Genomic DNA, 64,725 nt, shown 5'->3' with positions numbered 1-64,725 from the left:
CCCACGATCGCCCCCGGCCCCACGATCGCCCCCGGCCCCCAGCTGCAAGATCGCCCCCAGCCCCGCAGCCTCCAGCCGCACGATCGTCCCCAGCCGGGCCGGGGGCGATCGTGCGGCCAGGGGCGGTCATGCGGCTGGAGGCTGCGGGGCTGGGGGCAATCGTGGGGCTGGGGGCGATCGTGCGGCCGGGGGCTGCGGGGCTGGGGGCGATTGTGGGGTTGCGGGCCATCGGGGCTGCAGGGGGGCAGGCAGGATACAGTATACATTACCAGGTCCCCGCTCCTGCTTGCTTCGGCGGCAGCGCACTGATTGGCCGGGCGGGCCGTGAAGACACCGGGAGCCCCGAAGCAAGCAGGAACGGGGACCCGGTAATGTATAATGTCGGGCGGGCTGCAGACAAAATCGCAGCAGGGACGTTATAGCGGCGGCCGTCGGTAAAGGAGATTACCGGTGCCGCCGCTGCTTTTCATCTCCTCCCGCCGTGAATCCACGGCAGGGGGAGATGAAATAAGTGTCCCCTCAGACCCCAGATCAGCCCCCCCTAGTAGGGAATCACTAACCCTCCTCCCCCGGCGGCCATCATTTCCAAGATGGCCGGCGCCATCCCTGCGAACAAACGATGTTTGTTCGCAGGGATGGAAAAGTTTAAATGAATGAAAGCCTCATGCTCTCCGCCACCGGAGGTAGCGGAGAGCATGGGGCAGTCATCGGGGACCCCCCTGTGGGGTCCCGGTACAAGCGATCAGCGGTATATACTATATACCGCTGATCGCTTGTACCATGTGCCGCCGGCACTTTTTATCCCCTGTCACCATGAATGATTGGTGACAGGGGATAAAAAGTGATGTCCCCCCATCCCCAAGTCGCCTTCCAATTCCAATTTGGTCTCTGTCACTGAACTATGATTACTGTGATAGAAAATATCACAGTAATCATAGTAATACAGTGAAAATGAATGTGTAAAGTACAAAAAGTGACTAACATACAAAAAAATAAAACACACACTTTTTATTATAGTAATATTTGCAGTTTACTCCCAAATTACCCCTAACCCCCCCCCCCAGATTACCCGTAACCACCGCACGTTGCCCGTAACCACCCCAAATTGCCAGTGACCCCCTCCAGATTGCCCGTAACCGCCCCAAATTACATTTACCAACCCCAGATTACCTATAAGCACTTCAGTTTAGCAGTAACAATCCCAGATTGTCTGTAACCCTTCCAGGTTGCACATAACCCCCCCAGGTTCCCCGTAATCACGCCAGATTACATGTAACCCCCCCAGATTGCACGTAACCACCGCACGTTGCCTCTGACCACGCCACGATGCCTCTGACCACCGCACGTTGCCTCTGACCACCACACGTTGCCTCTGACCACGCCACGATGCCTCTGGTCACGCCACGGCGCCTCTGACCACGCCACGTTGCCTCTGACCACCCCAAATTGCCAATGACCCCCTCCAGATTGCGGTGCCCATGCCAGATTACAGGTATCCACCCCAGATTGCCTATAAGAACTTCAGTTTATCCGTAACCACCCCACGTTGCCCGTATCCACCCCAGATTGTCTGTAAACACTGCAGGTTGCCCGTAACCACCCCACGTTGCCCGTAACCACCCCAGATTGTCTGTAAGCACAGCAGGTTGCCCGTAACCACCCCACGTTGCCCGTAACCACCCCACGTTGCCCGTAACCACCGCACGTTGCCTCTGACCACCTCACGTCGCCTCTGACCACGCCACGTTGCCTCTGACCACGCCACGTCGCCTCTGACCACCGCAGGTTGCCTCTGACCACCGCAGGTTTCCTCCGACCACCGCAGGTTGCCTCTGACCACTGCATGTTGCCTCTGACCACCCAAATTGCCAATGACCCAGATTGCGGTAACCATGCCAGATTACAGGTACCCACCCGAGATTACCTATAAGCACTTCAGTTTATCCGTAACCACCCCACATTGCCGGTAACCACCCCACATTGCCCGTAACCACCCCAGATTGTCTGTAAGCACTGCAGGTTGCCCGTAACCACCCCACGTTGTCCGTAACCACCCCAGATTGTCTGTAAGCACTGCAGGTTGCCCGTAACCACTCCAGGTTGCCGTAACCACAGCAGGTTGCCCGTGACCACCCCATGTTGTCCGTAACCACCCCAGATTACCTGTAACTACCTCAGGTTGCCCATAACCACCCCTGGTTGCCCGTAACCACCCCACATTACCTGTAATCTCATTTTTTTTTTTTATTTTAGTAACTGCGCTATTCTAATAACCATTACTAGCTGCGGTTTTGCTCCAGTAAATTGGCACTCCTTCCCTTCTGAGCCCTGCTGTGTGCCCATACAGTGGTTTATGCCCACATATGAGGTACCGTTTTACTCAGGAGAAACTGAGTTACAGATTATGGGGTACGTTTTCTCTCCTGTTCCTCGTCAAATTGAGAAATTTCAAACTAAACCAACATATTATTGGAAAAATTCGAGTTTTTCATTTTTACTGGACAATTTTGAATACTTTCCTCTAATATCTGTGGGGTAAAAATGGTCACCACACCCCAAAATGAATTCTCTGAGGGGTGTACTTTCCAAAATGGAGTGACTTATTGGGAGATTTTACTCCGCTGGCACTACAGGGGCACTGCAAACGGACCTGGAGCTCAGAAACTTCTCCAGCAAAATCTGCATTAAAAAAGCTAATTGGCACTCCTTCCCTTCTGAGCCCTCCTGTGTGCCCATACAGTGGTTTATGCCCACATATGAGGTACCTTTTCACTCAGGAGAACCTGCGTTACAAATTTTGGGGTACTTTTTTTCTCTTGTTCCTCATAAAATTGAGAAATTTCAAACTAAAAGAACATAATATTGGAAAAAATTGAGTTTTCCATTTTTACTGTCTAATTTTGAATACTTTCCTCTAATACCTATGGGGTCAAAATGCTTACCACACCCCAAAATGAATTCTTTGAGGGGTGCACTTTCCAAAATGGGGTGACTTATGGCGAGATTTTACTTTGATGGCACTACAGGGGCACTGCAAACGCACCTGGAGCTCGGAAACTTCTGCAGCAAAATCTGCATTGAAAAAGCTAATTGGCGCTCCTTCCCTTCTGAGCCCTCCTGTGTGCCCATACAGTGGTTTATGCCCACATATGGGGTACCATTGTACTTAGGAGAACCTGCGTTACAAATTTTGGGGTACTTTTTTTCTCTTGTTCCTTGTGAAATTGAGAAATTTCAAACTAAACAAACATATTATTGGAAGAATTCGAGTTTTTCATTTTTATTGTCTTCTTTTGAATACTTTCCTGTAATACCTGTGGGATCAAAATGCTCACCTCACACCAAGATGAATTCTTTGAGGGGTGCACTTTCCAAAATGGGGTGACTTATGTTTTTTTTTGTCTCTGCTGACACTACAGGGGCACTGCAAACGCACCTGGCGCTCAGAAACTTCTTCAGCAAAATCTGCATTGGAAAAGCTAATTGGCGCTCCCTTCCTTCTGAGCCCTGCTGTGTGCCCATACAGTGGTTTACGCCCACATTTGGGGTACCGGTGTCCTCAAGAGAACCTGCGTTACAAATTTTGGGATACTTTTTTTTCTCTTGTTCCTCGTGAAATTGAGAAATTTCAAACTAAACGAACATATTATTGGAAGAATTCGAGTTTTTCATTTTTATTGTCTTCTTTTGAATACTTTCCTGTAATACCTGTGGGGTCAAAATGGTCAACACACACCAAGATGAATTCTTTAAGGGGCGCACTTTCCAAAATGGGGTGACTTATGGGGGGTTTTCTCTCTGCTGACACTACAGGGGCACTGCAAACGCACCTGGCGCTCAGAAACTTCTTCAGCTAAATCTGCATTGGAAAAGCTAATTGGCGCTCCCTTCCTTCTGAGCCCTGCTGTGTGCCCATACAGTGGTTTACGCCCACATATGGGGTACCGTTGTACTCAAGAGAACCTGTGTTACAAATTTTGGGGTGTTTTTGCTCTCATTTTCCTTTTGAAAATGAGAAACTTTAATCTAAACGTATATATTATTGGAAAATTTTAATTTTCCATTTTTTTACTGCCTAATTGTGAATACTTTCCTCCAGCCCCTGTAGGGTTAAAATGCTCATTATACCCCTAGATTAATTCTGTAAGGTGTGTAGTTTCCAAAATGGGGTCACTTTTGGGGGTTTTCAGGATACCAGACTTCTAAATCCATTTAAAAAAAGAACTGGTCCCTAAAAAAATCAGTTTTGGAAACTTTCACGAAAATGTGATAATTTGCTGATGAATTTCTAAGCCCCAGAACACCCTAAAAAAGTAAAATATGTTTACCAAATTATGGCAGAATAAAGAGGACATATTGGTAATGTGACTTAGTAACTAATTTATGTGCTACGACTTTCTTTTTTTAGAAGCAGAGAATTTCAAAGATCATAAAATGCAATTTTTTAAAATTTTTCATGATATTTTGATGTTTTTCACAAAAAACACACAAAGTAGTGACCAAATTTTGCCACTAACATAAAGTGCCATATGTGACGAAAAAACAGTCTCAGAATCGCTAGCATACGTTAAAGCATCACTGAGCTATAAAAGCATAAAGTGAGACAGGTCAGATTTTGAAAAATTAGCCTGGTCATTAAGGCCCAAACTAGCTGCAGCACGAAGGGGTTAAACTAGACAGTGCAGATCCGGCAAGTGTGTTTGTAACCTTACAGTGGAAACTTAAACTAGACACTGTAAAAATGCACCATATTAAGGTCTTGTTCACACCACATTTTTATTCTTTTTGCTCCATGACCTCCGTACCTTCCCATATAGTTATGATGGAGGCCACTTAATACCATCTGTTCTACATAGACTCCCAAAATTCATACTGAAATACCTCCCATTCTTGCTTTTTTTTAAATCGCCTCCCTTTTCCTATTTTATGAATACAAGTAAATAAACATATTTTGTATCGCCACTTGCATATTCTCCCGAACTATTAAATGATCACATTCCTGATCATGCACAGTAAACAGCGTAAGTGCAATAAAATACGAGGGCACGGGTACAGGTAAGTATACTTTCGTTATTATGTTCTTGCCTGCCTGAGATTTGTCAGTTCCCAGGGGTAGTGCAGCGCTAAACAATTATTCACTAAATAACACACATTACAAAGTTATACAACTTTGTAATGTATGTTATGTTAGTCAATCGCCCCCTTCCCCGTGTTTCCCCCCACCCACACCAGACCCGGAAGTGTAGTGCTCTATACATACCTGCCTCTTGCCGACCCCCGTCCACCATCTTGTGCCAATGATGTCATCTTTGGACGGACGGCCGAACCGCTCCGACCGTCCCTAGTGCCGGCCGCCCTCTGCTGCGTCATCAGCTACTCAGCCGCAATTGCGATAACTGTGCTCAGCCAATCGTGGCTGAGCAGCTGATGACGAAGTGGTTCGGCCGTCCGTCCGAAGATGACATCATTGGCACAAGATGGCAGACGGGGGTCGGCAAGAGGCAGGTATGTATAGAGCACTACACTTCCGGGTCTGGTGTGGGTGGGGGGAAACACGGGGAAGGGGGCGATTCACTAACATAACATACATTACAAAGTTGTATAACTTTGTAATGTGTGTTATTTAGTGAATAATTGTTTAGCGCTGCACTACCCCTTTAAAATGTAAATATACATATATGTATGTGTCTATACAATGTATTACAGTATCTGTATGGTTCTGCCACACTGGTAGCTGATAGAAATCCAAGAAGTGAAAAAAAATGGCCCCTGTGCAAATTCACATTGTCTCCTGCTCCTTCTGCTATCCCCCCTTAGGAGACAAATCTTCCATGTCTCTGTCTCACATTGTGTGTGTTTGCTGAGATCAGGCTGATGATGCAGACAGGGGGCAAGGTGTGATGTCACAGAAGGCTTGGCTGGATCCCCCAATCCCCTGAGTGATCCATCATCTCTGACCAGCCAGAAGCAGGTGTTGCACTGATTTCTCTAATTGTGCAGAAGTGTGCAGTGAAATTAGGGCTGTGTTCACACATGTTGGAGTGTCACTGCAGTACTGCAGTGTATTCACAAAAATGATGCAGTAACACAAGTAAATGATGCTAAACGGCAGAGAGGATCAGAGCCTTATTGTGGGGCTCAACTTCAAAGATCATAATATGTGCGTAAAAGTGAAAAGAAAAAAAAAACTAAAAGTTCTTTACTTTATTCCAATATCAGTGTTACAGGTAGAGAATACAGCATGCTGTATGGTGTTACAGGTAGAGAATACAGCGTGCTGTGTGGTGTTACAGGTAGAGAATACAGTGTGCTGTGTGGTGTTACAGGTAGAGAATACAGTGTGCTGTGTGGTGTTACAAGTAGAGAATACAGTGCTGTGTGGTGTTACAGGTAGAGAATACAGTGTGCTGTGTGGTGTTACAGGTAGAGAATACAGCGTGCTGTCTGGTGTTACAGGTAGAGAATACAGCGTGCTGTGTGGTGTTACAGGTAGAGAACACAGTGTGCTGTTACAGGTAGAGAATACAGTGTGCTGTGTGGTGTTACAGGTAGAGACTACAGTGTGCTGTGTGGTGTTACAGGTAGAGAATACAGCGTGCTGTGTGGTGTTACAGGTAGGGAATACAGTGTGCTGTATGGTGTTACAGGTAGAGAATACAGTGTGCTGTGTGGTGTTACAGGTAGAGAATACAGTGTACTGTGTGGTGTTACAGGTAGAGAATACAGCGTGCTGTGTGGTGTTACTGGTAGAGACTACAGTGTGCTGTGTGGAGTTACAGGTAGAGAATACAGCGTGCTGTGTGGTGTTACAGGTAGGGAATACAGCGTGCTGTGTGGTGTTACAGGAAGAGAATACAGCGTGCTGTGTGGTGTTACAGGTAGAGAATACAGTGTGCTGTGTGGTGTTACAGGTAGAGACTACAGTGTGCTGTGTGGTGTTACAGGTAGAGAATACAGCGTGCTGTGTGGTGTTACAGGTAGGGAATACAGTGTGCTGTATGGTGTTACAGGTAGAGAATACAGTGTGCTGTGTGGTGTTACAGGTAGAGAATACAGTGTACTGTGTGGTGTTACAGGTAGAGAATACAGCGTGCTGTGTGGTGTTACTGGTAGAGACTACAGTGTGCTGTGTGGAGTTACAGGTAGAGAATACAGCGTGCTGTGTGGTGTTACAGGTAGGGAATACAGCGTGCTGTGTGGTGTTACAGGAAGAGAATACAGCGTGCTGTGTGGTGTTACAGGTAGAGAATACAGTGTGGTGTTACAGGTAGAGAATACAGCGTGCTTTGTGGTGTTACAGGTAGAGAATACAGTGTGCTGTGTGGTGTTACAGGTAGAGAATACAGCGTGCTGTGTGGTGTTACAGGGAGAGAATACAGCGTGCTGTGTGGTGTTACAGGTAGAGAATACAGTGTGCTGTGTGGTGTTACAGGGAGAGAATACAGCGTGCTGTGTGGTGTTAGAGGGAGAGAATACAGCGTGCTGTGTGGTGTTACAGGTAGGGAATACAGCGTGCTGTGTGGTGTTACAGGAAGAGAATACAGCGTGCTGTGTGGTGTTACAGGTAGAGAATACAGTGTGGTGTTACAGGTAGAGAATACAGCGTGCTTTGTGGTGTTACAGGTAGAGAATACAGTGTGCTGTGTGGTGTTACAGGTAGAGAATACAGCGTGCTGTGTGGTGTTACAGGGAGAGAATACAGCGTGCTGTGTGGTGTTACAGGTAGAGAATACAGTGTGCTGTGTGGTGTTACAGGGAGAGAATACAGCGTGCTGTGTGGTGTTAGAGGGAGAGAATACAGCGTGCTGTGTGGTGTTACAGGTAGAGAATACAGCGTGCTGTGTGGTGTTACAGGTAGAGAATACAGTGTGCTGTGTGGTGTTACAGGGAGAGAATACAGCGTGCTGTGTGGTGTTACAGGGAGAGAATACAGTGTGCTGTGTGGTGTTACAGGTAGAGAATACAGCTGGCTGTGTGGTGTTACAGGTAGAGAATACAGTGTGCTGTGTGGTGTTACAGGTAGAGAATACAGCGTGCTGTGTGGTGTTACTGGTAGAGACTAGAGTGTGCTGTGTGGTGTTACAGGTAGAGAATGCTGTGTGATGTTACAGGTAGAGAATACAGCGTGCTGTGTGGTTTTATAGGTAGAGAATAAAATGTGCTGTGTGGGTGGGACCACAATGAAATGATAAAGTACTGCAAATAATTCAGTAACACAATGAAACTGCAATGTGTGAACATAGCCTAGATGTTCTGCAGCAGCTTTGGGCGGGGAATGGGCAGGGTGGAGGACTGTGATGAACAGCTGAGGGAAAGCATTGCATTCTGGAACCTGTAGTACTGTGTACAACTGATAAACCAGGAAGTGCAGAAACACAAAACCCCCCAAAACAAATGGATTTTTGGTAGTTTCAAAAATTGAATAGATAGGTAAGTAATGCTTTATGCTTCTGCAGAAGTTTAATTTTTTTTAACCTATACCTGGAGTTCCCCTTTAATGGGACTTCTCCTTTCAAGATACTTATGTGGCATCCTATACTGTTTGCATAGAGTGACTGACAAATTACCAGCAGTGAGCCAGCATTGCTGTTCACATACACAGCGCTGTGCAAAGGTTTGGTTCTATCTGGTATATATAGGGTGGGCCCCTAGAATTAAATTCCCTGGTGGGCCCAAGGTACCCCAGTCCGACACTGCCTGCTGGCCCACATAAAAGGGCCCTAAAGGGTTTGGGGAACAGCCAATAAACGAGCAAGCACAGGCCGAAAATTGTCAGCAGCACAACTACCCATGTAAACAGGGAATATGCTGCTTGCAATAATGGAGGTGGAAGGCCAGCTATCCACAAATTGTTTCCCTGGATGTTTACTTTCAGTAATAGTCCTGTCCAGTAAGTGGTCCTTTCAACAATTGCTAATTGCTGTACACATAGTGGGCACTGGTATCATGCAGTTATCTGTAGCCATCTCAGTCTCCTGACCTCAATATTATTGAGCCAATCCTGGGGAGATCAAAGGTGCACAGTTCATGCAAGACACCCAGAAATTTACAGGAACCGGAGGCTTTTGCCAAGAAGTAATGGCAGCTTTACCATCTGAGAAAATAAAGAGCCTCATCCACAACTTGCACAAAAGACTCCAAGCTGCCATTGATGTTAGAGGGGGCAATACATGGTATTAAGAACTGGGGTATGTAAACTTTTGATCAGGGTCATTTGAATGTTTTTGGTTTTCATTATGATATAAAAAGAGAAAACACAGTAGTTTGACAATAAATGGCTTCACCCAACCACTAACCATGAGTAGAAAAAAAGTTTTTGTGTTATCATTAAGAAAGCAAAATCCTGCCTCGCTATATAAACTTTGAGCACATCTGTATATGCAATGTAACACATTAAAAAGCCTCCTTCCACATGTATTTCAAATGTTCTCACATATAGCTGGCAAGGTCCTGTACAATATTGTAATGAATAACCAACTACACCAATGAATAATGTGTCACAATGCAAGTAATAACAATAAAGTATGGTATGAACATAGACCTACTGTATGTATGGATACAACATCACCAGAGAAATACTAGGTGCACAAGTAGGAGGAAGAGCGGTCCTGGCACAACCCTTCCCCACGCGTTCCGTCAATGCATGTCTGACTTCATCATGGGCCCGACCCCTTTCTGCCTTCTGTTCTTGGGGCCAGTTCACATGGAGCAAAATTGATGGAATTCAGCAGCGGAAAGTTTGTAAATTCTTTGAGTGGAGAGCAGAGGCACGGCAGACCTCCAATTAAAAGACATAGTGGAAGTCTGCGGGCAGGGGTTCCATGCAGAATCTCTGCGCCAATTCTGTAGTGTGAACGGGCCCTTAGTCTCTTTTTCTCAGCGCAGTTTCCATGTACATTTGGGGGAGAGATTGGACCAGAAGTGAGTGTGAGTGAGTGTGAGCTGAATCTGCAGTGACCAGGGAATCCTACAGACATGGCTGGGGGACATTGGGGAACGTGGGCAGGTTAAAGGAGAAATACGGCAAAAATTTTAATTAAAGTATTGTATTGCCCCCAAAAAGTTATACAAATCACCAATATACACTTATTACGGGAAATGGTTATAAAGTGCTTTTGTCCCTGCACTTACTACTGTATCAAGGCTTCACTTCCTGGATAACATGGTGATGTCACTTCCTGAATAACATAGTGATGTCACGACCCGACTCCCAGAGCTGTGCTGGCTGTGGCTGCTGGAGAGGATGATGGCAGAGGGATGCTCAGTGTCCCTCCAGTGCCCTGTGTCCCTCAGTGTCCCCCTGCCATCATCCTCTCCAGCAGCCACAGCTCTGGGAGATGGGGCGTGACATCACCATTTTATCCAGGAAGGGAAGCCTTGATGCAGTAGTAAGTGCAGGGAAAAAGCACTTTATAAGAATTTCCTGTAATAAGTGTATATTGGTGATTTGTATAACTTTTGGGGGGCAATACAATACTTTAATAAAAAATTTCGCTGACTTCTCCTTTAAGTATGTCTTTATTATTTTACAACTTTAAAGCAAGGGCTGCACAGAAATAGCTAATGATAATCGTGCTATGTTCAGGCTGTGTAATACGGCCCTAAACAAATGCATATGTAAAGTGTCTAGACCATGTTTATTTCCCTTTCAAAGGAACAGTATCGCTGTCATTCTGTCCTTCTAGTTGTTATAAGTTTGCCTTGCAGCAATAAACTGACCAAATTCTAAAGGCTATATTTGTGATGGCTCGATGCATGCTGTATGGCCTATTACAGGGCTTGATAATTGCATGGGTAGGGCTGCATGGACATTATCAGTTATGTCCGTGCAGCCCTTGCTTTCATCAGCAACCGGCCATGCATCTCCTATTATACGGTGTGATGCTGTCAGGATAGAGACAGGGAAACACAAGGACAGGTGAGCCCTGACACTAGCACCCAGCCTTCTGTCCCTATCTACAGTACTTGCCTCAGATGCCCTAAACGGCAAACGGACAACTGGATGGCCAAACCCTGATCTTTCCAAAGTGCAACACAGAACAAATCAAGACAGACAAACACAATGGGAGCAAGGTCAGAAATCCAAGTCAACAACAGCCGAGCAGTGCAGCACAAAAACGTGTCCAATGGGGTAGTCAAATAGTCAGAAGCCAGTAGTCAGGTAACCAGAAATACAATGCAGGATAAACACTTGGTCAAGATACACTAGCAAGCTCAGGCTCTATCGCAGGCAAGGGACATGAGATAAGTGAGGATACTTATGGAGCCTGAAGTCCCAGCCCCTTGGGCTAAGGCTCCAGGTCCTGCCCAGATACCGACAGCTGACTGGTGAGTCAGCTGCCAGTCAATCAGTGAACTCACTACACCAGGGGAGTAACTAGAAATGGCAGGGCCCCATAGCTAATTTTTGATTGGGCCCTTCCCAACTGACCACTATGCTGTCAAGTTTAGACATAACTGCAGGGGCTTGTCAGGACTGTTTGCAGTTAAAGGGACATTTGCAGAACCTTGGCCACTTGGCCACCTGATGCTGCAAATGATGACAGCTGAGGGGGCCCAGTGTATTGCAGGAGCAGGCAACAGGGGCCCCTGATTCGGTGGGCCCCATAGCAGCTGCTATGGCTGCTACAGTGGTAGTTACGCCCCTGAACTACACCTATAAAAATTGGTCAGGGAGTGATACACTGGCCACTGCTACAACCAGGAATAGCAGAGCAGAGTACAGCAAAAACATGAGAAGCATTCTGGCTGCTATGGACACCGAGCCAAACGCACGGCCCGAGTCCTAACGTACGTGTAAACACAGGGAACGATCAAGCGACGAGCGAGAAATCATTCATTTTGATCTTTTAACATGTTCTCAAATTATCGTTTGTCGTTCGCTAAAATTCGCAGATCTCTTCGTGTAAATAGTTTTGTACCGATTTACCCTGTGTGTGAGATGGGCTTAAGCGATCTTAAAACGATTGCAATAACGAATTTTCAAACTGATATATCGTTCCGTCTAAACGCTGATGGTTATAAAAAGCATCATTACTTCGAAATTGTTAATCGTTAATCGTTCGATTGGGCAACGTTAACGCAGCATTACTTACACTCATATATTATTGCAAACTTTTAGCACAAAGAAGACAATTAGGCAGCTGTGGTTAATATATTTTCTGCGGGTCATGTGCCGACCTAGGCTCTATTCATAACAGAGCCCACAGGGTCCAATACGGAGATCACCGGGTTCTGGGTCAGACCCCCCGCTAATACCCCTATAAGTGGGCAGTGGCGGTCTTTGGCACCAAGCACCCCAAGCGATCGCTTGGGGCCCCCAACATCCAGGGGGGCCCCCACGCCCCGCTCTTGTGCTCAACACCGCTGGACAGGGCCGCTGCCCCGCTCGCTGCTGCCATCTGAACTGTAACTATGAGCACTCGTAATGAGCGCTCATAGTTACATGCAGCAGCACTGACAGGGAGGGAGACATTGGCCCCCTTCCTGTCAGTCACTCTTGTGGCCGCAGGAAGGGTTTTCCCTGCGGTCACAAGTGGCCGCTTTGTCCTTGTGGTGCCGGCGCTCTAGTGACATCACTGGAGCATCGGCGCCAGGACAAGGGGAGTGCGGCCTCTTGTGATTGCAGGGAAAACCCTTCCTGCGGCCACAAGAGTGAAGAGAAGAGGAGACGCCCGGACCCAGGTGAGTATAAGTGTTTGTTTTATTGTGTTATATACTATATGGGAGGGGGAGCACACAGGGGTCTGTTTAACTGGGAGAGCGCACATCGGGGGTCTATATGAATGGGGGGAGCACACAGGGGGGCTATATAACAGGGGGAGCACACAGGGGGGCTATAGACTACTGGGGCTTCACTGAGGGGTCTATATACTACTGGGGGCAGCACACAGGGGGTCTATATACTACTTGGGGCAGCAGAATGGGGTCTATATCCAGCTTGGAGAGCACACAGGAGGTCTATATCCAAGTGGGGGAGCACACAGGGGGGCTATATACTACTGGGGGAGCACACAGGGGTCTATATACTACTTGTGAGGCACACAGGTGGTCTATATTTAACTGGGGGAGCACACAGGGGTCTGTATACTACTTGGGCAGTACACAAGGGGTCTATATAATACTGGTGGGGCACACAGAGGGTCTATATACTACTGGGGGAACCACACAGGGGTTTATATCCTACTGGAGGAGCACACAGGGGTCTATATCCAAGTGGGGGAGCACACAGGAGGTCTATATCCAAGTGGGGGAGCACACAGGGGGGGCTAAACACCCCTGAGGGAGCACACAGGGGGCCTATATACTAGTGGGGGAGCACACAGGGGGTATATACTACTGGGGGCAGCACACAGGGGGTCTATATACAACTGGGGCAGCACACAGGAGGTCTTTATACTTCTGGGGGAGCACACGGGGGGCTATATATAACTGGGGGAAAACACAGGGGTATATATTACTGGCAGTAGCACACAAGGGGTATATACTACTGGGGGCAACATACAGCGGTCAATTGTTTTGGAACACGTGTCGAGGGCAAGGGGCGCCAGACATAACTTCGCTTGGGGCCCCAGAAATGCCAAGACCGCCCCTGTAAGTGGGAAGGGGTTTAAATACTTGCATATATGTAAAGCCATAGAAAATGACAATACCGGGAATTGTAATAGATTTTGCTACGGAACTCGCTGTGTGAAATCCGTTGCGATCCGGTACGTGTGAAGCTACCCCAACTCTTAATTTTGTCAGTAATAAAGTTTTGTCTTTAGATATGTAAAACAGACTGTAATGACGTGGCTCATGTTATGCTTCTGGCTTCTGTATCAGGACGTTTAATTCTACTAGGCACTAATGGGTTAACTAGAAATAAAAGGAAGCCTGCAGGGCAATGCCAGAGCACAAATGCAGTGGGATGGAAATACAAATCTATCTGTAGGTGATAACACGGAGACGTCTAGACGGGGCTGTATCCAGTAAAGATCTATCTGGCGTGTAATTTGCTGCATGAGGCTAGAATAGCATGTCAGGCGGTAAAATAAAAGCAGCAGAACATATCCCCCAAAGCTTTGTTACAAGGTGACATAATCTTCTATAAGGAGGCAGCGAACAGGCTGGAGAATTGCATTGCCCAATCAGATAGAATTACTCAGTGACCAATTAGGGCCCAGCTTACATGGCAACTTTGGAAACTGACTAGTATGATGCTGGGTGCCCAGCATTCCTCCAGCTCTGCCATGTACCAGTGGCAGCCATGCTCTGACTTACGGCTTTGCTGAAAAAGAAGGCTTTTCTACAGCATCAGCAACAAGTCAGGTAAGTGTGCGGTGCCCTGCTGTGATTACAGATGCAGGCAGGAGGATGATGATGATGAACGCTGCCATCCATTAACCCCTGCCTTCCTGCCTGCAGCCAGCACCGATGCATAATAATGGCTAGAATGAGGCTGTCTTCCTGTAGATTAACCCCTGATTTCACAATATCTAGAAGAGGACAGCCATGACAGCTTCCTTACACAGCTGCAAAATATCCTGTGCAGGAGGAGAATGCACTAGATATTCTGTATCTTATGTGATTATGTAGGTTAATCCATCATGTGTTACAGTCTATGATGAATGCGTTACCTACTGAGACATGGTTGCATGGTTACAGAGCTCCAACTGGGAATATTCTGCAATGTGGATGCTTGTTTGTGAGCGATATATATATATATATATATATATATATATATATATATATATGCAGTAAGCAGAATATACTCATGATGTCTAAATAAAGGTTATTCTTATTATTTAAGCACACATACGGTATTTATAATGCTAGCATTGTCTTACTGGCTTGTTTAGGATACTGGTAATATTTATTATTACCAATATATATATATATATATATATATATATATATATATATATACGTTTGTAAAAATATTTACATGACTTTCTGATGTCATCAAATATCCACTTTCCCAATGCACGTTGTGTATCAATTTGTGTATAGTTACATGGCTCGTTTGAAAAAAGATACATGTCCATCACGTTTAACCAAGGAAAGGAAGAGTTCAACCAAGGGGGGTTTCCAACGTTAAAAAACTAAAGCCTGCTTTGGGTATAGAATGTGCACTGCCAGTCCAGCCTCTCCTGCTGTTCCTGTTTACTGCCCCCATGATAGTTCTCCCTGCTCCCAGACAATATATACAGATATCTAAAAATGTTAACAGGTAACGGCCATCACTTATTTATATGCAGAGGATGAAAAGTTATGTGATTTTATAATAAATTATGAACAACTGATTGGGGGTCTCGGGTTATACTCCTAATCACTCAGGCTAAATGCTTGGGGACTAATGCCCCTTATAATGGGACCCAACTAAAATATAACTTTTAATCTTACATACGAATAAAATCTGTGTATCAAGTGGTAGAAAGGAAATGGTAAAAACACAACAGTCGAACTGCTACCGCATAAACCATATGCAGCAGGACCAAAACAGGTCTATATGCTGGAGCAGAGTGCTGACACGATTTAAAATCTGCCTATAGCCCCTTCAACATGTTTCGCTGCATTCACAGCGTCCTCAGAAATAATAGCAATTGTTCCTGAAGACACAAAACATGTTGAAGAGGATAGCAATTCTCCCCGAGGACGCTGCGAATGCAGCAAAACATGTTGAAGAGGATAGCAATTCTCCCTGAGGACGCTGCGGATGCAGCAAAACACGTTGAAAAAGATAGCACTTCTCCCTGAGGACGCTGCGGATGCAGCAAAACATGCTGAAGAGGATAGCAATTCTTCCTGAGGACGCTGCGGATGCAGCAAAACATGCTGAAGAGGATAGCAATTCTTCCTGAGGGCCAGGATTTGTGGTTGTTATACAGATGCAATATGTGAAACTGGCCTTAGGGTGATCCTATACAGTGTATTAACCACATATGGAAGCTTTGTACCTTATATGTTGTTGCTATGAATCCACCAGTTGATGAGAATTTACAATTTCTACAGATGAAATACAGATAGGTTACTTAATGCATCACATCATGTGAGATCACCCACATAATGCAGTGTGAATATGTGTGTTCACCCCTAGAGATGAGCGCAACTCGAACATGCTCGAGTCCAACCGCTCTCTATTTGAATACCAGTGGCTGAAGAAGTTTGCTGCAGCCCTAGGGACATCGGGAAAACATAGGTGCAGCAATTTTCCCTAGAAGTAACGTAAATAATGAAATGTTCTATTGGTTGACAGCAAGCTGAGATCTTGGAAATCAATGTTAGATACAGAAATTATAGTGGAAAATTATATGATTATTTTTTTATGCAAAACTAATATTTAAGTACTGAAAAAGGGAATACCCCCTTAGGCTGGGTTCACACTACGTATAACAAAAAAAAACCAAAATTGAGTATTGTAGCAAATAATTTTATTTAAATCATGTTAAAATACAGAAAAAAAGAAAAAATGAATCAACACTTATAAAAACAGGGTGGCAATCCTGGAGAGATATCACATATACATAAATATATAGGAGCAATTCATAAGAAAGAACACTGGGTCCGGGTATAAAGTGCTATGTGCAAAGAATTTTGTTACATGGGGAACAACCCCCTATATCTAATGTAAACACCCTTCCCACCCCATATGAGAATTGCTCTTATTACCAATAAATCACAAAGTCTGCTCGCTCTCCAGGACGCCACCATCCCGACGCGCGTTTCGTGTCCTTCGTCCGGGGGTCAAAGGGGAATTCTGGCAAAATTTTTTATTAAAGTATTGTTTTCCCCCCCAAAAGTTATACAAATCACCAATATACACTTATTATGGGAAATGCACATAACGTGTTTTTTTTTCCTGCACTTACTACTGCATCAAGGCTTCACTTCCTGGCTAAAAGGTGATGTCACGCCCCGACTCCCAGAGCTGTGCGGGCTGTGGCTGCTGGAGAGGATAATGGCAGAGGGATGCTCAGTGTCCTCCAGTGTCCTGTGTCCCTCAGTGTCCCCCTGCCATCATCCTCTCCAGCAGCCACAGCCCGCACAGCTCTGGGAGTTGGGGCGTGACATCACCTTTTAGCCAGGAGGTGAAGCCTTGATGCAGTAGTAAGGGCAGGGAAAAAAACACTTTATAAGCATTTACCGTAATAAGTGTATATTAGAGATTTGTATAACTTTGGGGGGGGGGGGGGGGGGGGGCAATACAATACTTTAATAAAAATTTTCGGTATCTTAGCTCGAGTTACTTTTACAGAAGATGTATGCGACTCAATCGAGTGTACTGTATAAGAGATTTCCATCCCTAGATGCCTATTACATAGCCCAGTCCTTCCACCCAAACATATATTATTTAACATCTGCACATCTGTAAGATGTGCAGATATAGACTACTATGCCTCATACAGTTTATTGCGACAAGACGTTCTAAAGTATAATAATATGGGTGCTTCTGCGGATCTACTGATTGGCTGAGCGGGTCGTCCTGTCGAGAACCCCCAAAGCAAGCTGGAGCCGCCGGGGGGTTAACTTACATACACGCAGCGTTATGTCAATTCCACTGCGAGTATGTATTCTCATAGGGATGCACTGACAGTGGATCCGCAGCGGATTTCACTGTGAATCCACAGCGTGAAAGCCACTGTGGTTCCGGTATGTGTGGAGGCACCCTTAAAGGGGTTATCCAAAGAATATCTCTTTAAAATCAGCTGGTTTCAGAAAGTTATATAGATTTGTAATATACTTCTATTTAAAAATCTCCAGTCATCTAGTACTTATCAGCTGCTGTATGTCCTGCAGGAAATGTTGTTTTCTTTTCAGTGTGACACAGTGCTCTCTGCTGCCACCTCTGTCCGAGACAGGAATGGTTTTCTATGGGGATTTGCTACTACTCTGGACAGTTCCTGTCTCAGCCAGAAATGTCAACATAGAGCACTGTGTCAGTCTGAAGAGAATACACCACTTCCTGCAGGACATACAGCAGCTGATAAGTATGGGAAGAGTTGAGAATTTTAAATAGAAGTATATTACAAATCTATATAAAACTGAAACTAGTTGAATGTTCTGCTGGGGTTATAGCACAGTAAACACAGTAAAGGTTCCCTTTATATATTATGACATGTCTTATTTTATACATTACAGTTTGGCTGGTGTAATGCAACAGAAAACCTCTGAAGCTGGCAGGTCCCCATGGCAGGACTCGGTGAGAAATGGTAACTTATACAAACCTTTTCGCTGCCCACAATGTGGGGAAAATGCACGTTTCAGAAGCTTATCCTCTTTGAGGGCCCATCTGGACTATATGCACACCTATGATGAAAGGTATTTTTGGGGAAAATCTGGGGTATTTTGTTCACTGAAAGAGGCTGATCTGGAAAACTCAAGAGAACCTCTCAATGAAAAGCAAATGGAATCTATTGACGATGCTCTCAATCAGAAAAGCTCTTCCTCATCTTATTGTGACTTGAAAAATGAGAGCAGGAAAGTCAGCAGTCCTATACAGATCCTGTCAGACAAGCCTTCCCCTCTTGTTAAAAGCTCATCGGACAATTCTACAAAAAATCACTATATTATCGGATATCCCATGACAAGCACCAAGTTTCAGCTTGATCCGCAGGAGAAGTCAGTGCTTAATCAACTGACTGAAAATGTTGATAAGAACATAGAAAAGAAAATTGATAATCTCAATAAGGAACTCTGCCAAAAAACTTCTGAACTGCTGGAGGTTCGTGCCGCCTTTTTACAACTTTCCCAGAAGAAGCAAGAAGTGCAGCGCAGAGAGAGAGCGCTCAGCCGCCAGGTAGATGTGGCTGTGGAACTGATTGCGATCCTTCGTCAGCGACTTACGGAGTCCGAGCAGGAGCTCCAAAGGAAGGAGGAGTAAGTTATTACTGCTATAAGGAACAGTAATGCCTTTATTTTCTATCTATTAAGGTTTAAAGGGGTTGGCCACTTTATAGTAAAATAGTTCAGTGTACAGTATTAGTAAGTGTACTCACTGTATATACCGACAGCAGCTCCCTGTGTGCCTCATACAGCTAAAATCAGACTCCTCCTCCAGGCTGTGCTGTCCTGCTCTGTGGTGTTTCTGTCCATAAGATGGCCAACATGGAGGAGCATGTGACCCCCTGTGTCCTCCATAGACATATACAGGCTCAGTGGTGGACACTAAGGGGCGTGACCTGGTCATATGTTCCTCTATGTTGGCCATCTTATGGACAGAAACACCACAGAATAGGGCAGCCTAGCCTGGAAGAGAATAGTCTGATTATAGCTCTATGAGGTACACAGTCCCCTATTGTTCTTAGATCCAGTTTATAGCTGCTCTCTTGATAACATGCCAAACAGGACCGGCCCACTTAGGCTATCACTGGCCACAGGGGGATTCTATCTGAACTGAACTTCATTTTTGCATAAGTTCATAAGGAGTTTGTAAAGATGGTGGCCGCACAATTTAATACAAATAAAAAACAAAAAAGAGCCTATGCTAACCTGTCCACACTCCCCTGTTGTCCTCTTATGGGCCTTCTAAGTCCTCCAGCTTATTTGGTGTATATTCACTTACCACAGCATGTTTTTGTTCCAATGTTGCTGTTGCAGCAACATTGGACAAACACATGTTGTAATAAGTAAATATACCGAAAAAAAGTTGGCAGGTAGAAAGCAATCGACATAAGGTATCCCCTCTACTGCTTTCTACCTGCCAGCTTCTTCTGTATATTTTCGTTCAAACGTTGCTGTTTTTCATTTCCAACAGCATGGAATGCTGGAATGAAAACATGCAGTTTTAGTGGGGATCATTTACGGTTTGGTTGGCACAAACCTTAACATCATGCCAAAATTTTTGTAACTTGAAGAACTGAACTTTTTAAAATGTAATTTTGTGTGGTGTGGTTCTAATGTTACATGTAAAGATGATGCATAAGGAAAACAATCACATTACTCGCTATTTTATATGTAGTTGCATGTCAGGTATAGAACAAGGGGGGTCATATGAAGACAGTGATTTTTATCTTAACAATCAGTTCACAAGTGGGCATAGAAGTCATTTTTCAAGATTGCTAAAGCTTTTCATCTGGAAATTCATATCAGCTCAATGACAACTGAATTCTTATGCTGGAAATAGAAAAAGAAAAAATCCTGACAATGTTCCATCCTGCACAGCTGATCTGTTATGGACTTCACTAAATATCCTAGGTTGGTTCAAACATTCTAAAAGAAAGTCATTAAAGCCTAAGGAACAGCCAGAAAGTAGTAGTATGTTTTTTTGTGGTTGAATTCCATATATTCCATGTGTTTCCCTTCCATATATAAGTTAAAATAGCCAGGTGACCATCATCCAAGTGTGGGAATTCAATAAATGTCAGGGGTTGCAGCTGGTCAACTTTAGGAAGTTTCAGAACTTTATAAAATATATTTAGAGATTACAAAATAGATATGTTCTGAATTCAGAAACTATGTCTGGTCTAGCCTAATCTTTTCCTACACATCCTTTCTCCTACTAAGCATTTAATCCTAGATTAAACCATTCATCCCCTGGAGTTAACACATGGACACTTGGGGGGAGATTTATCAAACTGGTGTAAAGTAGAATTGTCTTAGTTGCCCCTAACAACCAATCAGATTCCACCTTTCATTCCTCACAGACTCTTTGAAAAATGAAAGGTGGAATTGGACAATTCTACTTTACACCAGTTTGATAAATCTCCCCCTATGTGTTTAAATAAAAGGCGAGAGACTTTTTAGAAGTAAAGCTGGGACTACTCTGAGATTTATGGTAGCGTGACAGCAGATGCCATCCAAGTCATGCTGCCAAAATATTTTGTGTGTCTTGTGCTCATGTGACTTTATTACAGTTGCCACTTGGCTGTTAACAATATAGCCAAATTGCCGAGAAGGCAAGCAAGATGCATTTGCACATAACTTGTATTGAGGTCTATGGTAGCAAAGTCCCATGCCACTTAGGACCTGTGGTCATAAATACGTCAAGGGTGGATTTTCTGCCCCTGTCTCATCCCAGTTACACTATATCACAGTTGCATTGTGACACCATTCATTGTGACCCCATTTTGTTTTATTCTTTACCATGGATTTATATGAAATCCATGGAAAAAGTTCTCCTCTAGAAGCACTGTTTCTAGGAGAGTACATTACTTCTTGTCATAAAAACAACTTTTAAACTGGCTTAGGGCCCTATTCCACTGGACGATTATCGTTCGCATAATCGTTAACGATTAACGAGCTCAAACGACCGCTATTGCGAAAGACCTGAAAACGTTCACTCATTTCCATGGAACGATAATCGTTACTTATGATCATATTTGCGATCGTTTTTTCTTTGCTATTTCTTCGCTATTGCGTTCGTATCTACTGCGAACGACCGAACAACGTCTTATTCAATGTAAACGATTTGCGAACGTTTTGCGAACGAGCGAAGATTAAAATAGGTCCAGGTCTTATAAAGCGATCAACGATTTCTCGTTCGGTCGTTAATCATTAACTGCATTTCAACCGAACAATTATAGTTTAAATTCGAATGATTTAACAATAATCTGAATGATAATCGTCCGGTGGAATAGGGCCCTTAGTCTGGTAGCTTAGTTTGTGTATTCATTAGGCTAGCACAACCTCTCCGTCGCTCCTCCCCACCCTCTTCACCATTTTTCCTATTTGTCTGCAGTGAAAACTACACAGGTCCTTAACGATCCAGCCCATGTGCCGGGCTGACACAGCTGAGGAATAGGAGGCAAATCTGCCTGGAGCATTCCTAATGATGAAGAGGGTGGGGAGGAGGGACAGAGAGGTTGTGACAGCCTAATGCATACACAATGTAAGCCACGACCGTTGGGCATGGGGCTGCCAGTTTAAAAGTTGTTTTTTATGACAATAACTGCATCACCTGCTGAATGGACCACAGGACAGATCTTGGATTAAAAGCAGCTATCTGAAGGTACAAGTGGTTTGGGGGGGTCAGATTGTGGGTACAGAGTCGCTTTAACTTTACTTACTGCTTTCTAAGCCTATAATAATCATTTAAATTAAAATGCGCCAATATATTTCACAGCACTTTAAAATTCTGGGGGTACATACATAGACATAATCAGTCATTGCAGAGATACACATATACCATCAGGTCAAACAAGAGGAATGAAGTTATTACAATCTATAAGTATCCATCTTGCTCACTCAATTATGGGGCAGCACGTAGTCGAACAAAGCCTGATGCTTTAAAGGGGTATTCCACTCAAACATAACTTTTATGTTGCTGCCTATGGTGAGACAACTTGCAGGTAGGTGGAAAAGTGAAAGAGGTATGGCTCTTAGAAATTGCTGAGGGAAAAACAAAAACTCAAAAATAAAAATTGGCCTGGTGCTGGTTAATATATCAATTTGTATTGTTTGTCAGACAAGTAATTCACATATTTTGAAAAAAAAAAAACATTGTAATGTGAGGCCATGATTCTACAGAAAACTATGTAAAACAATGTAATAAATTAAACAGATAACTAATACAGATGAAGCTCATCCTTACATATGAAAGTCAGTAATAACTGCTGGATACTGTAAACTACTTTCTATGTAGATCAAAGAAGCTTCTTCAGGGAACTGTACAGTGTATATAATACACTTAAATGGAGCCACCTAAACTGATATCCCAAGAAGCAGCTGATCCTGACATATGTACATAGCACATGGAGAACCCTAATGTACTGCAGAGGGTGCTACTAGACATTCAATTAGTGCATGCACTTAAAGGGGTTATTCTTTTCAGCAAGTTATCCCATATCAACAGGATTGGGATAATTAGCAGAATGGTTGAGGGTCTGACTTCTTGTATTGTGGAGGAGACAGCACTTCTGTGGTGGTGGTGCTCGTGGCGGGATGGCATCCCAGACGTAGTAAATAAGGAAATTCAGGCACTCACCTAGTGAAGTTATGCTTGTTTTATTATGTGCAAAACAGCATCAAGTACAGGAGGGTCTGACTTCTGACCTTCATAGAGTATGAATGGAGAGCTGACTGCACATGTGCAGTGTATTTCATTCATTCAAGGGCTGTTACCCAGTGGTTGGATGCCAAGCTATCCACTAACTATCACATATCCCGTGGATAGGGGATAAATTGCTAAAATAAGAGTAGCCCTTTAAGTAATACAGCATCTACTCAATGGCTCTAGTGTCAAACTCAGGCCCTCCAGCTGTGGCAAAACTACAATTCCCATCATGCCTGGACAGCCAAAGCTTTAGCTTTGGTTGTCTGGGCATAATGGGATATGTAGTCTTGTAACAACTGGAGGGCCTGAGTTTGACACCTATGCCTGGGTCTAGTCGATTCTGATACCATGCACTGATTCACAGGTATTTTTCCAGTAAAATACTGGTGCTGGTTGGCTGAGTTCTCCACCCAGTTCAATGTATCACAGAACCACCCTGCCCTCATTAATTGATTGTGAATGTGGTTTTAAGTTACAATGACCCAGGTAAGTCTATTGTATGTTGAAATTGTTGTAACCTAAGGCCATTGTAACCTAAGCGCGCTGTATTCGGGAAAAGTCATATAATCTACTTAAAAAGGTTGAGTAAGTTTACAAATACAATGCACTGCTTGACTAGTTATCCTGCTTTACAGCTTGTATAGCCCAGAGCAGCTTTTACAGTTCAGTTTTATTTCTGTGTTGTTCAGCATTTCTTTAGGGCTTTGTCCTGTGATTTTTGTTGGTGGGGTGTGTATACTTCACACCAGCTACTGTAGAGTAGTATGAAAAATATATTCTCCTACAATACCCTGCAGCACAGACCCTTTCTTTACAGAAGTGTAAATGTACATGAAGTCAGTTACTGTGTATGTGGGTGCTGGTTGCAATATATATACTATTGGCTCCCAGACACCTCAGGGTTTGAACACTACGATATTCGAACAAAATTGCTCCCTGATGTCTTGTTCTGTACTTGAACATTGTTCACTATCCGAACCAGGGGAGATAATTATCAGCTGAACTATTGTTCACCTGACAGTTATAGAGGTGTTCCGAGACCTAGGTTACAGGAGCGGGGATGCCCGTCATAATGATGGAACCAACTGCTACTTACTGCTGGTCTCTACACTCGGTGGCCCGGGGCACTCTGCATCTGACCCATGGAGTGTTAAAGGGGTTGTCCAGCGAAAAATTTTTTCTTTCAAATCAACTGGTGTAAGATAGTATATAGATTTGTAACTTCTATTAAAAATTCTCATGTCTTCCCTTACTTATTATCTGATGTATGTCCTGCAGGAAATGTTTTATTTTCAGTCTGGCACAGTGCTCTCTGCTGACATCTCTGGCCGAGACAGGAACTGTCCAGAGCAGGAGAGGTTTTCTATGGAAATTCATATAAAATCAAGACAAAGTTCCTGTTTCAGCCAGAGATGTCAGCAGAGAGCACTGTGTCAGACTGGAAAGAAAACAACATTTCCTGCAGGACATATAGTAGCTAATAAGTTTGGGAAGACTTGAGATTTTTTAATGGAAGTAAATTACAAATCTATTTAACTTTCTAACACCAGTTGATTTAAAAGAAAAAGATTTTTCCTGGACAATCCATTAAAACCAAGTAAAGAAATTTTAATTGTTCCCTATGGGAACACACAGCTCGGTTCTCTGCTTTCCAGAACTTATTGAGAACAGAGGTATTACTGTATATAATTTTTATATATATATATATATATATATATATATATATATATATGTTTTCCTTACAGAGAAGTAGTTTCTATTAATCACTTTCTGGAAGCTGCCGCTGAAAAGGAGTTCCGAGGGAAAAGGAGACTTCAACAGTTTATTGAGAACCTTCTTCAGAGAGTCGAACTTGCAGAGAAACAGTTGGAATTTTATCAGAATCGACAGATCAAGAACAGTCAGTCCGGTCCTGAGGAAGGCATGGTAAGACATTACCAGTCTGGTTTCTCATGGGTGACTATATTTTATACAATTGTCTCTCATACACTCACTAAGGAAAATGCATGAATATCAGAACACTGTTCCTCTCCTATCTATGCAGAGTCTATGCAATGTGTAAAAAGGTGGGAAAAGTGAGACCTGAAGTTTATTGATTGAGTTGAATGATTGCATGTACGAAGATTTCATACACCATATCACTGTTTACAGCTGCTGGGACAATGATCCATTACATGGAGGCATCCCCCACAAAACCAACTCATTCCAGGCTTTCCCAAAACTACGTGTAAATAATTTCAGCTATAGAAACAAATTTAACAATTTTGTGGCATCATGGTTTCCCCCTTTAATTTTAGTTGCTTGTCATAGGAAAGGTCCTAGGGACTAGGCACAATATTAAATTGTTCTCCAATCCCACCAAAATTGCTTTTAAAGTGAAGGGGAGCTTCAACAACCACCCAAGGCCAATACACAATATATGGAGATCCTGCTTCTGAGTGTGCAGGTGCCCCAGCTCTGGCAAACAACTAATCAGTTATAGGCGGGTGTTAGCAACCCAGCAGCCTGATATTTGTGACATGAAATACTTCATTGCAGGACAAACCCCTATAACAATATACTTTCTCATGATGGTTTCTTATAGATGCTAATTGTTTCTGATATATTACCATGTGTATATAACCCTTCTTTTCATCCATCAGGTTGTACATTTTCAAGCTAACCGGAAAAGCAAGTGCCAGTATGTATCTTTATTCTTTATCTGTGGATCTCAGTATCCATTATTTTCATCCCATAATCTCTTGTATTGCTCAACCCTGTTCTCTTATTTGTTTCCAACATAAATTTGGTCAAAAGAAGGGGTCTACCATCTTTCATATTACCCTATTCTGAATAAGCATAACCATTGACATATGATATTTGTTGGCTGTCTTCGATCTGAAGACAAACTAATGTCTACAGGGGTCATTATATGGGCTGCAACTCCCTTCTTTCCTGCTATGTCACACATAGGTAGAGGACCAAGCTTTATCCAACACATTAGATTTTTGGGCCAGACCAACTTTAGGTACATTAGGTGCCTTATGGCGTACAGGGAGCATCACATGTACAGTAACTACTGATGGAGCTGCCTTGGGCCACACAATATGTAGTCATAGTCACTAGTTTATTAGTAGGAAAGTGTTATTTTAGCTGTATCCCTGTATTTTGGCACTGCTGGCCTGTTACTACATTGGGGAAGAATTACCAGTACAACCAAGTCACTTTTCTTTTTAATCTTTGTGTTGTTTAGAATGGTGGTGGTTTGTGTAGGACCATTGCCACCCTGTGTTGTGTACTGATTACCATGGCCAATAATACAACTGTATTCTAAGTTTAAAGAGGTATTCCCATCTCAGTTTGTTATTCCCTTATCCGTAGTAAAGTAGATGATCGGCAGGGGTCTGACCACTGGGAACCCCACCTATCCTGAGGACAGGGACCTGAGATTCCTGTTAGAATAGAGCAGTGGGATGCACGCAGAGATAGCCGAGTACACGTTTCCGCTATCTGTGTTACTCCAATTGAGAATGAATGGAACAGCAACATCCATGCATAGAGCTGGTGCTATATTCTAAGAGGAATCACAGGACCGTTTTCTTAGAATCCATGGGGTCACCAGCAGTCACATCCCCACCCATCAGCTAACTGGTCCTGTATCCTATGATAAGGGAATACTAAGACGAGAAAGCCAAGATCGGAATACATCTTTAAGCTACATCTATTTTAGAGCATCTTTCCTTAGAATTCTTCATCGGTACCTTCCTCTGTTGTCCCCCATGTAAAAGAATAAATACATTTATGACTGGTAGTTTCTCAGTTTCATTTATTCATTCAATGTATTCCTGAAGGAATAACAGAGAAATGGCAGAATGTGTCTAATTAAAGCGGCTCAAGAATAGTTGCATCATGGGAATGCAAGGATTTATTAAAGCAGATGTACCAGAAGAGCTGACCGGTCCTCTTTAAATAATAAAGGCCCTATTTCACGAGCCGACTTGAGGAGCAAACAAGCTCACTTGCGGAGCAATCGCATGGGCGATTGCTAGATCGTCCGGGCAGCCCATAGCATACAGCAGCATCTGCTGCCGCCGCTCCTATTCAGGAGCGTTGCTGTATCAGTCGTTTGTTTTTCAACATGTTGAAAAACAAACGACTGCAACGATCAGCCGAGATGAATGATGCTGGCTGATTGTTGCCTTATCGGGACGATTATGAGCCGTAACGGCCAAATACCGCCGATAATCGTTCCGTGGAATAGGGCCTTAGGGGTAAAAAAACAAGTATTTTCTTCCAGTTCTTTTATAATTTATTTGACCACTTGACATTGCACTTATTTAGTAAAATAATTTTACACAGGTTTATTAAAATTGTCTAATAATCTGAGACAATGTATGGACTAGACAGCTTCAGAATGCACCAGGATTATAAAGGTTGCTCAGGAAAATTATACGAATGAATAATATCTAATATTCTGTTGCGTCTCCTCTAGCCTGGATACCACATGAGATACAGTTGGGCATGGACATATACTGGTTACATATAGCAGCCGATTTGCACACAGATGTTGCAGCAGGGCCTGTAGATCCCACATACTTGTAGGTTGTTGAAGCCAGTTTACTGTATATGCTTGATTGCTGATAAATGTGGATGACCAAGCAGGTCAAGCAAGTGTTGGAATCTGGTGGAGACAATCCTGGGAAACCCTTGCTGTGCGTGGGCCAGCATTACCCTCCCTAGAAACTCCAGGTGGAAGCCCTGCCATGAGCTACTCATGTGGCTGCAGGATGTCCTGCCATATAACTGAGCTGTCAGTGTCTCTCATATCACTACTAGGGATGACCTACTGTCATCATATCACACCAGCAATTGGGGCATTTTGCTCTTCCACAGCAGGCTTAAAGTGCTCACCACAAAGCCCCAATGCTCAAACCCGACCATTGTTGGATCCCAAACAGAACCTGGATTGCAGCTTTCTCATTCACGACACCACTGCATATAGAGAAAATAATAATTATAAATGAAATCATATCTCATTGTTTAAAATACCGCTTAGGTACTGAAATGATCCAAAATGGATCAGTTTAGTGCTTGGATCGTGGTGTAGCCAAAGATTGGAGGAAGCATCCACAGTGCTATGGTGTCACAAACATCAGTTAATTCAGGCAGATGATGGTTGAAGGATTGTGTATTTGTAGCCTTAATAACAGCGCGTTTCAAAGTCCATGGGCCTCCTCAAGTTCCAGAGACATCACCTCAGAAAAAGGCCCATAAACCACAAAACGTGTTGTTATCGAGACTACAAATACAGAATCTCTCTACCTCTCACTACAGCTAATTCCTCACAGCAGAGGCTCACCTCAGTAACAGCTGCAGAGTGCTGCTGGAGCCACCTTAACATGCTCCCTAACAACCCTAACATTTCTCTAAACTTATGACCTGTCATTTAGAGACCCTTTGAAATCACCAATTATAAGTGTAGGAAGAGACAGACAAAGACAAACAGACAAAGAGGGACGCTAATATAGTGTAGTAGTCTAAGAAATAGGCAGAATACAAAGGTAGATGTTATTGCAACAAACTAACCTTGTGGTGTTGTGAAAAACATAGGCCCAACACTATGGAGCGCATATAGGGAAAAGTGATGGTGTCCACAGCCAGGCTCTCAGTTCACAGCAAATGGCTCCCGTCACAGTGCCACCGCCCGTATTGGAGTAGAAAAAAACTGTAAAAAACTTATATAGCTACGGCGCAGGACTTGCAAAGACAATCCAGGGTACCAATGCATTGGTACAAACTTTTATTTGGGCAATCTGAGTAAAGAATTTTGGTTTCGTGCTGTTGAGCTTGATAAAGGTGTCAGGACAACACCGAAACGCGTTGCTCAGATTGCCCAAATAAAAGTTTGAACCTATGCATTAGTATCCTGGATTGTCTTTGCAAGTCCTGCGCCGTGGCTATACAAGTTGTCTACAGTCTTTTTCTACAGTATTAAGTGTGTAATGTGCCCACTAATGTGTGCCACTTCCTAGCCAGCTGTAAGATCTTATTCCTTTGCTCTATTATAGTCTGTGGAGTCAGGCAGGGAGTGAAGTGTCCTTCTATGTGGTTCATCAACTTACAGCTACCCATTTCAGCAGGTCTCAGGCCTCAACAACATATCAAAAGTTTAGATACAGTACAGTTGTGCAGCGCTACTCTTTTTTGCACAATTTGACATTGGATATGTAGAGAAACTGCTGCACGCCATATGGCACAGCTGCCAAACAAACCATCTAAAGGAAGTATTGTACATATGTATTAATAGGAAGTGTGCATAGTACCTGCCAGGTGGTGAATGGGGGCTGTGGCTGTTGTCCCACCTGGTGGACGGTGTGCAGTAGTATTTCCTTTTGCTCAATGTCTGATCCAACCGAAGAGATTAGCGCTGCACAACTCCTTTAAAGTGACATTTACGTGGACTGTTTTTGCTGCTGATTTTACACTACGGATTTCATTGTGCGGAATATGCTGTGTAAATTAATGTAAATAAATTTCTAAAAAAATGCATCAAATCCATGGCAAACATGGAACATTAAATTGGGGCACCACTTTTAAAGGGGTTATCCAGCGATACAAAAACATGGCCACTTTGTTCCAGAGACAGCCCCACTCTTGTCTCCAGTTTGGGTGTAGGTTTTGTAACTCAGTTCCATTGAAGTGAATAGAGCTTAATTGTAGACCACAACTGAACTGGAGACAAGAGTGGTGCTGTTTCTGGAAGAAAGTGGCCATATTTTTGTAATGCTGGATAACCCCATTAATTTTGCCCAGGGCCTAAAACTGGCCCTGCCTATGGGGTGATGATTTCCAGACTTACCAGGTCTGAAAGCCATTTCCATGTGGTCTGCACATTGTCAGAAAAAGATCACCTGGTCTTTCTAGTCTTTCCTTATAAGTAACATGCTGTGTTTCCATTGATCTTGTAAGGGCCCTATTCCACAGTAACGATAATCGGCCAGATCGGCCCCATTTGGCCCGATTCGGACGATTATTGTTCAGTGAAATAGAGAGAACGATCAGCCGATGATCGTGTCATCGGCTGATCGTTCATTTAGGGCCAGACCTAAAATCATTGTTCCCCCACCGCGCATCGCTACGGTTGAATAGCGGTGCGCGACGGGCACGGGCACGGGATTTGACAGCAGCAGCATCATACATTACCTGTCAGGTCTTTTTCTCTGCGCTGTCTTCATCCCAGGGTCCCACGCTCTCTATGTTCTGAATGGCTGGTCAGCTGACGGAGCGCTCAGCCAATCACAGGCTGGGACCGCCGCGGCCTGTGATTGGCTGAGTGTGGCCTGTCAGCTGACCAGCCATTCAGAAGATAGAGCGCGCGGGACCATGGGATGAAGACAGCGCAGAGAAGAAGACCTGACAGGTAATGTATTACTGCTGCTGCAAGGGCTGCAAGGACATCGGTAACGATGTCCCTGCAGCCCTCGCTCAACGATCTTCGGGCCATGGAATAGGCCCAGTAAACGAGCGGCGATCTAGCAGATTGCCGCTCATTTACATCGTTGATCGGGCCCTGCTCGGCCTGTGGAATAGGACCCTAAGTGTGACTGGACCTGGATGCTGTAAACATCTACACACTAGTACAGCACATCGCCCCTTCCCATGGTGTTCTTTGCCTTATCCTCCAATAGCAATGTACATTTAAACATCAGCCTCCATTTATTTTCCTTTCCTTCTAGGAGTCGAGGAAGTTTTCACCTTGTCAATCACATGCATGATGTGAAGCCTCAGTCCGCTCAAAAAGGCCGCACGTATATTAACCGCATAGGCATACAGCCAATGAAATTACTACACGAGTCAGGTGACTCTCCGCGAGATATATGGAAGCCACAAAAGAAAACTGACCAAACCGCTTCTGGCCGAAAAGTTCACAGCAAGACCAAAATAGGGAAAAAGACAGGAGTATGTAATAATGTTTATAAACAATATTGAGTCAAAAATTGTTTACATTTTGTAAAAAAGAAAAATGGGGGGGGGGGGATTTTATGTTCAGAGGGGTACTTTTTGCTCTATGTAATTGTATATGAGAAATAGCAGCGCATCTTTGCTCTCTTTTTGCCAGTATCTGCCAGGTCTGGCTATACATAATGCTATTGTATGTTCATATTGTATCATTTCTTATGTTGACGATTTGCACATGAACACATAATCGCTGAAAAGTTTATTTTTAGATATTATTTTAGACAGGGATATTTAAATATATGTTGAGATACAGATACAGAGAGACCTTTATGGATATTGAACTCATATTGTGTGTCATGTGTTGCACTTGAATTGTGTAATAGGTATGGATGACATTTGTTTTGCACCGACACTTACTTTGCAGCACTGTAGATTCTAAGGTGGACAGTGACTATCATTCCAAATGTGAACATCAATTAGAAAAATAGAACAGTTTTAGGCTATGTTACCACAATGTAAAAATAAGGGCAAATAAAATGTAAAACAACGGCCATGGCCATGGCTGTTATTTGCCCTTATTTTAACATTTTTGGGGCGTTTCATGGGTGTCTTTTTGGAAGACCTCTGCCGACATTGTGGTGCCAAAATGCTGCAGTTTTTTGCAAATCATGTCTGTCATTTGCATAAAATGTCTGCGTTTTGGCTCCAAAATGACGTTTGTCCACAAGAAACGCCCCAAAAAAGATGTTGTGGGAACATAGAAGTAGTACACAGAACATTCTTAAAGGGATATTCCAGTGGATAGCATTAATCACATTCCCACTGGATGCCTGATAAATAATAGATTGCGGGGCCCAACCGCTGGGACCCATGAGAATTGATTTACACACACAAAAAAAAAAAAAACAGGTTAATGGACCATGAAATAATTTTACATACAGTATGTACTCATTGTTGCCCCTTTGAATAATGCACTTTACTTGACTTTTTTTTAACATGACTCTAAAAGTCACATCTCCACCAGTCTAGTAGCCTAAAAAGAAGCTATTAAAGGAGGAGTCCGGTGAAAATTTTTATTTAAGTATTGTATTGCCCCCCTAAAGGTATACAAATCACCTATATACACTTATTACGGGAAATACTTATAAAGTGCTTTTTCCCTGCACTTACTACTGCATCAAGGCTTCACTTCCTGGATAACATGGTGATGTCACGACCCGACTCCCAGAGCTGTGCGGGCTGTGGCTGCTGGAGAGGATGATGGCAGAGGGATGCTCAGTGTCCCTCCTGTGCCCTGTGTCCCTCAGTGTCCCCCTGCCATCATCCTCTCCAGCAACCACAGCCCGCACAGCTCTGGGAGTCGGGTCGTGACATCACCATTTTATCCAGGAGGCGAAGCCTTGATGCAGTAGTACGTGCAGGGAAAAAAGTACTTTATAAGCATTTCCTGTAATATATGTATATTGATGATTTGTATAAATTTTGGGGGGCTATACAATACTTAAATAAAAATTTTCGCTGGACTTCTCCTTTAATACTAATGTCTCAGAAGTCCCAGTTTTGTGTGTATAGCTCCTATGCAGACAATCATATTTCCATAGCAAAGACTATAGATTCTGTCTCCTATTTATTACTAATCTGCTGTATGTATGTTGGCGAGAAGCCAGGGACAGATGGAAATATAGCTGTAGGAATTGACTACATATGGTTTGTTTGTAGTTATTTACCAAATAAACAGAAATTTCTGCAGAGGTGCTGTAGACACAAAATTGAAGATGGATGCAGACGTGTACACGTCCTTTAAATTTTCTAATGGTGTCCAATATGGTCAGGAAATATGTATTCAAAAAGATTGGACTATCTGTTAAATGAATATATTTGCCCTACAAGTGTAAGGGTCCTTTTAAACACACAGATTTCTTGTCTGTGGGCCCACAAATGAGCGCCGATCACAGCTTGAGAAATTAAGCAGATGGGCTGCATGAACTATCCTTGTATCGCTCATGCAGCCCTGAAAGCAGACAGCGCACATATGTATATATGATATGTATATATCCATTCAGTCAGTTTCCAGATCACAAGGAGCAATCTTTACTTACCAGCCATGCTGCTTGTGATGCGGTATCTGGCTCTCTGGTCCTCTGCCGGATTACAAGCAGTATGGTTGGTAAGTATAGACTGCTGCTTGTGATCTAGAAACTGACAGCACAGATATATACATATCCTATATACATATTTGTGCTGTCAGCTTCCCTTTACACATGTGCAGCTGAGAAAGATACCTTTTTGAGCAGGTTCAAAAGATGCGATCAGCCGATTATCGCTCTTTAGCTGATTGCAGTCACTTTTACATGGGCCGATTACCGTCTGCATTAAGGTTTCTAACGATGCTCCTGGCCAATAATTGGGCCGTGTGAAAGAACCATTACTATATTTGTTGAGATGGTAATAACCCTTGAGGCTATGTTCACACTACTTAAGTTTCCGGCCGTAGCGCCAGAGACTTACGTAGTTTGCGTATAATGGAAAGTATACAAAGAACGGCTGCACAGTTCACACTACGTACGAACTTACGCCCGGATCGTACGCGGCGGCGTAAAAAATGAACCAGACCATTGTTTGCGGACGAAAATGCCGTAACTTACTCCCGTAGCGTAACATGCGGTCCCGTACGTAGTGGTGATTTCTTCATTTTTGCAGCTTTTTGTGCCGATCCAAAAGGTTCTGTGGGGTGTCCGGGGCTAGGCGAAGATTTCCAAGTAAAAGACCGGTGTCAGATCGCTACGTAGGGCGCTCGGGAAGCGTAAGTAGACTTCGGGCGTAAGTTCGCGGTCCGCACGTAGCCGGCCGCAAGTAGCGTAAATCACCGTCCGGAGTTTACCGCGTATATGTCCGGCCGCGAAAATATGCGGCTGGACATATACGCAGTGTGAACATAGCCTAAAACAGTGAAAGGACATATATATATATATATATATATATATATAATGTGTGTGTGTGTGTGTGTGTGTGTGTGAATAGTTCTGCAGACTTGCACTTTAAGTACATGTTAATGTATCGGAGTCTCACTTACTGTATAGCAAATAGGTACAAGTATATGTTCTATTTCAGTATATTATATATGTTGCTCTAGAACATCAGATCTACAAATATAATTTTACACTTTGACACTGCACTTTCTACACTACCCCCCCCCCCCCGGCTGACCACTAAACGGTCAAGTGAAGTCATAACTACATAACTGCTAGCTCTGGTCAGGAGTGCTTGCAGTCAAAGGGACATTTGCAAAACCCAGGAGACCAGCAGGGCCACCCGGTGCTGCAAATGATGACGGCTCAGGGAGCCCAGTGTATTGCAGGAGCAGGCCATGGGGCCACCTGATGCGGCGGGCCCCATAGCAGCCGCTATGGCTGCTATAGTGGTAGTTACGCCCCTGCACATGTGTTATATATGGTCCATAAACTGACTCTATATCACAGACTATTTTGGGACTCCCTGCATCATAATTCATTAGGATGCAGTGAGCTAAATCTCAGTAGAGTAGCATGGATCTTTAAAAGTTTTGGAGCTCACTGTATCATAATGAATTATAAAACAGGGAGACCCGTAAGAGTTGAATAGTTCAGTCCGTCATATACAGTCAGCTTACAGACCGTATATCATGGATGTGTAAAGGTAGCCTACATTGTAATAAATGCAGTGGCCACTCCTTCCTGTCCCCTTGGAATGCAAAATGGGGGAACGCAAAAGTTTTGCAACATTGATAAATCTCACCCCATGGTCGTCTTCTTTGTAAGTTTTTTTTAAATTGGTTAAAAATTTTTGGGTTGCCCTATTTAGTGTTTTTTTTTTTTTATCTTTTTAATATGCTTAAAGTGGCATCAAACATTAAATGCATGTACATAAACCTTCATTTACAGGCTATGTTCCCACAATGTCCTTCTTTGACATTTTTGCTGCCGTTATTTGGAGGCTAAATACGGGCCATATTATGAAATTATGGTCGTTATTTGCATAACAAGTTTATCCCTTAGCTTCAAAATGATGGCCGTCCAGAAAAACGGTCTTACAATAGCAAACAAATGATGTTGTGGGAACATAGCCTTAGTAGGCACTGAAACTTAGAGAAATTAGAGAGAAATGCAAAATGACTGAAAAAACTTTTGTGAACACATCCGCCACCATAAAGGCCTAACAAAATGGCTCCAAAAACTCCACTACAGTCTATCTATCTATCTATCTATCTATCTATCTATCTATCTATCTCCTATCTATCTATCTATCTATCTATCTATCTATCTATCTATCTATCTATCTCCTATCTATCTATCTATCTATCTATCTTTCTATCTATCTCCTATCTATCTATCTATCTATCTATCTATCTATCTATCTATCCTTCTTTATCTATCTATCTATCTATCTATCTATCTCCTATCTATCTATCTATCTATCTATCTATCTATCTATCTATCTATCTCCTATCTATCTATCTATCTATCTATCTATCTATCTATCCTTCTTTATCTATCTATCTATCTATCTATCTATCTATCTATCTATCTATATATCTTCTATCTATCTATTATCTATCTATCTCCTATCTATCTATCTATCTATCTATCTATCTATCTATCTATCTCTTATCTATCTATCTATCTATCTATCTATCTCCTATCTATCTATCTATCTATCTATCTATCTATCTATCTATCTATCTATCTATCTCCTATCTATCTATCTATCTATCTATCTATCTATCTCCTATTTATCTTGCTCTCTCTTGATCATTAAAGCCATATGTACCTGTTAAAGGAGAAGTCTGGGCATTTTTTTAATTCTGACAGGGGCAGGGAGAATTTGATAACGTGTATGCACTTGTGGTGAGCAGCGGGACCGGCCTCGGGACCCTCGCCGGCAGGCATTTTTCCCCAAGTAGTGATGCCTGTCCCAGCTGATGGACGGTGTCCTGCACGGGTCACTGACTTGCTGAGCAGATAGTCCATCAACCGGGTCATGACATGTGAGCGTCGGAGATCCCATAGCCCACTGTCCTGCTGCTCACCACGGGCACAGCGAGAGATAAGTTAGTACTTGTTATCCAATTTCCCCCTGCCCCTGCTGGCTGGATTTTAAAAATGGCCGGACTTCTCCTTCAATGTGAAACAGTTAATAGAGTAATTCTAGAGCTATTATATGGAGAGCTAGATTTGAAGAGTTTTACTTGAAAAGATACTTTTTTTTTTTTTTTTTTGAGAAATAAGGTGAAAATGAGCTGTTGGCTTATGTAACAGAAACACTGATTGCATAATGATTTCTCGGTTAGGTCTTTCAGTAACACTTCAGTATTTGATCATTATATTTCTTTAGTTTTTTAGCCATGATTAGGAGTGGATTCTAAAAGAGACACATTATAAATCTTTCTGTTATGTTTTTTTTTATGTTTGGGATCCACTACAGCAGGAATGGGGAACCTCCGGCCCTCCAGCTGTTGCAAAACTACAATTCCCATCATGCCTGGACAGCCAAAGGAAAGATTTAGTTGTTCAAGCATGACGGGAATTATAGTTTTGCAACAACTGGAGGGCCTAAGGGCCCTATTACATGGGACAATTATCGCGCAAAACATCAATATAGCGTTTGAATTAAAACTATAATTGGTTCCACGTTGTCTGCACTGTCAGTTTTGTGCGGTCACTATTCAATGAACAGCGGCTGCGCAAAACTGACATGTCAATTTTCTATGCGGCCACATGGAATCCCGGCCAGAGTGTATAAAGAGGGTATACACTCCGGCCGGGAATCCATAGGACACAATGTTATTTTAATTTTCAATAAATAGTGGCCCATGTTGCAACGTCCGTTATTTATTAAAAATTTACATTGTGTTAACTTAGCTTAATAGCAGAAAAAGTTAAAAAAAGATAGGAAAATAATAAATAATTAATAATAAATAATTGTGCATATATACATAAAAATAAGCCCAAATATATTAGGTATCCACACATAATAATCTGGATTAATTTATTGGGTTATTTAGTGTTAAACCTGCATGGTATAAAAATGCTGAAATATAGCCCTTTTCTTTTTATTTACAGAACATAGAAACTATAAATTGCACAGTAATACCCCAAACTGTATGGGAAACTTCCAATTCTGCCACATAAAACAAACAATCTTAATACAGCCATGTCAACTAAACAGAGTGTACAGGTAAAACAGAGAGAGGCAGAAATGGAAACATGTAGCTGGTCAATGAATGCAAAACAGTGATCAAAGGCTGAAGTGTGAATGAGGCCTTGTTGGTCATGAGGTAATTTTTGATTACTGCATTATTAAAACGTATGGCCATTTTTATTGACTGCAACATGTTCTGGTATTTTTGTAGTTTACTGAATTCATCTTGGTGAACAGGGGGTATGCTGCTGACAGTAATGAAAATGAAAAGTACCCCACCAATTGTTACCCCCTTAGCTACTCCACTGTCAGCATTCTTTAAAAATCTCAACACCTTTGAAAGCATTTTTAATTTCTGGGTTTGTACTTTAATATATTTTAATATGGACCTTCAGAGAAAAAAAAATTCTGTGTAGGTTCATATTAAAATTGGCATGTACTTTCTCGTCCACAGAGACTTTTCCAGGTGGGTCTATTATTGGGACTTAAAAAAAAAAAACAACTTCTAGGCTACGTTCACACTACGTAAAATAATACCAAAATACTTCTGTAACTGTGAGGTAAAAATTCGGCCGTATTTAATATAATAATGTTCTCCATTGAAGTCAATGGGAAATTAGACAGCAATGCTCAGCATATAGAATAACGGCCAAAATTAATTACAAATGTACAAATCATGAACATGTTTATTATTCAAAATAGAAATGTTTTTTCATCTGTTTATACAATGTTTTATTTTCACTCAAAATTACGCTTGTATTTAGCTTTTGTTTTACGGTCTATGGGAAACAGCAAGGGGCTGTAGAAGAGAAAGTGAGCACATTTTTTTTTCTCTTAATAATAACCTAGGGGAAAAGTGTTTGCATCACAAGAAGTACGAGACAGTATTAAAAAATTGGTTCAAAGGAGTCTAAAACCTTTAATTAAATCTAAAATATATTATTCTGTGCCTAATATTATTACTTATACATACTACCTGACTAAACAGGGGCACATGACTTCACCTATCATGTTTGTGTGAACGTTTGAGTAACATAATGTAAAGGCTTGAAATATACAGTAATAAAATATTTTTATATAAAGGGATTGTATAATAAATAAATATAGAGGACTGCAATGTATTTGTGAAGTATACTTTTAATATGTGTTATTTATATATATAGCTGCTCATTTCATTGTTTTAGTTGAGTCTTAAGACAATCACACTTGCACTTATTAGAACCACTGTGCTTTCTCACCTTGAACTCTAAGTTCAGCTATTATAGGAACATCCTGGAAACATTTAGTAAGTGACATACCCCAAGGTGCTTTGGTTTGTCACACACCAGGATATAGTGCTGTTTACATTGATTTTCAGTGTTTTTCTTTCTGTGATAACTATAGTATATACTGTATGTGCTGCTGCATTAGCTTAAAGAGATGTACCAATCATAATTTGTTATGGCATATCACTGAGGTATTGGGATTGGTGGGGATCCTACCTTCAGGACCTCTGCCAATTCATAGAACAAATTAGGTGACTCAACGACTTTTCGTTCATAGTTGGCCTGGGAGGTTTGTTATCTGGGATGACATTGCCATAAAGGTGTCCATATACTTTCAATGACTGTTAGCTGGCAGCTTATCTCTATAAGAACAAAAGGATTGGAAAAATTAAAATCTTAACAGATGATGTCAGAGAACAGTCATGAGGTTCTCATTCTGTATATTCTGCATGTCCAAAATGAGTCTCATGTTATATTTTAGACCATGCTACTTAGGTAACAGGAAGTTAACAGCACAAAGAAATTATGGTTGTTCAGGGTATTGTACATATAAGACAAGGTAGAAAGGGTTAAGAATCAAGAGAGGTTTAGAGGCATGAGCTGTGTATTGAGATATTATATATATGTGCTAAAAATGAATCTAGTCATGCCATGGTTAAACCTATCCAGGGTATTCTGCCAGGTTATCAGTAAACAGCTCAGGACTCCATATGCGTCAGACAAATAGATGTGAAGCTGTTCTGTACTGTGCAGCCTTTGCTATAATCTGCACTATGTATGCATTATCACTAGAGCTCATCTAACTGCTAATGAGTCCCTGAGTTGTATGACAGCTCTGTTATTATAGACGGACTGACAACTGAGGCCTAGGATCACAGGCACATGCAGACAATCCCAACATTACTTTAGGTTACATCAGATCTGAAGTCAAATACTCTGACCATGGCTTCTATACTTGTATTAATAAATGCCTTCCGAGAGAACACCGGGCTACTGTAAAGAAAGTGCTACAAGAACCTGGTGATTTTTCACATGCACTTTGGAAAATGAAGTCAACTGATGTATTGGGACAGATCTACTGTTCACCAGCTTTTATATTTGTTTTTGAGTTGTTGTTGTTGTTATTATTATACATGGAAGATTTTGCTAACTAAACATTGTTTTTTATTTTTATTAAATATGTTTATTTATTATATGTCTATTTAAAATATTACCCAAAAGACTCCTTTACATGGCAGAGCAATTTAGGCAATAGGTTGAGATTGATAAATCTAAGCCTTAGTGTTATTTTGAAGAATTCAGATGTTTAGGATGCCGTGCTTAGAGTCACCCAAGATAAAAATATAGATTTGGAAATGGAACGAACACTGACACTAGTAGACTAAAGGTCCTATTACACAGAGCGATAATCTGCGGAATGTGGCTCATCACTCCATGTAATAAAGACAACGATCATCTGAGGAGCTGATCGTCAGCTGATCACTGTCCTTTAACATGTTGAAAAATAATCAGCTGCCGATTGCGCATCACCATGTGTAATAGCGATGCCTGGCCGATGACTGATGAGGAGAATAATAAAGTTTATACTTACTTGTCCAGGCTCCCCGTTGTCCTTCTGCCTTTTCCTACTCCCTGCAGCCGCCCCTGACACTTCGGGTCCTGTATCTGTACTGACAGGCTGTTCAGCCAATCACTGTCTGTAACTGAAGAGACTGAGCCAGAAGTGTCAGAGGCAGATGTGGGGAGCATGGAACATAGGGAAAAGGCACCAGGACATCGGGGAGCATGGGTAAGTATAACCTTTATTTATTTTCTATGTAAAAGCAAGCACAGCACGGACATTGTTAACGATCGCCAAACCATGTAAGCAAGCAGATCTGTGCTCACTTGCTCACACTGCTCATCAGGCCATTTAATACAGCCTTTAGTCCAGTCCATTAAAGTTAATGGGCCCACTATGGATACAATGTAGTGTATGCTGGCATAACTCTGTTGTGGTGCACTGTAATAATGTGAGCATAGCCTAAGGGCTGTATTACACAGTCCGATGACTAATGTAAGCGAGCGCTGATCGGTGCTTGTTTACTGAGCCCATTACACGGGTCAATACTAGTGCAGTAAGGGCTATATATATATATATATATATATATATATATATATATATATATATATATATATTAATAGTGATGTCTGTGCAGCCCTTGCCTTAAGTGTAATATAATAAACTTTATACATACCTCTCCACGCTCCTTAATGTCTTTCTCACTTCTGCCAGCTTACTGCAGCCACCGCTGGAACTTATGAGCCGGTCTCAGGCCACTCAGCCAATCACTAAAAAGTTCCAGCGGCGGCTGCAGAAGGGACCAGGTAGAAGCTGGAAGGACACGGGGGAGTGTGGAGAGGTATGTATACAGTTTTTAAAGTTATTTGTAGTTTATTAGGTGCAAAAATCTATCTGCCACATAAGAACCCGTTTTAAAATGGCACATAGACAGGAGTCCTGTTAAACATTCTGCATTGGGCCCTTAAGCCATGTTCGCTGTAATAAGCGAGTTAAAGAATTGGTCAGTACAGAGTTTTGGATATATTTAGATGTAAAAACAAAATGGTATTTGTGGGTGGACATTCACTTTAAGTTTACCTGCTCTGGTAGTTGTGTAATGGGCTGACACCACAATATATCTACGCTAAGCAATCCCACTTATTGATGCAGGTAGTATCAGGGTAAATAGATATGAAATGACATCTATGGGCTATTGTGTAACAGTCTGTAGCCTATTAAGGTTTTACAGATCAGTGTGTCTGTTATGGTCTTCTATAAGTGAGATTAGTCATTTAGCAAGAAAAAATATATTTTAGCCAAAGTACCTCAAAATCATTGATAGGCTTTAATGATTGAAACACTTTCTATAGAACCCCTTTGCCCTCGATATGGAATTATCTACCTACCGTTATTGAACATGATCTGTTTTTTTTTTTTCTAAAGAGCTTTTCATTGTGGTGTTGTTCAGTATAACCAATCCTCTCTGTACAGATATTTTTGTATATCAATCATTAAATGGTTGCAAGTTATTATATGACAGAAGTGGGTATGTTTATCACACTTTAATAAAGATATATCTGATATAAGTCATTTTAAATGTCTTTTTGCCACAGTTCTTGCAAACGTAGTAAATTGTATTGAAATAATAATTGCTGTCATTAAAGGTAATGATTTTAAATTTATATTGTGTATGCAATGTATGTGTAAGTTTTTAACTTTAATTGCTGTTGCAGTAGAGACAACAAACACTGCATACTCACCTACCCTGATCCCTACCTTCTTCCTACTTTCAATTATATTTTATGCAGGTAGGATTGTCAGCTCAGCCTTACAATTCTCTGAGTGGGCATGAAATGTAATCGGGAGCATAAAGGAGAGGAAAACTATATTGTCACCATACCTATCATTGTGAAAGTGTGAAAGAGCAAATCCAGTAGTAAACCAAGACCAGTATTACCAATAATACCAGTATATAAGAGAAATATTACATCTTCACCACTTGGTGACCACTATACCAAGACCAATAATACCAGCTACAATACCATTAGTACCAATAACACCAGTATATAAGAAACACATATTATCACCACAGTGAGCCCACACCATTACCATCACATTTTGAGTAATACCACCATACCATTACAAAATAAAATCCACTATACAAAGACCAGCATCCCCCCCACATACACTGACTCATATAGGGGTAGATACTAATGGTGCATAGGTTCTGCAAACCATTTAAGTGATTACAGTGCAGTTACAGCCGGTGACTCATAGGAGGCATCTCTGATTTCCTCACTTTTCCTTTTCTTCTCTATCTTGCCCGACCATCATGAAGACTTCTCCTAGTGATGCCTCGTCTCCCCAGAATCTGTCAGACAAACATTTTAGACGCTCCAACATCATCCTCATCTCTACACAGTGTCCCCAAGTGTGTTGCTTCATACTGTAACAGTGCCCACTTTGTGCTCCCATGTAGTATATAGACCCAATTTGGGCCCTTAAATAGTACTTAGTATAGTACTGCCCTGCCTACTTCCCGAGTTATAGGCAATAGACCCACAATATATACTTTTAGATATGTAGAGACAAAAAAAAACACCAGATACAAAACATTAGATACAAAAACAGAAAATCAAAATATAGATTTTAACTGTTGTTTAATGAGGACTTTTCATTTAGGTCTGTACCAGTAGAACTCATATAGTTACTCACTAATGTGAATGTGCTGCTGGGTCAAATACTGTGATATAGAGAGAGGTTTGCAGCCCATGTATTTACAATATGTGTGTACTGCCATCTAGTGGACACTGTTGGTATTTATGATGCAGAGATTGTTCAACTGTAAGGTCTGTTAAGTGAAAATAGGTTGTAATATTCCTGTGTGTTAAAAAAAAATACGGCATACTGTCATGATTGTTAAGGTTACACTAGGATATGCATTTTCACATACTTATACATATATACAGTACTTATATAGTACTGACTTAACCTGAGTTATAAGTATATACTTATATGGCAATGGGCTGTATTGGCTGTATGTACCAGTGTTAGTCCTGGTACTGTATTTATGTACAAAGGTTAGTTCTGGTGCTGTATTTAGGTACTAAGGTTAGTTCTGGTGCTGTATTTAGATACTGAGGTTAGTTCTGGTGCTGTATTTAGGTACTACGGTTAGTTATGGTGCTGTATTTAGGTACTACGGTTAGTTATGGTGCTGTATTTAGGTACTACGGTTAGTTATGGTGCTGTATTTAGATACTGAGGTTAGTTCTGGTGCTGTACTTAGGTACTGAGGTTAGTTCTGGTAGGTTTGATTAAAACTTTTGTTTCAGAGGGGGTCTGATAAAAAGATATGAGATTTGCTGAAGCATCTTTACATGATGCACAGCTTAATCTAAATAGTTTTCCAAAAGTAGAAGTAACTCTGGGTTTAGCTAACTCAGTTTTTAGGAAGCACGACATGCCGTGACATTGGGGTTTGTGGGTCTCTGAATCAGGATATTAAAAATAAGGCAAATTTTTAGGAAGTTCTGGAAATCAAGGCCTAGATTCTGAACTAAAGAAAATATAGCTTTAGGCTAGATTCACATGTAACAAATCCGCAGCAGGTTTCACGCTGCGAGTTCGCAGCGAAATCCGCTGCGGATACCTCTCCTGTCATTTTCAATGTGATTACACACTTGCAGCGGGATTGTCATACTGCTGTATGTAAGTGCCGACCCCATTAACCCCCCACTGCTGGGAATATACATTACCTGCTCCACGATACGGCCGCACCCGAGGCTCCCGGGCCCCGTAGGTCCTGTACAGCCCCGCCATAGTCACTGATTGGCTGCGCAGGACCTCTGGGAGCGGGGAGCTTCAGATGCGGCCATATTGTGGAGCAGGTAAAGTATCTTCCCGGCAGTGGGGGGTTAATGGGGCTGCCACTTACATACTCACAGCGGGATTAAAATCAGTATGTAATCACATTGGAAATGACAGGAGAGGTATCCTCAGCGGATTTCAATGCAAACTCGCAGTGTGAAATCCACTGCGGATATGTTACATGTGAATATAGCCTAAAATTCATTCATTAAATATCCAGCCCTGTATCCATTCTCCTATCAGCTAAAATAGTACAAAAATATAGCTTTAGGCTAGATTCACATGTAACAAATCCGCAGCGGGTTTCACGATGCGAGTTCGCAGCGAAATCCGCTGTGGATACCTCTCCTGTCATTTTCAATGTGATTACACACTTGCAGCGGGATTGTCATACTGCTGTATGTAAGTGCCGACCCCATTAACCCCCCACTGCTGGGAATATACATTACCTGCTCCACGATACGGCCGCACCCGAGGCTCCCGGGCCCCGTAGGTCCTGCGCAGCCAATCAGTGTACGGCCCCGCCATAGTCACTGATTGGCTGCGCAGGACCTCTGGGAGCGGGGAGCTTCAGATGCGGCCATATTGTGGAGCAGGTAAAGTATCTTCCCGGCAGTGGGGGGTTAATGGGGCTGCCACTTACATACTCACAGCGGGATTAAAATTAGTATGTAATCACATTGGAAATGACAGGAGAGGTATCCTCAGCGGATTTCAATGCAAACTCGCAGTGTGAAATCCACTGCGGATATGTTACATGTGAATATAGCCTAAAATTCATTCATTAAATATCCAGCCCTGTATCCATTCTCCTATCAGCTAAAATAGTACAAAAATGTAAATGTCAAACATTGTCAATTTAATTATATATACAATACATATGATAAAAGTTGTATCTAGGGCTCTCAGACTATACAGCTATTCACCAATCCAGTGACAGCTTGTTACATAAGTATTCCTTATTATAGCAAATATGTTTCAAAGTCAGTCACTTAAAGGACGATTCCGAGTAGACTGATTTTTTTCAAAAGTGTCGGGGAGGATGAAAAAAATAATATGCTCTTACACCAATACGGTCACTGACTGGCTGAGCAGGCCTGGAACGTCACGTCCCATTAGGAGCACTGCTGTGTCATTTGGCCCGTCCCCTCCATTGATTATCATTAGCAGGAGCGGGCTTGAGGACATGGCAGTGCTTCTCATGGTGCTCTGGAGTGGAGTTACCCTAACTAATAGCACGGGACTGACTCTGAAGGAAACACACATACCTTCCTCCTCAGCGCTACCAGCGCAACAGGGGATTATCAGCAGGTTAGATTCGTCAAACCTGCTGATACTTCCCCTTTAAAACCAATGAGTACAAAGTAATGCACTTTTTGCCCACAGAATAAAATTAAAGATGTGAGGGTAATGCTATACAAAGCAATGAATAATCAATGTGTGGTGCCCCATTATTAGGTGCCTTATGCACCTGTTTCAAAGTTCTCACCGTAGATTAATATGGTAATGAGGTATTCTAAAGTTTCACCACTAGGTGTCAGTGTTTTATATGTCTATGTGCTGCACAGCTGAAGTCAGTATTAGGTTAATGTTTCTGTTGTACCATGTGTTTTGTGCTAACCAATAGGAGGTGCTCTCTCTCTTTTTTACCGATCCCTGCTCTCTACACACTCACCCCTTGTAGGAGGAGTTAGTTAGCTTCATGTGGGAGGAAGTGAGCAAGTCAGTTGAGTCTAGACACCTAAGTGTATAGCTGCAGTAAAAGGCAACCAGTTCTTACACAACTTCTACTATGTCTACTATGCAGTGCTAAGCACTTTAAAGGGAGAGGTCATAAAGGAACACCCTAACCCACACTGAGAACACGTCTAAAAGGAGCAGGGCAGTATCCTAAGTACAGAGCTATATTGGGTTGGGGCTCCTCTTACCCACTCCTCTCTAATACTCTCCTCTTCAAGCACCGCCACAACTACCTCTCTTCTACTCTACTCTAAAGCACCTCCTCAACCTTAACAAGTTCAAGCACTAAAGTCTACGCGAAGATTTAACTATTTTGTAAAAGTGTATTGTTATGCTGAAGAACTTGACAGTAAAGCCGTTCTATTTTTACATCACTGGGACTTTGTCAGATTCTGTTCGTACCAGCATAGATACACACAAAACCGCACACCTTAGGTTATTTTTTCCCTTCTCTGTGATTGGCGGTACCGATAGTCCAGGTTGGTTAGTTGCTACTCAGGACTACTATGACAAGAGCCCAAGGGACACAGACCTGTTAGGTTACCGACCGTTTGGGGACACAGACTGGCTATCAACAAAACAGGTACAAACATCACACCTTTGTGCTGGACAAGTACTGGCGTCACGACAATAGTACTGGCCGTGTACCACAAATGCAATGTACAGTTCTGGTATGAAGCATAATAATTTAAATCTATTTTCCTAAATTAATTTTCAAGTTTGAAGTCAACAAATGCAGTGTAATTACATGTTGCTTATAACAGTCCCTTTTTTTAAAGGTTTAATCTGGTATTATATAATTTTTTTACTATTCATTCTCAAATCACTGAAATAGTGTACTTCAAGCACTTCAGACAGGATGCATGGAAATAATCTGTACTAGTCTGATGCAAGAGCAACAGAAAAAAGTCTCATGACGTTCGAAATGGGGACTGAGCTGTAAGACCAAGCCTCAAGTATCTTCAAGGACCTGGCAAGCATAGACTCAGTATAAGGAGGAAAACAAGTACAATTACCTCTAATATTATCTCTAGTCTCAGGTTAATTGTGCCTTGTCAAGAAAACTAAATTGCTGTATTCTATTATTATTATTATTATTATTATTATTATAAACAGGATGATATTCCAGCACAAAAGACAGAAAAACCAAACTTTGTAAGACATGTGACTTCCAGGCCATAAAAGAAAATGCCATATAAACAACAGGGGTTATTAAAAAGATTGTGTAAGATTTTTTGTCATATTTCTTCTGTTTAAAGGCCCAGAACCTCAAAACTTAGGCTCAATGGCCTGGGCAGTAGAAGGCTGGTATTATTAGGCTGGGGAGGACCAAAATAAATGTCTCTTTCCACCCTGGTAATACTAGCCTGCTGCAGCTTGGAGTTACACCTGGATGATTATAAAAACAGTACACAGCAATACTAGGCTGCTGCAGCTTGGTTTTGCACCTGGATGGTTATGGAAAAAAAGTACACAGCAATTTGCATATAGCTTTAGCCGAAGATGTCGCTTTGATGCACAGTTGGCATAGCTGCATGCTTTCCTCATTTGTTGCTTACTAGAGATGAGCACAATAGATCTGATCCTGACCTGATTAACTTTGCTCCTAGTGCCAACTCCTTTAACTTGATATCTTTATTGTTTTTCAAGTGACAACCCTTGGCTACATTCCTATGTCTTGCTCTATGGCACCAATACTTTTAAATTGTTATTTTAAAAAACTTTTGACATGTCATAGAGACACGTGAAAAGTTTTGATGTGTCCGGGTCTGAGTGACCAGACGTGTACCGATCGGGAGAACGAGCGGGGATAGGGCCGCACTGTGTAAGAAAAAAAGAGTCGGGCTCCATAGGCTTACATTATGAGCCTGATTCTTTTTTTCTAACACAGAGCATTCTCACGATCAGTACAGGTCTGCACACAAGTCCATCCACTTCGGCTTCTTAAAAGAAAATGTGCAATACTATTTAGGCTACACTACACCTAACGCATATACCTAACACAATACCTTCAGCTGAATAGGAAGGATTGCAGTGTTTTTCTGTAGCAATGAACTCACTTGAGTATTCTGCATGCCCTGTCTCTATTTTAGAACGTTGGATCACATTTTTTAGGACAGATCTTTTTTTTTCAACACATTATAGTTACATAGTTACATAGTCAATACGGTTGAAAAAAGACACATGTCCATCAAGTTCAACCAAGGAGGGGATGGATACAGGGAAGGGGGAGGGGTGATAGGTTCTATACATATTTATATTATTTTGGTCTAAGAACTTGTCTAGCCCTGTTTTGAAGGCCTCTTCTGTTTTTGTTGTGACCAGATCCTGTGGTAGACTGTTCCACAGATTCACAGTTCTCATGGTAAAGAAGACTTGTCGCCTCCGGAGATTGAACCTTTTTTTCTCCAGGCGGAGGCAGTGCCCCCTTGTCCATTGAGGGGGTTTTACCTGGAACATCTTTTCCCCATATTTTTTTGTAGGGGCCATTTATATATTTAAATAAGTTAATCATATCTCCCCTTAAACGTCTCTTCTCCAGACTAAACAAATGTAATTCTTTTAGTCTCTCCTCATAACTAAGATGCTCCATTCCCCTTATTAGTTTAGTTGCCCGTCTTTGTACCCTCTCCAGCTCTAGAACATCCTTTTTATGAATAGGGTTCCAAAACTGGACAGCATACTCCAGATGAGGCTGCACCAAAGCTTTAAAAAGTGGTAATGTTATATCCCTGTCCCGAGAGTCCATGCCTGTTTTAATGCATGACAATATCCTGCTGGCCTTAGAAGCAGCTGACTGACATTGTGTGCTGTTCTGTAGTCTATTATCTACAAGTACACCCAGATCCTTCTCCATCAGCGACTCTCCCAGAGTAACTCCCCCCAGGACATATGATTCATGTGGGTTATTAGTACCCAGGTGCATAACTTTACATTTATCCACAATGAACCTCATTTGCCAAGTGGACGCCCAAACACTCAGACTGTCTAAGTCAGCTTGTAAGGTCTGCACATCCTCCATAGACTGTACTGTACTACAAAGCTTGGTGTCATCTGCAAAGATAGAAACATTGCTGTTAATTCCATTCTCAATATCATTAATAAACAAGTTAAACAGAAGGGGGCCCAGTACTGACCCTTGGGGTACACCACTTATTACCAGAGACCATTCGGAGTAGGAATCATTGACCAGCACTCTCTGGGTACGATTATTAAGCCAGTTTTCAATCCAGTTACACATTAAATTTTCCAAACCGATAGACTTTAACTTACCCATCAGACGCCCATGAGGAACTGTGTCAAACGCTTTTGCAAAATCCAGGTACACGATATCCACAGCCGCGCCGCCATCCAGGCTTCTACTCACCTCTTTATGGAAACATATTAGGTTGGTTTGACAGCTTTTGTCCTTAGTAAAACCATGCTGGTTATCACTTATAATACTATTAGCCACTACATATTCCTGGATGTAGTCCCTTATAAGCCCCTCAAATAGTTTCCCCACAATGGACGTTAAGCTTACAGGTCTATAGTTACCTGGGGAAGTTCGAGAGCCCTTTTTGAAGATCGGCACTACATTTGCCTTACGCCAGTCTCTCGGCACAATACCAGTAAGTAAGTAAGAATCACTGAATATTTCATACAAGGGTAGAGAAATTACAGAACTGAGTTCCCTAAGAACTCTGGGGTGTAATCCATCAGGCCCTGGAGCTTTGGTTACATTGAGTTTATTTAATGTATCTTGGACCATATCTATAGTAAACCAGTTCAGTACATTACATGTGTTAGCAGCACTGGCCCCGCCCACCGCAGCTCCATCCTCTTCTTTTGTATATACAGAACTGAAGAAGCCATTAAGTAACTCAGCTTTCTCCTGATCCCCAGTTATTAACTCCCCGTCACCATTATTTAGGGGTCCTACATGCTCTGACCTTGTTTTTTTTGCATTAATATATTTGAAGAATTTTTGGGGGTTTCTTTTGCTATCTATGGCTACCTGCCTTTCATTGTGAATTTTTGCTGCTTTTATTACATTTTTACAGGTTTTGTTGACTTCTTTGTAATGTTTAAAGGCTAAAGCTGACCCCTCTGATTTGTATTTTTTAAAAGGCCCTTTGTTTGTCATTTATAGCCCTTCTAACCTCGGTTGTAAGCCATGTGGGATTTGATTTTAACCGTTTATATTTGTTACCCATAGGAATATATTTGGCAGTACAGTTATTTAATGTGGATTTGAATATTTCCCATTTATTATCATTATCAATATGTGACAGCAGCCGCTTCCAGTCTATGCCCTGAAGTTCAGCCCTTAACCCAGGAAAATTGGCCCTTTTAAAATTAAACGTTTTTGACCTCCCAACATGTCTTTGTTTTCTACACTTTAAGGCTATGTTCACACTACGTAAAACAACAGCCGTTGTTTCCACCGGCCGGAATATTGCGGTCAAAACAACGGCCGTAAAATTACGAGCATACGGGCTGGTCGTGAAACAACGGCCCTTGTTTAATATTGCCTCCTAGCATGAAACATGTCATTTAATTGAAATACTGTGACTAGCCCAATAAACCACTGAGTAAATTTTTTACATTAAAATCAAGTTTAATTTGGCTGAAATAAATTTTACGTGTGCGGCCGCATTGAAATTCGCGGCCGTAGTTGTAACATTACCGGCCACAAATAAATGACATGTTCATTTTTCATGGGTCCGTACGAACTACGGCCGTAGTCTTATACGCTGTGTGCATTGTACGACCGTAGTTCATACGAATTGCTATATCGTATCTTACTGAAAACAACGGCCGTAGTTTTGCGGTGAAAACTACGGCCGTTGTTTTACGTAGTGTGAACATAGCCTAAGCTTAAAGTCACTATATTGTGGTCACTATTACCCAGGTATTCATGGACAGTGACATCCCCAACCAGCTCAGCATTGTTAGAAATAACCAGATCCAACAAGGCATCACTTCTAGTTGTCTCCTCCACAAACTGGGCCAGAAAATTATCCTGCAGGAGGTTAAGAAATTCCCTCTCCTTTGTGGTGTGTTGGTGTGGTTTCTGTTGTTCTGTTCTTTGACCCTATACAAGAACAGCAGGCTATTGGAGGTTGCAGGCATGTCTAAATATACTATGTTTATAATGACTAATAATTGCATTGCTGCCTCACACTATGGTTTGACTTTGACTTGATGTATCATATCTACATTATATAAATATATACATTTATCTCACAACTGACAAAACACAAATTTTGGGGTATATTCACGTGTGGCTGATTTGTTGAAAACCAGTTTCATTCTTCTGAATAAAGATGTTTCTGCAGACCCCATTCAGGTGGATGAGAAAGCTGCTGAAATGTCTGCACCCCATCTGCAGTGTCTGAAACAAAGCATATACTGTATATATACTAAAGATTCAACTGGAGGGTTGCTGGAGGGATTGGGCTCTTTCCAGCATGGTCTTGTCCCCTTTTTAGTGGGTAGTGAGAATTTACACAATGGTGGATGCTGCAATGTTAGTTATGAAGCAGAGAATGTGGCACCAGGATGCCCCCTGCAAGCTGGTGAACCAGAAAGAGGCCTCATTTCTATGCACCGCAATATATGGTTTGTACTAGATAAGTACATTGGTCCAAAACCAAAAGCTCTAGTGAGTTCATACTGTTAATAACTACGAAGCAGTAGTGGATTATAATAGGGGCGTTTCGGGCGGCAGCCCGGGGCCCTGAGCTCCTGGGGGGCCCATGACCACCCAAAAAGACTTATAGTTTCAGTGGTGTACTGTCTCCTGGCTACACTTCCGCCATGATTTGTAAAAATCAGTTTTTTTATGGCAATTGTGCACAAATCAGGGCATCATGACATTATCTGTCCTGTACTATGAACGCCAGGCTAGTGCTGCCATAGTTACAGTGGGGTGGGGTGGGGGGGGGCCCAGGCTTGATGAACAGCCCGGGGCCTATGGTAAAGTTAATCCGCCTCTGCTACGAACATTACTTTCATATACTTTCCCAGTGACATCAGTGATGATTGTGGTCACTTCTAGGCAAGTCAGTCATTTATAATATAATTTCTTAGGTCTTAAGTGCATTGAAAAGGAGCACAGACAGGTAAGAAACAATGCAGATCTAATTGTAGGTTATAGGTTATGTGAATGTTATACTGATTGAAAGAGAAGCAATACTGTGAGTAATTGTACATGTCCTAATAATGGGGCATTATCCCTCCTGGATCAGACTTTATAAGCTACTAGAATCAAGTACGGTAATATGACTAGGTTTATTATTAGAAGTGAAAGAATACCTCCAGCAGAAATTTAACTTTTTATTATAGTTATTGAGGGTGTATGGGCACCTTTAGGGTATGGCCTCATCTGAGGATGTTTAACACTGACCCCCCCCCCCCCCCCCAAAAAAAAAAAAAAAAAACCACTGGTACTGTCAGCTTTATTAAACCCATGCCTCGTGCCAGGGTTCTATTTGCTCTCAGTGCCAGTATTGCTGTCAAAAACATGTTTTATGCAGATACTGGCTGGAGACTGGGCCATCAGGCAGCTCTTTTAACAAATTTCGCTCTGAACAGGACACAGCAATCGGCACTATACTGTACATGCTTGTGAGAACCTGCAGAGGCTTCAAACGAGAAAATGAGCAAAACATTATTTTACACCAAAATAAGTACATTATGCTAAATAAAAAATGAAGCTGTATATAGCCTATAAGTTCATCACATATCTATCAAAACCAGAATGGGTTGAAAACTTGACCTAGTATTCATGGCCTACATAGGTACTTCTAATATATCCAAATGCTACCTTGTAAGGAACTAAGCAGCTATATTGTTTGAGGTATATAGGGACACTCAGCAATAAATCTTCAACATAAATTGACATTCTCTAGATATAAAATCCAAGTAGTTTTCGAGGTGATTTTTTTTTTTTACACAGCCTATAGGTAAGATTATATACTTTAGTGTATAAATGAGATTACAGTTGGTCCTTTTCTTTTTAATTGTCCTACAGTATGTTTCCCACCCTCGCTTTTTTTCTAAATTCAGTTTTGAGGATCCTTTATTAATAATTACGCAGTAATTTGTGGCACACACATATATCATAGTCATAAATTATATCACCAAGAACTTGATCCAACCTTCTGTTTACCAGCTGTGATGTGCTAAGGCAGGGGAATAATGATTAAAAGATTTCATGTGTGTACAGAATACGTACAATAAAATACAGTGCAAGGCCCCGTTCCCACTGAGCAAAACTAGCGGAATTCCGCGGCGGAATTCAGTTAGCCTCCCGGTCATAATGGGAGTCTATGGGAGGTGCGCGCTCCTGCTCTGTCCGCGCTGAAGAATGAACATGTTCATTCTTCAGTGCGGACAGGGCAGGAGCGTGTGCCTCCCATAGACTCCCATTATGAGTGGGAGGCTAACGGCATTCCGCTAGTTTTGCTCAGTGGGAACGGGGCCCAGTATAGAACAGTCTACTAGCAAAGTTAAAAGGCTAAGAACTGTTTTGTGGTGTGATCTGGTTTTAGTCACTTCTTGGACCCACACCTATCTGGAGATCAATTCCAACCCCACCCCCCAAGCTTGCTTGCAGTTATCAGAGGTGGTTGAGAAGCCAAAATATATTATTTTATAGAAAGAGTAGTAGATGCTTTGAACAAACTTCCAGCAGATTTAGTTGGTAAATCTACAATAACAAAAATTTAACACGCCAGGGGTAAACATATATCTATCCTAAGATAATTACAAAACAAATACTAAATGGGCAGACTAGATGGACTAAGTGGTCTTTTTCTGCTTACAATCTTTTATGTTTCTATGAGTTTCTGCTGAGTAACCTCTGCAGCATTTATGGCCAATGGTAACTTACCATAAAGAGGGCAAATACAACGGCGCCAATGGCTGCATGAGCATTAGATACAGCCCTGACAAGGTAGAAATCATTATTGCTTATCCTCTTATAAAACAACACAATATACAGTATACACTGTCATCACCCTCTGCTCTATAGGTAAACTACAGACCAATTTAAACAGTTGCCTATCTTTTTTGATAGTCTACTGGCTTTCAATGTGAATATCATAATGTAAATGTCATATAAAGCAAGAAAAACAGTTCCCTTTTTTATGAGCAAGTGGAGTAAGTATAAGGCTATGTTCAGACAACACTTTTTTTTAGAAAAGAACAGACGCTGATTGCAATTAAATCAGCATCCGTTCTTTCTCTGCAGTTGCGGCATTACATTGAATTCAGTGCAATGCTGCCTGCTGTGTTCCAGCATCAGTATTTTAACATCTGTTCTTTAGAACGGCCGTTAACATAATGAAAATGCCTATAATTTCCGGACGCTGTTTGCCACAATAGCTGTTCAAACAATGTAAAGTACGCCAAGCAGCTGTACCAATGGTGTCCGCAATTCAAATGTAAAAAGATAATGTTCCTGCAGCTGATACAGCAGTATCAGCTGCAGGAACGTGCCGAACGCTGCCCGACTGGTTTATGTTAAACATGTTTAATGTTTTTACAATGACTGCATCACCTGCCGAACGGACCCCAGGACAGATCTTGGATTAAAAGCAGCTATCCGAAGGTACAAGGGGGCTGGGGCAGGCCCAGGCAAGGAAAGGCGGCAGGAGGGTCCACATTAGCGTCAGAAAGGGGTATGGGCTGGGAAAGTCTTCGGGGGGGTTCTGCATTAGACCTTCAGGCCATGCTGGGTGTTGTAATGTTCAAAAGAACAACTCCCAGCATGTACTGAAAGTTTGCAGATGTTAGGATACCCTGGGTATTATAGTTTCTTATAATACATCGTGTGCTGGTATATTGACTGCTGGTAAACTGCAATGCCCAAGGTATCCTGAGATCTGAAAACCTACAGGAAACTACAAATCCCAGCATGCACAAAAAGTCTATTACTGTTAACATATGCCGGGAATTGTAGTTAGAAAGTCACAATTTCTTTGCATTGAGGCAATGCAAATGGATGTATAAATAAAAATATAATAATAAAATAAATAAATAAATAAATAATAAATAAAATAATAATATAAATAAAAAATAAATATATAAAGAAAAGGAAACACAGGATGGAGACAACCATCTGCAGCTTCGGCTCAACTACCCCTTTCCTTTGAGTGACCCCTCAATGTTCTGGAAACGGGTGGAGGACATTGTCTCCATTAGAATGGGCACCCCTGTAATGCTGAGGCAGTTTGGACTCCACTACTAGAAGGTCTAGAGGGATGGTGATTTCCCTAAACCTAGACCCGGAGTGAACACTGTGTCTTAGCACCCCACGGGCAAACTGTATATATTCTGGTAAGTTTAGATGGCGGCCACGGTCACTGTAGTTCCCCTGCGGCAAGAGATGTCACTGCTCACCCCCACGGTCCACTCATTGGCAAACTGTACATATTCTGATTAGTTTTGGTGTTACATGTTTCAGGAAAGTAAAAGGTAAATTAAGGGTTGGGATGGGTAATTGGGTTAGGGTTAAGGGGTTCCCTCTTGGTGCTTTCACCTTGACCTGGTGAAGGAGCTTGCGTGCCTTGGTGATCCATTGAGTTAAGCTGGTGGGAGTAGTACTCCTGGCGGGGTCATCTGTGCCAGACAGGTCAATGAGAGGAGGCCAGACTAAGCAAGGCACCCAGAAGAAAGGGCTGGCATCCTTCTTCTGTACACTGCCACAAAATATAGACAAGTTTAGTTCTGGAATATCAGCTGCTGAGTTTAGAAGACAAGCAATGTGCGCAGAGCTCCCCGCCGCCGAGTCCGCTCGGAATCCCGCCTGCCTCAGTGTGTCAATGTGATGCCTTGTGTTCCACCGCCACCACTCTCGGCTGAAAGAATTTAATTTTGAGGCTCCGCGCAAAATTCCATCACTCTTAGTGAAGTCCTTTCAGCTCACTGAATTAATGCAGGTGTACATCATGTGGCCTTATAAGATGTGGTAGTTGTAGTTAGACAGGTGAAGGGTCAGGGCAGGCAGCTTCAGAGACAGATCAGACAATCTACGTTGGCAACAGTAGGAGCTGTAATCTGAGAAACAGGCATGGGTCAGGATACATATAGAATCACAGAATAACACTCAAGTGCAATAACACTCAGGCAGAGAAAAGCAGGTGGAGCTAGTTTAAATAGATGCAGATGGCTCTGGATTGGCAGACAGCTGTAGTGAGTGGAGACAAGTTTCCTCTTTAAATCTGGAGCAGTTACGGGCAGACAGGAGGAACTCGAATGACACCACCCAGCAGTGTAATGCTACATTTACACAAGGCGATTATTGGCCCGATCGTACAATTAACGATTTCGAAGTAACAATTTTTTTTATAACGATCAGCGTTTAGATGGAACGATATATCGTGCAGAAAATTCGTTTTGCGATCGTTTTGCGATCGCTTAAGCCTATCTCACACATAGGTAAAATCAGTGAACGACTGTTTACACGGAACGATCGGCGAATTTTTGGCGAACGACGAATGACGATTTAAGAACATGTTAAAAGATCAAAATGAACGATTTATCGATCATTCGCCGCGTTTACACGTACGATTATAGTTCGAATTAGATCGTTATCGCGAAAATTTGCCCGATAATCGTTCCGTGTAAACGTAGCATTACACCCTACATCTCCTCTGTTAATGCCCTGACACTGCTGTAACATGGCAAGTGAGTTTAAGTCAGGTTATATAAGGACCAGCTATGACCCCAGCACCCAACTTTTTTCAAGAATCACTCTGCTTTTCAGTTGTCTTTTTCAGATTAAAATACTGGTTGCATCCAATCCTGAGGCAGTGTTGTCTATGTTGTGGTTATTCCAAGGGCCCTTACAGATATTGTGCAGTGTATCCATTGACAGTATATATGGTCACCTTATCATCATATCTTATCACCTAGTAATCCATGCGCATGAAGTGTTTTCTGCCATGTCTCAACTTTTTGTCTTTTCAATTACTACCGCTTCTCACTAGATGGCAGTGTATAACAATATTTCACATTACATCTGCTACTAAAGATCCAGTATACAAAACAAAACACATAGCAATAGATAATAAATTAAGAATAGTGATCCATGCAAAGTTCTGCTGATCATGCATATAGTTAGTGACTGCCCCAATTAAATAAACTGAACATGCATGTTAGTTTCAATATAGAGCGTCAGTCATTGCCAGATGTTATCATTTAATGGTATAAAGAATTGGGAAGGTATAAAGAATTGGGAATGTATAAATCCCTATACAGGGAGCCATCTCAGAACAAGCAGACATGTAACCTCCAGCAATCTCCTGTGAAATACACATTTACTTTAATATTTTATTAAAGGGATATTCCATTATCAAAAATGTACGTATGTTCCTGGGGGTGTAGTAAAAATAGAATAGTCATACTCACCTACTAATTGTCACCATTTGTTGCTACTTCCAGGATAAGTCTTTTCAGCAGGAACTGCTGACTGAGGTAGGACACTGCAGTGGCCAGTGATTGGCTGATCAGACAGCTCTCATTTCAGAAATAGTGTCAAGCATTGACCAGCAGAGGACCGGATGAGGGTAGAATGGGAGCTGTGGGGGACTGGGGTAGGTCCACATTTTAATTTTAATTTTTTTTTTTTTCAAACTTCTAGAACACCACTTTAAAGATAAGTAAAATGGATAATGGCTCTTCACAGGAAGAATGAATGCTATAAATGGCCTGTGATAGTTGTATGTAAAAGGGGTTCAGGAAATTATTATTGGGTGTCAAGACTACAGTGTGGTCCATAATTGGGGGTTGGGGATCCCAGCTTTTGTAGGAGTTTCCACCAGTTTGAGATGTTTGAGTGACTATAGGATATGCAGTTTACCCTCTTGTGCCACTGTGGGTCCCTGAGTGGCTACTCTCTGCTATAGCCTGCCGCACATATATGCCAGTAAGGAAAATTTATTAGACATTCTGCACCTCCATTATGGGTACTACATTCAAAACCTAATAAATGTGCCTTGTCAAAAGTGAGTTGCAACCCAGATGTGTATTGTTAAAATCAATTGTACATAACATATACAGGAGTGCCAGTTTTAGTAGGTTATGGCTTGTGGTTGGATGATTGACCTCTGGGGGTCAGAGATGGCTGCAGACACCTAGGGAAAAAAAAGTCAGGCTTCTCTATGATATATAGGGTGGTCCCAGGGTTCTGGTACAGAACGTAATTGGACCATCCCCCTGATCTCCAAGCACAGACAGCTGAGAACAAAACAGATCCACTGGCAGGATGACCTGTCAGTCACAGCAGAACCAAAACACAGATTAACCATGACATGGCCAGACAGAACTCAGCAGGTGAATTCGGGTGTGTCTCCCAGCAAAGGTGAGCATATCAACCAGTGTTCACACACTGCAAACAAAAACATAGAAACAGAAAACAAGAATTTCAGCGCCTTCTCGGCCGCACAGCACGAGCCGAGGGGCGCATAATGCTCTGCAAGGATACCATCCTGACATATACCTTGTATAATCCATGTGACACAAAACTGAAATCCTAACACAAATCTGCTGCCGTGAACACACGGAAGAAGACGGTCAGAGCCCCTAAAATTTCCAATTCTTTATTAACCCCTTTGCGTCCCATGACGTACCTCGTACGTCATGGCGGCGCTCTGAACGGCGCCGCTTCTTGCTGCTATTTACAGCTGGGGAGCACCTCTATTAGCCAACGCTGCTCCCGTCGCTACGCCAGCTAATTAAGAATTTAAATGCAGCTGTCAAACCTGACAGCAGCTTTAAATGCTGTGCTCTTTAGGTCCCTGGTGTTTAGCAGGACGGGGGGAGATCCGTTCTTCTGCCCGGGCTGGCACTGACGCTGATCCCGGCTCGGCAATACATTGCTCTGGTCTGCAGCAGGCCAGAGCAATGTATCACTGAAGTCATTGATCATTGCTGTGTATATACACAGCATTGATCTCTGTGAGAGATCAGTGCTGTGTATATAGAAGTCCCCCAGGGGGGACTTCTAGTTAAAGTAAAAGAGAAAAGAGAAAAAAAAAATAATAATAAAAAAAATCACCCTCCTTTTCCCATTTTATAAATATGAATAAATAAACAAATATTCCAAAGTGCAAAATTGCACATTTTTGGCCGAATCAAATCCAGAAAAAAATGTAATAAAAAGTGATCAAAAAGTCACATGTACACAAACAGGGTACCGATAGAAAGTACAGATCATGGCGCAACAAATTACATCTCACACAGCCCCATAGACCAAAAAATAAAAGCATTATAAGGATGGGAATAGAGCAATTTTAAACACATTTAGTTTTCTTTAAAAGGTTTAAATTTTTTAAAGCCATCAAATAAAATAAAAAATACATATCGTTGTAATCTTACTGATGTGAGGAACATAGATAAAAATTCAGTTTTACCATAGGGCGAAAGGCGTAAACATGAAGCTCCCTGAATTGAGAACAAATTCCTTTTTTTTTCCAATTTGACAGTGCAAATGATTTTTTTCCGGTTTCACAGCATACTTTATGGGAAAATATAGTCTGTCATTGCAAAGTACAATTGGTGTCGCAAAAAATAAGGGCTCATTTGGGTCTCAAGGTAAAAAAAAAATGCAAGCGCTATTGCCTCTTAAACATAAAGTGGAAAACGTAAAAGTGCAAAAACGAAAATTGGCTTTGACCTTAAGGGGTTAAAAGAGAAATATCAGCAGGTTAGCAGGTTAAGGCTATGTTCACACTGAGTAAAACAGGCGGCATTCCGTGGCGGAACTTTCTACAGCGGAATCCCGCATGTCTCAGTGTGCCATAGGCTGTCTATGGGAGAGCACGCGCTTGTCCACAGCCGCCGCTCTCCGCTCAAAGAAGTGACTTGTCACTTCTTCGAGCAGAGAGCGGCGGCAGCAGAGGAGCACGTGCCCTCTCATTCAGTCACATCGGGACACTGAGCACGGCGGAAATTCCACCGTATTTGCTCAGTGTGAACATACCCTAATTCTTGATCTGGTAAGGCTGTTTGGAGCCCTGCCCTGACTTAGAGTGCCGATCCAGCTCGCCCCTGGACAGGACGCTTCTCTGACAGTCCTTAGAAAGGCGGGTCGGCAGTGGGCGGATTGGCACTCTAGGGATGAGACAGTGCTCCAAACAGCCTTACCGGACTAGGATTTAACTACTAAGTGCATGGAAAAGGTGCAGAGGACGAAAGTAAGAGACATACCTCTACTGTCAGTACACTGTGCGGAGTAGGGAGCTATCAGCAGGTTAGATTCGTCTAACCTGCAGATAGTTCTCCTTTAAAGAAGCATTAAAAGCATCAGAACACCAGTAGTGGCTTGCTGACTGTAGAGGGTCAAGTCTGCTGTTACAGGGCTTGTAGTGGGTTCCTCTGTCTGAGCACATGATGAGAACCACACCCCTTCCCTCCTGCTACCAACCCTTTTATAGGCTCCTCCAAAATTCATTTTATGACACTACCACCGCATAGTGTGCAATTCTGCTTTTGACCGCCAGGTGGTGTCTGGGCCCACACTGATTAAACTTAGCATCCCTGGTGGCCTAGGGTCAAGAATATTTACAACAAATAATAACATAAAATGTGTACTCACCCTGATCCCCTGCTGCAGCCATTTTAGTCAGAATTTCTTGTCTTGGACTCAGTACATGGAAGTGTCACCAATCAGAGGCTAATGGTGCGTTTACACAGAGAGAACAGGTAATAAAGGAAAGACTGAGATTTCTTTTCTTCTCAAATCCATTCCTGGCTTTGGCTTCCAAAATCTGTCAGATAAATCTGTCTGTGTAAACGCACCATAAAACAGCTCACCACTGATTGGCTGATTGGGCAATTACTTTTTTGAGACTGAATTTAGGAATTACTGTACATTAGGACCGGCTCAGTAGAGAAGGCTTATTACTGTAGCCTAATCACCTTTCATTGTATAAAGAATTCCCCAGAGAACCCCTTTAAAGTGACACTTCTCTACACAGGTGTAAAGGGTAAATTTAGCAGTTTTCATACCTTATTTTATATCATACGTGATCTTTCATCATCTGTGGCATAGGCCGCGCCCCCTCACCGGCCCAGCATCTGGTTTCCTGCGCTGCGGGAAAGGAAAGGAGAGGAGGCCAGAGAAGGGCCCTCGCATCAGGCAGCTGTGAGCTCTGCCCCCTCCCCTCTCTCCCCTGCCGCTGTTACAGGATTCTAACAGCGGCAGGGGACAGAGCAAGGGACTTCAGCCTGTGGGATCATTATGATCCCATAAGCTAAAGTCCTAAAATGACCAGGGCATTGAGACATCAATGCCCATTGGTCATGAAAGGGTCATTTAAAAGTCATGTGTTAAAATATTTACAGTGATTTAAAATTATTTTAATGGATCTGAATAAATTCATAGGCATATTGCCCAATCATTTGTAGTCTCTAAAGTCTGGTGCCATGAGACACCCAAGCCACTAAAACTAAAACCAGCCGTTACAAAACTACATTTCCCCTTCATGCCTGGATAACCAAAGCTAAAGTTTTGGCTGTCCTGGTACGATGGAAATTGTAGTTTTGCAAAAGCTGGAGGGCTGAAGGTTCCCCCTGAACTAAAACATGGCCAATAATTCCTTCAGAATAGGTGTCCCTGTATGACATCATTGCTTATATCAGTAGTTCTGTGACACAAGATTGCACAGTAATATAGAAGGATTCGTTACCCATTGTAAAAGGAGACGAATGTAGTGTGGATATTAAAAAAAAAAAATCTAAATAAACATTCTAAACCATTAGGATGTCAAGTATTTACTTATGATTCTGTTTCTAAAAGAGCAATTTACTATTTTAACAAGAAAACTTTCCTTATTATATGCTTCCTTTTTATGTAAAAGACTCACCTACTTGACTTGTATACAACCTTTAAATTACAGTGTATTTTTACTCTCGAGCATCATGCATTGCCCTTTTCCTTGTTTGATGTCGGTATAAAAGCATGTAGAGTGTTCTTTGTTTATCATACATAGACATTTTGCCATTAATATATCTAATGACTAAGGAAGGAACAACATATAAACAGCATATGCTGATAATGGCTACAGGCATAAGACTAAGTACCGATCATTTTAAATTGACCACAATTGCCAACTGCTAACATATAAGCTTTTTTTTTTTTTTTTTTTTTTTGTAACACATTGTTTTTATACACAGAAAGTAACAGCATGTTACACTAACAACTATTATTCCTTTTCTATATAACAATGGAAAGGAAATGTTACAGTGGCTAATCTATAATACATGCTTTAAGTAGCATTTTTAGCAAATTGTATAAAACTTATGTGAGTGAGCACTGAAAGGTCTGTCTTCTAAGTAAGCCCTTTTCTCTATGGAAACCTGGCAAGTGATCAGCTCACTCTGCAAGTCTCATTTTACAACCACCTGCAATGTCCTATACATGTCAGCTATTCTTATGAATGGCTAGCCATGTAATTTATGACCATGTTGGTCCAGCAGAGCAGGAGCTGCTGTTATAGAGGAGATCTCTATTCTAGCTTACAGGGGAAGGCTTCCCATATGGACTTAATACCTACCAAGATTTCCTTCACAAGACAACCCATTCACCAGGAGGAGGCTCACTGACCATCTCAGTCAATTTAAGGATTAATAAAGTCTCCACATTGCACTTCAAACATTTCACCTTTTTTATATTGGCTGAAAATGTCGATGTTGGCTGATCATGGTCTTTTTACATGTTGATCATGTAACATGTTCACAATGTGTGCAGGTTTGCTCCACGTTGCTCTGTTTAACGCACAGGTGTTACACTTAGGCCCTCCAGCTGTTGTAAAACTACAATTCCCATTATGTCTGGAGAGGCATGATGGGAATTGTAGTTTTGCAACAACTGGAGGGCCTGGGTTCCACACCATTGGTCTAATGAGAGTGGGAGCCGCTGAGTTTAATGGGCCGTCTGAACGATCTATGGATCTTTCGACTTTCCCCTCCTGCTGCTTCCCGCTCGCTGTCTGTACGTGTAATAGCACAGACAGCGAGCGGTGAATAAAGGGGGAAGCGAGCGCTAAGCTGACACGTTGGCGCTTGCTTCCCCCGGAAGATCAGGCTGTATAATATGGACTTAAACTGGGAAGGTTCATAGATAATGACCTTAAGCACACAGCCAAGACAACACAAGAGTGGCTTAGGGACAACTCTTTAAATGGTTTAGCCAAAGCGACTGGAACCCAATAAACACTTCAATGGAGAGAACAAAAAATGTCTGTCTACCTAAGGCCCCCATTCAAACAGAGCTTGAATGGGTCTGCAGAGAGGAATGGTCCAGGTGTTCAAAGCTTGTGGCATCATAGCTAAGAATACTGGAGACTGGAATCACTGCCACAGGTGTTTCACCTAGGTACTAAGTAATGGATGTAAAGTCTTTGCAAGTCTGGCATACACCATCCTCAGTAACCTCTACTAACTGAGAAATATAATACTTAATGGAGTCCTCATCTTTGGACAATTTCCTATTTCTTAGAGTGCTACCTTAATAATAAGCATAATATAAAGTGTATCTTGCTGGAATCCTCAATAATTTCCTACAGCATTCCAGGAAACCTGGCAGCAAGCATTCCATTTCCCTGCAGTGCCACCACAGGGTAAATAAAGGATAACTCAATGTACATGAATATTAATGGACTTTCTATGAAATGTAGGATAGGACAGGTCCTCCAGAGCAGAGGGCACTCTTTGTAGCTTCACTATGGCCAAAAGGTGAGGCTCTTGAGAGGTAGATCTTCCTGTATTACTCAACATTTCCTAATATGATTTATGAAGTTGGGTTTATTATCCAGGCAGCCCCTTTAAAAAAAATTTTAATGAAATATTACAGCTGTCTGAAATTCTCCAGATATAAAATATAATAAAAAAGGGTTGTCTCAGGACACGCTTCAATGGTTTATTACTAGGATATGCCAACAATGTCCACTCATCGGGAGTGTGACCTCTTTAACCCCAATCTATAGCTAGAAAAAAGAGCTAGCAATGCTAGGAAAGGCTGCATAGTTGGTTCTTTGGTGACGTAAAGATCGAGAGGTCTGGGTTGGAGAGGCCTTAGAATGGACAGAAAAATGCCCCCTCATTGTACCCATGTAAAACTGGCCTATTAGTGTCATCACTTTCATAAGCGCTAGGAGATTTTCCCACTCACTTGTCTACGTTTCAGCACACAAAAACCTTCCAACAATTTTCCATTATCTACGTGAATATCAGTAACTTACAGGAATCACAATTTCTCGAACAATGGCAGCTTTCAGGATTTCGCCTTTATGTTGCCATTAAAATGCCTGCTCTTACCTTGCTTCTAACAATTGGCATTTTTGTTTCCAGGTGCTTCACAAAAGGCTGCAATGAGAAAATGTATGAAAATGTAAAATTATTGTGTAACAATGTTTTTATGAACTGACACCATGTCAAATGAATCAAGTCGGTTCATTCTTAAGTTTAACTGGCAACAGTTAAATGTTCGCATTGAGATCATGAATAGACATTTTGTTCAGTGAATGACTGCAGTTTAATGACTCCTGATGTCAGTATATTTTGCCCTGGGTAAAAACGTGATATATGAATTATTCACTGCTCAGTGGAATGAATTGGTTCATGTTTGTAAGATGAATGTTAACTGCTACTATGTGACACTACAGGGCACGGCTAACAGTGACAAAGAACAATGGCTTTTTCCTGTTAGGAGACGAGGACATGGGACATTATCTGCCGTCATTTCCAGTAGATTAGATGCTTTTCATCCATGTAAATCGTCTTTTTTTTTTCCTGTGTGTTCTGTGAACATAACAATTAATATATAAAATAATGAAGTGAATATGTAGAATGCTTTGCTGGCCAAGAAAATTAGCTTGGAAGTATTTAAATCAATGCAGGAACAAATCTGTTGAATAGTGTGTGGCTCGATCAGTGTGGTGATAGCTGGCTTGGCAAACCTTTTGGCAGACAACCAGGGAACAGATTTCTGGGTTAGAAACAAAACAATTATGCATTTACCTAAGATTTCATATTTTTTCATATTGTTTATAAGTCAAGATAAACAAGTAAAAGCTGTGTTAATACAAAACGATAGCGGAAGTTTACTAAAAATGCACTTTTCCCCCTTATTTTTTATATGTATTAAACACTTTCGATATACTTTTCCTCTGGGTCGGAAAGGGGGTATGGCCTCAGTTCAAATGGGGGCTTGGTCTAAGATGCAACAC

At 42.0% G+C, this 64,725-nt stretch overlaps 1 protein-coding gene across 1 annotated transcript; it reads left to right on the top strand.

The window, feature by feature from the left end:
• Positions 1-14,222: 14,222 nt before the first annotated feature.
• Positions 14,223-37,268, top strand: ZNF365 (zinc finger protein 365). Its single transcript, XM_069980285.1, has 6 exons — positions 14,223-14,310; positions 18,121-18,858; positions 24,718-24,898; positions 25,615-25,652; positions 30,688-30,910; positions 37,009-37,268. Exons 2-6 carry the CDS (start codon positions 18,134-18,136, stop codon positions 37,075-37,077), a joined length of 1,236 nt encoding a protein of 411 aa, XP_069836386.1. The 5' UTR covers positions 14,223-14,310; positions 18,121-18,133; the 3' UTR covers positions 37,078-37,268.
• Positions 37,269-64,725: the final 27,457 nt, after the last annotated feature.

The sequence above is a fragment of the Dendropsophus ebraccatus genome, chromosome 8 (genome assembly GCF_027789765.1).
Source record: "Dendropsophus ebraccatus isolate aDenEbr1 chromosome 8, aDenEbr1.pat, whole genome shotgun sequence".
In the NCBI taxonomy this organism is placed as follows: Eukaryota; Metazoa; Chordata; class Amphibia; order Anura; family Hylidae; genus Dendropsophus; species Dendropsophus ebraccatus.
Note: the sequence above shows the minus strand (reverse complement) of the source record. Positions and strands in the feature narration are given on the sequence as shown.

Bases quoted from the DNA above. Each gene is read 5' to 3' on its own strand.
- ZNF365 (XM_069980285.1), top strand. From the start codon at position 18,134: ATGCAACAGAAAACCTCTGAAGCTGGCAGGTCCCCATGGCAGGACTCG. The intron at 24,899-25,614 runs GTAAGACATTAC...TTCATCCATCAG, and splicing joins CCGGTCCTGAGGAAGGCATG to GTTGTACATTTTCAAGCTAA. The intron at 25,653-30,687 runs GTATGTATCTTT...CTTTCCTTCTAG, and splicing joins AACCGGAAAAGCAAGTGCCA to GAGTCGAGGAAGTTTTCACC.